The sequence below is a fragment of the Pinus tabuliformis genome, chromosome 5_2 (assembly GCF_031772625.1).
Source record: "Pinus tabuliformis cultivar Carrire ecotype Pingquan chromosome 5_2, CPIR1, whole genome shotgun sequence".
NCBI lineage: Eukaryota > Viridiplantae > Streptophyta > Pinopsida > Pinales > Pinaceae > Pinus > Pinus tabuliformis.
In genome coordinates this window covers 771534125-771606213 of record NC_142306.1, presented here as the reverse complement: position 1 = coordinate 771606213, position 72089 = coordinate 771534125, and the positions used below count along the sequence as shown (strand labels likewise).

General features: G+C 35.6%; 1 pseudogene; it reads left to right on the top strand.

The window, feature by feature from the left end:
* Positions 1-37410: 37410 nt before the first annotated feature.
* Positions 37411-37697, top strand: LOC149161555 (protein NOI4 pseudogene; annotated as a pseudogene).
* Positions 37698-72089: the final 34392 nt, after the last annotated feature.

The following is a 72089-nucleotide window of genomic DNA, read 5'->3' as shown; positions in this document are numbered from 1 at the left end:
AGACATCTCTAAATTCGTGAAAAAGAGCGTTATATATTTCGAGTTCTGAAGGGGAACAACCTTTGCCGACATAAATATTCTCTACAACAGCTGTTCTAGTCGAGATATTTATAGCTATAGTCTCTTCAATATTGGATAGGTTTCACTCAGAATCCACCGTGTTTACAGTATTTGTTAGGAATTCAAATACTGAAGGGTGATAAAGGTCACTTTGAGTATTTCTTCATATTCCGGAAGAAGGGAACGATGGTGGTGATCATTCCATGGTGCCCCCTCAATCATCATTGATTGTAAGATTCCTTCGTCAGTCCCATGTACTTTTGACCAAGGATCTAATGAGGTACCATATTCTCTAGACCTATCTGCCCAAACGCTTGACGAGCGTTGATTTGGGTTCGCCTCCCATGCTTGAAACATTGATTGCTACAATATTTCTAAAGGGCTTGGGGGCAAAACCATTGAATGATCCATGTTGACCTTCTTGGAAGATATCATGTTGCAGGTTGCTACAAATGGTACATTTCCTGTATAAATAGGAGGTGGTAGCACGAAAGTTCCCATCAATGTGGGGTCTTTCAATAATCCTACTCCGATATCTTGAATTGAATGGTTGCTCCCATGGATCATGGGAATGCTTCCTGTAACTTGTGAACCGTTAGGGAGGAAATCCTGTTGGTCGACGATCGTAATCCCTCCTTCAAACGGGAATGCGATCTTCCTAAAATAAGTCGACACGACAGCTACCATGGCATAGATCCATGGTCTACCCAGTAGGATGTTATAGTCAAGATTTCCATCGATGACCTCAACATCAATTTCTACTGTTTTTCCTCCTAGTTCAACTTTCAAGTTATTAAGGATACCGTATGGGGTATAAGTCCTTCCGTCGAAAGCTTTTAATGTCGTCGATGATCGAGACAAGGCTGGAGATCCTAAAGTTTTCCAGCAGCTCATCGACATAATACATGTGGATGCTCCCTCATCAATTATTGTTCTATGAACAGTTTTGTTGAGTGCTTTCACTTGAATAAGGAAAGCTAGCTGAGCTGGTAACTGAGGATCATATCCTTTGTGATCAAAGGATACAAGATTGGAATCCTTGGGATCAACCCCACCAATTGCTGATAACAATGCCTGCCTTTGGGATGTACAATTTTGCAGTACCTCAAGGGTTGACATAGCGGATGGCGATTGTGCCAAATCTTCCACTATGTTATAATGCTACGCCGCTCTGGCGCGAGGATTAAACATCGACTTGTGTACTACACCCTTTGGCGGTTTTATTGTTAATTCAGGGATGGTGGGCGTTACATCTTCTGTCGAAGTTGTTGTTGAACTACTTGGTTGATCTTTACCTTTTTCATTCGACAGCTGAGGATTCCCGTAATCTTTGTTCCTTGTCGAAATCAAAGCATCATTCTGCTGTTTCGAAACCGACAACATAAGTACTTGTGACGGGGAAGCATTTCCACTATCAACCAGATTTTGACCTGGGTTGGGAAATGGATCAGTTAACACGGCTGAGGTCTGGGAACTTTTAAAGAACCTCTTTAACTCAGCTTTGAATGGGCAATTCTTTGTGGTATGATCCTTATCATCACATATTAGACATGGATAATTTGGTTTCCCTTTCCCAGGAGGGTTTGAAGAATTCTTTCCAGGGGATGACTCACCCTGTTTATTCTTCTTCCCTTTGTTTTGTTTCTTCTTGCTTCCTGGTTGATTGGTTTCTTTGCCTTTATCTTCCGATACGGCATTTACTTCCGAAGCAAGAATTTCTTCTTTTGCATTTTGATCCGGATTCTTACGGGCTTTCTTTGAAGAAGCCTTTATTGATTTCGCGTTTGTAGTGCCAATCACACCGTCACCGGCATGAGAGTCACTGTTTGATTTAGGAGGGGGAGGAATTAAAAATTCCGGTCTAGGGGCGTCAGGTATTTTGTCATAGAGTGTGCCGGACTGAGTATAAACTAAGTCCAAATATTGTGCACGAGCAATCACTTGCTCCTCTGTTACGACTCCCCCCTTGGCCACATCTTCCGTAATAGCCGGAAGTAACGACTTTATAAACCATTCAGCTAGTAGCTGATCGGGAACATATGTTTTCACCATCCTACGACGACAACGCCACTCATGTATATGATCAGATATATGGGTAGCAGTTGTCTGTTTGAAGTTGGTTAATATTTCTGTTCCCGTTTCATACCTTATCGGTAATTGAATGTGGGTTAAGAAAGTCGTGGCTATGGAACTAAAATTGTCGAAAGAGGCTCTTGGCAATTCAATATACCATTTAGCCGCTGGACCTGTCAATGTCCTCTGAAAAAGGCGAAGCCTTATCGAATCGTCGTTAAGGGTGTTCGACGAACACCATAGATGAAAAGTCATCACGTGATTCGATGGGTCTTCACCTGGATTTCCATTGAATTTAGGAATGTCAGATGGAAGTTTATGAGGAATCGCTGGCCACCAAGGGGCATAAGCAATTGGATCGTTCGTTAACCGGTGTAGATTGGGTAACTCTAAAGTTGCCACGAATGGTAACTGTTGATTCAGGTTAGGCGAAGCGTAACCAGGGTACGATGGAATCGCTTGAGCAGTGGGTCTTTGCATACCGGCATAATGTAATTGATGTTGGTATGACTGATACGGTTGGTGGACTCGACCACTGTAAAGTCGTTGGTTTTGACCGTTTTGGATATACGGTTGTCCACTGTTCGCAAAGATCTGCTGCTCAGAACCTTGGTACACTTGCTGGAACTGCGGTTGTTGGTATTGCACAAGCCACGACTGTGACGCCATGTTCTGTTGCGCCATGCTAACCATTGGACCAAGGTGTGGGGTAATTGTACCCGTTTGTACTTGTGTCGTCCCACCAGTTGGCGATTGTGGTTGTGACCCATGGTCAAGCGACTGTTGCATTACAACCTGAGAAATCTGAGGTTGACATGTAACAGGTATCGCTTGAACTTGCGACACGGTTACAATAGCCGGTGTCGTTGGGATGTTCGTCACAAGTACACACTGTTGCATAGAATATACAATCCTTGGTTGTTGAGGTAGCATTGGTACCCAACTACTCGATGCAATTCCAGTATAACCTGAATACTGTTGAAAACTGCCATATGGATATCCTCCCGGAGGAGATAATGAAAGGGCATATTGCCCCCCATACGGTAGCAATCCGGAACTCAGAGGGATTGTTAGTCCTTGAGGACTGGATGGCCCAAATTGACTTCCATGAGGATCAATCTGTCGAGTTTCAACATAAGAATTACCGGGTATTACTCCGGATGAACAAACTAGAACAGACCATACTGTTGAAATAGTCCCTTGGTGGACTCCTTCTAGCTGTTGAGAGCTAGTTGGGATAGCTGGTATGCCGACAAACATTGTCGGAGTGACGGCAGGGGCTTCCACTGTCGCTGTGTCATTCGACGCAGTCCTAGATGATGACGGTTGTTCAGACATCTTAAGTCTATCCAATAGATTGCCTAGCGATTCTACAGGGACTTCCACTTGTGGTGGATTAACTTTTGATGAAGGAAACAGAGTGATCCCGACTCCAAAATGAGTTGGAGTACTTGCTTGCGGATCCTCTGCAATTTCCTCTATCGCAATCAAACCCGGTGGAAGAGGAAGACCGTCAGGTCCGTAAAATATTTCTGGTGCCGAAGAAGTGGTTGCTTCGACAGCGACAGTTGTTTGAGGGACAAAAATCTCTGGACCGGTTACAGATGGAACTGGTTCAGTTATGCAAGTATTTGCCCCCAGAATAGGATCAGTATTACTGTCCTTCTTTGGCTGTTGAACTTCTTCTATAGAGGCAGGGTTTCCAGAAATGTTTGGAGTAACCGGAACCTCAGATGTAGTTGGAACACTTGTTCTAACTTTTAAAGGAGATTTTGAACCGGTTAAATGAGTTCGCTTTGCCCGTACTGTTTTCGATTCCGGAGACAAAGACGGTTGACTCGTAAGCCTCCGTGAATGACGGGGTTTCAATTGACTTTCTTCCACGATTGCGGATTACTCGATCAACCAAAATATTAAAAGGGGAAATTTGTGTTTCCGAACTGAATGAATTTTATTAGACGCTTTTAGACACAACTTGCTTTTTCACTTTTTAAGAGTCGAGAAAAAGCTAAAGATGACTCTAGTCTCCTTCGATGTATTAACGAGCCCGAAGTGACAAATGCTCGGTTGGACTTTTTCAATTATAGAGTTTGAAAAAGGCCAAAAGAAACTGCTCTGGAGATCTAGGCAGAGGGTGTGCCAAACCTTTCGCAAAACCACAGAATACGTTTTACGGTACGGGTGGTCAATCTTCGTGAATGCTGTGTTCACTGCATTGTGATCAGTAGGGCGGACGACACAGCTTCCTAAGGATAAAAGATATATGCCTATAGGGGTCTCCCAATATATACGCGACGGTACGTGGGAGCACAAGTCCGTATTAGTGCCGCCGACTCTCGGGAGGAATCACCCACCTTCGTCGAGATCGACAGTCACTACGTTTAACGACGCCGGAACATGTCTCTAGCTTAGACCTCTATGTGTTTGCGTTATGTTTCAAAGCATTGTTAGTTTCATTCAGTATATTTTAAGTTGATCTTTTTAAAGTTTGCCTTTCAAGGTTCACCACGAGATGTTTGATACAAATTCCTAAATGCAGTCTAAGATGAGAAGCAAGCTTTTTCAATCTTTTCGACTTATGAAAATCTTAACTACTGAGGGAAAAGAGAGATAAAATATTTTCACACAGATCAAAGAGCACTCTCTAATGCACTTTTTCCCTAAATCAACATACAAACTTATATGCAAAATGCAAAATGCAAGTATTTCTTTTCTCTTTCTTAATGTTTGTGCGACACAAAAAGAAAGCTGTTGTATAATTTTGAATTCAATTTCAAGTGAAAGCAAACAAGCTTGTCCAAAATCAAAAGACACCTTAAGATTTACTTGTTTCGACACTAGAAATATATAAATTCAAACCATATGACGAAAGCAAAAGCTCAATCAGCTATGAACAACAAACAAACTAACTCTTAAGATCAATACGACACTTTATCACAGGTCTAGATCTAAGAGGCCACAGCAAGACTAGTTCACTTTCGTTATGGGAAACTGTAAATGATACAAGAAATACACAAAGAACAAACACAATTTCTTTATACAACCGAGGTGGAATAGTGGTAAGGAAAGTTGGTTTCAGATAGGTACATTGACTGGTAACAGGCAGCAAAAACAAGAGTGAAAACAGGGCAAGAAACAGCAGGAAACCCCAGTAGCACAAGGCAAGACTGGTTCAGCGCAGGTGGTACACAGGCAGTTTGACCTTCAGCGCAGGTAGCCCCTTCAGGAACTGCGCTGAAATGCAGACAGCCTTCACACAACCTACACTGAAGAACGAAACTTTCGTTTCTCTTGGTTTCCGGGTCACAGATTGCTCAAAAATTCACAATTTTTGGCCAAATCAGAAGCTACCAATCAAGTACACACTAAGGGATGACAAGGATGATGAAAAGCTATCACTAAGATCTTATTAGAGTCCTTGTGGATCAGCTCTTCAAATCATAAACATGCCCAGAAACTGAGCTAGAGTGGCTGCCCTCTACTTTGCATTTGAAAGATTCAAATGCAGTTCGATTCGGTACTCCCTGTGTTTATAAAATGAATAGCAAAAACACAAACAACCAACAAGATACGATCCCCAGCGGAGTCGCCAATTTGTTGTTGGGAAAAGTATCCAATACGGAATGACCCTATCCCACTCTAAGGGTGATAGTACCTCAGCAACAACCGAATGCAAAGCTATTCAAGATTACTTCTTTATGAGATGTAAGAGAGAGGAGAAAGAGATCCACTAACCGTTATCTTCCGCTAATGGTTGATCCAATCTTCCCTCTTTGCTGCTTGCTCCCAGCTCCTTGCTCTTTCACTGGCCCAGCTACACAGAGATCCTGCAAAAGCACAAGAAAGGGAAACTACAAGAAGCATACATCCATAACTGATTCAAGGATTAGAATAAATCAAACATACAAGTATCAATACGCCACAAAGACACATGCATATAGAAGAACCTCAAATGCTTTATTAATGGAAGAAGTAAAGTTCTGAGAGTGTTACAACCATAAGAGGCCCAATCCAGCAACACCTCCCAGCAGAAAGAAATATCCTCTTCACCTCCTTCAAAGCAATCACCCAATAGTTCTATGCACAAACCAACAACACTTCCTTACATTCACAAGATTCCAACCTCCTTAGACCTCATGAGAGAGCTCTATATATAGGAGTTTTGGAGAAAGGATGAGTCAGCTTGAGGTTGGCATGAAGCTGACTAGTGTCCTCTCCCACTTCAGTTATTCTTCAGTTCTTGAGTCCACTTGGAGTTTCTTGCTTCCACTTGGAGATCTAGATCCTCTTACTCATCACAAGGCGAATTCCCTGATCCAAGTGTCATTTTGGAAGCTTCCTGGGCATTTGACACCTTGCAGAATGACTGTGCCACTTGGCCAATCTCACCCAGCGCAGGTAGCCTTCATTAGAGTTGACATTCAGCGCAGGTACAGAGTGGAGCAGTTGACATTCAGCGCAGATGCTCAGTGGAGCAGTCGACATGATCCAGAATTAGCTTGTTTTTTAGTGTTTTCAGGTGGAGAACTGACATTTAGTGATGTGGTTTGCTGACCTTGTTCCTCTAGGGGTAGGAACAACATGTTTTAGGGACTTTGGATCCCTTAGATTATTAACATTTCATGCTTCATGCTGTAAGGCACAAAAATGTCTATAACAAGAGTATCGACATGAATGCCTTTTTTTGAAACAACAAATCCTAGAAGTTTATCATATTGTACACAAAAAATGCATTTGTGTGGATTCAAATGAATATTGTGGTGCCTACATATAATGAAAATTTCTTTCAAATGTGATGGATGATCATGTTGTCTCCGCGAGTGATTTGGTATGTCATCTAGGTAGGTTTAGACAATATCTTTGATATTGTGAAACGCGTAAGACATCGCTCTTTGAAAATTTGTGCCGATATTCTTCAAACAAAATGGGATTTTATGATATGCAAAAGCATCCCATGGGAAGATGAATGCAATCTTATGCTGATCGGCAGGGAGTATGTTTGTTTGATTGTAACCGGAAAATCCATACAAAAAAGAGAAAATCTCGTTTCTGACACAATCGTCAACGATTTAGTCAATCTATGGGGTTTGGTAATTTTCTTTTTAACAAGCCTTGTTAATGTACCTATAATCAATGCATACTTGCCTAGTTCCTTTTTCTTATTAGCTGGTACAAGATTCGATACCCAATGAGTCAAAGGAATGGGGTAAATAAATCCTGCTTTTAATGGCTTTTCAACTTCAACTTTTCTAGCAGTAGCTTTTTGTGGATGAATTACACACAATATGTCTGATAGTTTTGGCGTTTGGATAAGTCTTAATTGAATGCACTACAATACTAGGATCAATTCCTAGAATTGCTTCGTAGGACTAGGCAAAATATCATGAAATCCCTCAAATAGGGATTTATATGTTTGAATTTCCTAAAAAGAACAAGAAGATCTTATATGAATATTTTCAGTAATTCTTGGTTTTTAATGAGATGTTTATTGATGTGGTTGCTGATATGTTTTCTAAATTCTTTTTATATTTGGAAGGAACAATAGACATTAGGAATTCAGGATTATTCAGAAACCTAGGTGAAAACTACACGAAAAATTATTCTCAAGTTTTTCAAGGCAGGGTAAGAAATATGAGCGATGATGGTAATCATCCTAATGCATTGCATCTAAAGTCATTACCTCCACAATGCCTTCATTAGTATTATACTATTTATCAAAAGGATTAGGTATCGATAATGGTTGTAAAGGTGACGAATGAGAATAATCGTCAATGATTATATTCACTCGATCATTTTCTGATGGTCATCGGTTGGAAATTGATTGAAGTGCCTCATAATCCAATTCAAAATGACTCAGAGGCATGTCATTGTTATATAAGGTTAATTCTGATCTAATGTCACTTTCCAAGGATCAAAAGACTTGAAAGTTCTTGATGTAATCATATTGACCTAGGAAACATTATGAGGAAAAGTTGGTGGAGGGAACGCAAAATTCCCCATAATATATGAGTGTTTAAGAAGACCAACACCAATGTCTTCATACAGAGTAGTCGATTTTCTAGCAAGAGGAACGTTGCTAATAAAATTAGGGTCTGAAGTGTAATAAGACCGCTGGTCTACTTTCATAATATTTCCTTTATGAGGAAACATGATCATTTGAAAAAACAAAGAGACCACTATAGACATGGCATAAGTCCAACTTCAGCCAAGTAAAGTGTTATAATCAAGTTGACCATCGACGACCTAAACTTCAATCGTAACTATTTTACTCTCTAATTCTACAGGTAGATCGTTCAAAATTACATAAGGTTGAAAACCTCTTCCATCAAAGGCCTTCAATGTTGTGGGAGACTAATTGATCATTGGAGAACCTAACACTTTCCAACAAGAAATGGAAATAATGTATGTAGGCTCTCCTTCATCAATTATTGTTCGGAAAACTCATCTAGATTTGATGAAAACTGGTAATTGGATTTCCTGTTGATTTGCGAGTCATGGTACATGATTTTCGAGATAAAAAAATGATTATATTAGAGTCCTGGGGATCTACCACTTCTATAACTGATGACAATAATTTCCTTTATGTTGGAAAAGTATGAAGCACTTCGAGATCCGACATTGCTAAAGGTAACATAACCAAATCTTTAACAATGTTGTAATTCTAAGTCGTTCTAGCATGAGGATTAAAAACTGACTTTCGAAGAACACCTTTAGGAGGCGGTCGAATTACCATATCAGGATTGGGTTTTTCTACGTGTAAAGGTTCAGAAATAGCAGGGGAAGATGTAGAAGCTTGACCAGCTAAATTGGGATCATCTCCATCCAAACTAGGACTTTTTGATCCATAGTGTTTAGATCTCATAGCTACCATAATTGGTGAAGACATCAACATGAAGACCGCCAATGCAAAAGAGGAAGATGGGTTATGGGAAACCATCTTACCGTCCTAAGAAGGAAATGGATCCTTCAAAATTATTGGAGTAGGTGGACCCTTGAAAATTTTAGAAACTTTAGCATGATGAGGGCACTCCTTGGTGTAATGATATTCATCACAGATTAAACAAGGATAATGAGGGTTTTTCTTTTTGTCAGATGGTTCTTTCTTATTTGATTTCTCCTTAGCGGAAGTGTTTTCTTTCGTTTTTCCTTTTCGTTTCTTTTTAGTTTTGGAATTTTTAAATTTTTTTTTCTTCAGTAGATGAATCTATGACATTTATTTTAGAAGTAATTTGAGAAATATCTTCTTTGGGTGACTCTGGTAAAGCCAAAATCTAAGTCTTCTTATTAATTTTTTTTTAGGCATAGATTGTTGGATCATATAACCAATCACACCATCCACGGCATGTGATACTATAATGACTGGGTTGTTTTGACCTGGATGAGGAAGATGTAGATTTTTTTCATACAAAGTGCGAGATTGAGTATAAACAAGATCTAAATATTGGGCACGAGTGATGACTTTCTCTTCAATTCCAATATTAGCTTTGGAAACATCTTCAGTAATTACCAGAAAAAGTGATTTTATAAACCATTCGGTCAAAATATGATCTAGGATATAAAATTTAACTAATCGACGTGTTGTTCTCCATTCATGAATATGATCTAAAATACAAGTGGATGTTGAATGTTTCAGAGAAGTTTAAATTTCAGTACCATCATTGTACCAAATGGGTAGTTGAAAATGCATCAAGAAAGAAATGGCTATGGCATTTAAAGTAATAAAAGAATCTCATGGTAATTCAACATACCACTTGGTTTCTGAACCAGTTAAGGTTCGTTGGAAAAGTCGTAATCTAGTGGAATCATCGACTAATGAGTTCAAGCCGCAACATATATTATAATTAATGACATGATTAGATGGATCCTCTTTTCTTTTTCCTTGTAATTTCAGAATGTCACTGGGAAACCTAGTAGGGATGGCTGACCAAAATGGTAGATAGAGAATGGGGTCATTTATTAATTGAGATAGACCTAGTAAATCCGAAGTTGCAATAATGGTAACTGACGATTAGGGTCGTGCTGCGAGTATTGATAAACTTGAGGGATGAGTCCTGTTCTTGGAGGCGGATATCCTGGAATGGCCTGAGAAGATGGAATTTTCATTCCTCTCGATATCCAGGATGAGCCATACCAAAATGCGGTTGAATGGGCACTTGAATAGTAATATCAGGGTATAGTTGATTCTTGAAAGGAGGACCATGACCCATTTGAACCTGGATAGACCATCCCTGAATTGTAAAGGTTGGCCTTGAAAAAATTAGCTCTGCAGTTGACCTTGAAAAGCATGTCGTTGGAATGATGTTTCACATATGGTATACTAGGCTGTACCACAAGTATTTGGGGTATAGATTGAACTGTAGGAATAGTTTTATAAACAAATACCTAAGGAATAATCTAAGTAGTTTTATGCACTATTACTTGATAATTAACTGGAAAAATTACATGTGATACACACGTGATGGGATTTGATGGTGAACTTGAAACTAGATTTTGAATAGGTGCTGACACTACATAGTGAATTGGAATTTATGGAGTACTCAGGACATGTGGCTGAATAGGTGTTGATGGATTACCATGGATAAGTTTTTGGATTTTAATGGGAATACCTTGAACAGGTTTTCCAAAAGGTTGAATAAGTTAATAAATCAACACTTGAGGAGAAAGTGGTGTAGGATGTTGATTATATGAAGGATTCCTTATTATTCTCATCCTGAAAAATGAAGTATAAACAATGGGTTGAGATACAATAGGTTGAACCAAACCAAATTGGGTTATATGACAATAACCTTGATAATTTCCAGGAGGAGGTTTCCCTCCAACTGTATGGTAAGACCCAATTAAAGGTTTTCCACCAAGTGGAGGATATGATGGTTTCCTGCCGAGTGGGTAATAACCATCGGTTGGGTTAACTTAATGAATACCTACATTTCCAGAAATAATATTTATATATTTATCAGGTGTCAAGCCTTGGACAATAGAATCAGTTAAAACGATTCGCATAACAGAAGGAATATTTAAAGGAGAGGCTCCTAAATAATTTGATGTAAGAGAGTGATATCCTTGAGGGATAGATGGACCACCATAAAACAATGATTCTGCATAAGTAAAAAACATGGAAATATCTGATGACATTTCTCCAGAAGTGATTCCAGACATATGAAAGCCTAGTACAATTAGACTAAGGAGTAGTGTATCATGGAAGGCCTTGATCTAAAATGTTTAACAGTGTAAAATAATAAGGGTTGGGTCGAAAAGGAGAAAAAGGAAATCCTGGAGTATTTGCTTCATCACTGGTAGAAACTGGTGTATGTAGTGACCATTCCTAGTCACTAGAGTTAAGTTCTTCGATACTAATAATACCACGAGGTAGATTATCATCAGTAATAAGTTTTACTCGTGGTGAACGTGGAGGAATAGGGGCTAAAGAAACTGAAGATGAATCAAGTTAAGAAACATTAGACTAAGGTTCTTCGATATCTATTTCGGTTAACTGTGAATCTGAACTCCCTCCAATATGTGATTTTGTTGAAATAAGTTCAATAATTTATGGATCGGTTACTTCTCAATGTAATTCTATTGTTTGAGGTTGATCAAATTCAGGTTTTGTTAATTCAAGCTTTAGAATAGTCGATGTTTCTAGTTGATTTAATTCAATTCTTGTTACATCAAAAGTTTCAGGTTCATCTGCAGTCCCAAATCCTTTTGAATTTGACTTTTCAATTTTATTTTTTTCTAGTTGACTTGTATTATATTCAGGGGGCTGGCCTGGAATTCTATGTGATTCTCTCATTAATTGAGCAACGATGAAATATTTTTCTTTTCCAAAATTAATTATTCACACAATATCCAAAATTAAACCTAAAGCCTCTAAAAAGTAAAAATAAACAAACAAGGTAACAAACTTTAATAAATCTAGGAATCCAAACCATACAAATTGACTTCTCACATAGATCAATATTTACTAGTTGGTGATGAATTCCTACCTCACAGAGATCGATATTTACTAGTTGGTGATGAAATCCAACCTCACAGAGATCAAGGTGAGATTTTTTATATATATGAGCATTTGGAACTAGTTAAATTGACAACCATCTTAATGAAATAGTTTGGGGCAAGTAACTTTTCTTATGCCATCTTGAGAAAAGATTACCATCCAAAAAGTCCAAGTGATAGTCAATGTCTATTCCAAGTATAGGGGGACCTTCCCTATGTCATCACCTTAGGTAGAGCCCTAGGATTATGTCACTAAGTTTACCAACTACAACATTTTTACCTTGGGGGATAGCCATTAATCGGATGTACACTCAAGGTAGAGCAACAAAGTTGAATCCCCTTGAAAGCTCCTCAACATGGTTAGTTGGAGGTCTACTTTCAAGTGACCCCAAGTACATTTAGATACCATTTTAATATGTGCAAATTTCTCTATCATAGCCAATGAAGTGGGTATGATCACTTCACCAGATCAGACATGATCTTGTGCTTAACTCATGTATAAAAAGATCTTCCCAGAGAAAAACGGAAATAATTATATTTCTCTCCCTAACTCAAGATTCTATTGTTCGTCTATAGCTTTGGAAATTTTACTTCCTTCCCTATTCCAAGTGCCTACACTTAAGATACTGTAGGTGGTAAGAGCCCTAAAAGTATAACATTCTAATCGATTTTAATTAATGTTGTGTTATTACGTTGTTATTTACTCAATAGGTAACGAGAGTGAAACTTTTGATATTATGACTGGAATTGAAATTCTAATGCAATTGAACATGCAATTTCTAATATATTGTTCAATGAAATCATAATTAAGGGAAAGTAAGAGTTTCTTTGATTTCCTTTAAACAAAATGCAAAACTCACAATTTCTCAAAAATTATTTTCATAAGATAACCAAGTTCACTTTGATGCAATCTAGATGCAGAAATAAATTAAGATTTCGAATTTCCATAAAAGACCAAAAAACCCAAAACGTCTTTTATCATTCATCGCTCAGTATTTGAAAAACATAGAAATCAAGCAAGAGTTTGAAAAAAATGAAATTTCCTTAATGAATGCTTAAACTTAATGATGTTAGAATGTATTTATGACATATTTCAAACTAAAAGGAAATGATTTCCTTTTATCATGTAATAATGAAAGCAATTTTCAAAAAACATAACAATTTTTAAGAAATCTCAGTTTGTGATTTAAACAAACATTTTGACCACAAATAAGAAAGAGTGATAATGGATCTGGTATATTTGATAGAAAATGACACGAATACAGTGAACTTGAAGAATACCTAGATCTCTTTTGATTAGTCAGCAAATCAGCCCTACAAAACCCTAATCAACTTTGTGAAAGGGATCAATTCTAAAAAGGACCTCACAAAACATTCAAACAAGTTAAAAAAATGTATTGGAAAACTGAAACAAATATGATGGCACCTTTGGAAACAAAAATTAATATTTTGGGAAAGAGAAAACCTGTTTTTTAAAAACTTCCTAGGGATTGCATAGGTGAGGAGTATAAACCAGTGCGTATGTGAAAGTTTCTTAATTCAAAACTTGCACAAATTTGCGTTATGTATATGAAAATAAATCATGCATGTCTAAGTAGTCCAAGAAAAAAATAAAAAATAAAGAAATTAAACCAAAGGATCTGAGAGATCATAAATGTTCTAACACTCATTCCAACTAGACAAAGAAGATCAGAAAGTGAAACCAAGAGAAGAGAAGAGAATAGTAATGTTCCCCAGTGGAGTCACCAATTTATTAGGCAGATAAATCACTCTTTCTGGAAAGAGAGTTCTCACTAGATCCTAAAGGAAACTAGAAACAAACAGACAATTGAATGAATCTTTCCGTAAGCTAATTTTGTTTGAATTGTAAATACAACAGTAAGAGAATAAGCCTCTTACCTATTTCCGAAATGGTTGATAAATATTCTTGCTCTTTCTTTATGAAGTTTCGAAATTCTCAAAAAGGCCTACAATCGTAGATATAAAATACATGAAAGGCATCTGAAATTGTAACAATTCACACATGCTTAATCCAATGACCACAGAGATTAGAAATTGAGATTATCTTACTGAACGAAAAAGTAATCATAAACCATTCATTATTTCAATAAGAAAATACAATGGGAAAAAGGAATCATTTGTATTAATTCAAGGATAAAGAAGAGCCTTAAAAGCTTTGCCTTGATTTCATGAGGTTCCTCCCAAATTCCTCTAAAACCTCTCCTTAGATGATAAGCCTTTCAATCTAAATCCAACAACATAAGTGTATTTTTTATGAACCTCCTAATCTCTCTATCCCCTGGTCAATTTATAGACCATGAGGAAGAAGTTTTAGATCCAAAAGAGAAGGATAAGATCCTGTAATTGGGGCATTAGGTTCCTTGAGGAAAGGGAATTAGCTCCATGATCTGACTGGTATGGATCAAATAGATATGACCTTGAAGCTTTCAGTTGAGAAATATTTTGAGCAAAAATGTTTATAGAATTCTGTTTTTATTTTTACTTTTCTTTGATTTACCTACGCGGGCTATATTGAAAGACAAAGTGCAGTCCTCCATAGTTATCAGGGAAAGAAACTGCAAAGGCATGGAAACTTACTAGAAAAAGCACATAGGTCACACTTAACAAGTCATAAATCCATTTTATGCGAAATTCACATGTTCTTAAAGGTTTTTTTATTGTTTGATTTCTAAGGGAGTGTAATGGAGCATGTATATAGATGGCGAGAGATCCATTTTAGTGTTCAAGTTTCATGGTGAAAAAATGATGTATAACACCTACATTGTGCTATGATCTTGTGCAGAGAGAGAGATATTAATCAAGGCCTTAGTTTATCACAATGTTCGTTGGTATGATGCGAAGATATAAGATAAACTAGCAGCTTATGAGATGGCTTACCAATCATGATATTCTTATGAGATCCCTTTCATTTGAGAATTTCCATGTATCATTATGAATACCCCCTAGGTTTGATCTTCATAAATACGAAATGTATTTTTGATTCTTCTGTATTGTAAAATGAAAGAAGAAAATATTATTTTCATTATTTTATAACATGGGTTTCATGATCAAGGTTCTTTTCTTTAGAGGTCAAGAACCCATTGAGTGCTTCTAGGGTTTTCCCTAGGGTCAAGAAGTCAAAAGGGTCATTTCGATATGACGAAGACCTCAACGGGCACATTGTAACTTGTAAAAGGAATTATTTTTTTATTTAAAAGTATCAAAATACCCTCCAATGTCAAGTCGTCCTTGCAGCTAACACGAGTACAAAATGGCTCATTAGTTAGTAAAAAAACAAGTAAAATTTTCATATAAATGATCATTTTTTAGTTGGTGACCAATAGCAGCTAATTTACAATATCTTCTAACACCACCAAATTTTAGTCATTTTTAGCTTAGTCATTAACTGGTTTCCTCAGTTTTACGATCTACTAGTACATTTAGTCATAAATTTGGTCATTAATTGTCACAATTAATGACCAAATATACAACAAAATATATTACGATATGAATCCTCGAGAAAACCAATTAATGACCTAAGAAATATGACCAAAATGGTGGTTGTGTTATAAGATATTGTAAATTAGCTACTAATAGTCATATATATGCAAAATTTAGTCATCATTTTAATAAAAAAATTACCATTTGCAGTATTCATTTATCGTTTTTTGATATTTTAATATTCATTATATAAACTATTGATTTAGTAGATTCTATAAATTTCATTTAATTTCATTCATAATCATTATAAAAGACTAATTTAGTCATATATTCATTTTATTTGTATTCATCATTAATTAATATAAACTACTAATTTAGTAGTTTTAAATTGATTTTATGTGTTCATTATTAATCAACATAAATTAATTAGTATTATTTTGCGACTAAATTTAAAAAAAATGTCATACAATGTAAATGTTTATCTAATATGATAACAAAAAGTTACATATGCTAATTACAAGACTAAATACTATCAAGTGCAAATAAAAATAATTTGAACCATATAAATTTTATAATATAAAATATCAAGTATTACAATATGAGTTTCCAACTTAATATTTGTTGGACTACAATTTACATATGAAATATTGTTTCATCATTTCAAAACATTATCACTTTGTTGCCAAAGCATTGCAAGTGAATTCACCAACTTTGAAAGCTTGAACATTAGTGTCTATGAGTGTTACTTATGAAAGATATTGGCTCTAAGGATATTACTAGACAAATTCTCTTCTCTCTCTCATTTTTCATTTGTTGCTCTAGTGTTATTGTTCTCCTCTGTCTTCAATTTTTGCTTCTTACCATAAATATCGAGTTACTCTCCTGAAAATGAAAGAAGATACAATGCAGAGTATAAGACATGAAAGACGATGAATACTTGAACATAAAATAAAGTAGAATATAAAAAAATTATACGACATATACCTCAACATTTGCTAGTGGCTACTATGCAGCTAGATGACATGTATAAACAAAGCAAATAAAATGTCACCATAGAAACTAACACCTCAAGAACTTAGTATTCAACCTGAAGCAAAACCTTAGGCACAATCATACCAACTAATTTACATGTTTAAAATACCAGGCAATAGATAACTTGTGAAAACAAATGGAAAAGAAAAATCAGTGTAAAAAATATCCTTATTGCTTGTTATAAAAGAGTCATGTTCCTTAAATTTGGATATTCTTTTGCCCATATTAAAATCTCCTCGCTATTATGACCTATCTTCTTAGTATCATGAGATTGATCCAACATCATATTAGATTGTGGAGACAAAATGATTCATCTTTCCAAGATGAGTACATCACTTGGTTAAATGAAGGTGCTAGCTGTGAGCAGTGTCAAAACCTTATGGAAGCATATCACCACTTTTACACTGAAAGAAAAAATTCCAATCCCACAACGGCCTCTGGGAGTACATTTTGTTTGATGGATATCACACTCTAAGAGATGATTGTCTAATACAATGAGAAGTGTGCATATATTGTCACAATGCTCCTCATAGTCACACCCTATAGTTGTTTCCTATAATATTAATCATATTATACTATTTAAATATAAATTATGCCTATCAAATAATTATTAGTTTGAATAATTAGTTTGAAATTGCATTTTTACTATTTGCGTATACATGAAAATATTCAGGGAAAAAAAGGTACTTTTTTGTGACTAGTTAATTTCAGGTAAATCTAAATACATAAGAAATTATGGTGCCTTGGTGTTTCTCTAACGATTATCTACTCATTGTACCAATTTCTCCCATGTCCTCTACTTCTTTTGTTAAATTACTCTTTGATGATGTCCAATGCCAATGCAATGGACATTTATCCTTGATGTTTTTCTGAGCCAAAGGGAAGCTCTACAAGTAACAACAAAAAATTAGCCTCAAATATATTATTGGGGGCGAAAATTAAGTAATTATATGACAATAAAAGAAGCAATACATAGGTTAATCATCTTACCTTTAATATTGATTAATAATTTCTTTGCATTACCATGTAATACTAAAGTTTCAAGTAGGAACATTTAAAGTTAGTCGCCCATCAATATCACCTTTGAGAGTGCTTAGTAGTTAATACTTCCTATTACACACGAAGTAGATCATGAACTTCAAGGATAGCAATATAAACACAACAAAAATGAAATTAAAAGAAATGCTAGGAAGTCATATGCAACTAATCTTCAGTCAAGAAAATACCAAGCCCTTCACATTAGCAAGGCACTCTTAGGCACTAAAACATAAAATCCTTCCATTGCATCATTTTCACCTTTTATTTAATTTATATAATTGAGAACATAACTTAGAACATAAAAATAAAGTAAAAATAAAAATCATTGAAAAGGGTCTCAAAATCCTAACAAATGTTTGAGTGATTTTCATATCAATTAAACAGAAAGGCAATCGTTCAATATGTTTTTAACTTGCGGAATATAAAGGATATGAATCTTTCTCATCCCATGCTCCTAATCAAATTGTAATCCGTGGGTTCCAAACAAGTAATAAATTTCCCTCAAAGATAATTAAGGGATCACTTTGGAGAAGGACTTCTAGAAGAAATGGGATAGTAGAAATGGAATTAACTAGTCAGGAAATGAAGCACTTTAGTGGGTGCTCCAAAATATTTGAACACAACTGAAAATGATTTTATACTCCCTCCACACATTTTAAAACAGAAACCATTCGACTACATCTCATTTATTTTCCACCTTTCTGTAATATGTAATTCTTTGAGCAATAATAGAGAATTCATTAATATTGTCATGAAAGAGGACTCTTCATAATCCTAATAAGCTGGGATCTAATAAATAAACTATTTCATGTAGTGAATAAATCTTACATGGTATATTTTAGTGATTAAAATGACAACTTTATTCTTAATCTCATTACAACAAAAATAAATTCAACCCTAACTAGTTGGGATCTAACAATTCAAGAATTTCATATAGTAAAGTAAACTTACATGGTAGATCCCATTTATTTGAAATGAAAACTTTATTCTTGAAATTTTTACAACATAGATAAATTCAAGATTACATACATACTTCCTTATCTGGGACAAACTTTGAACACATTCTTAGATTTTATAGAAATATAATGATACGATTTACGTGTAGGACATGAGAAAGCTATCTACATCTAGCACCTTTCACTAGACAATAGTGTTATTAACACACCATCTCATGGAATTAGAATCATGTAAATAGATAATGTTATAGGGATCGCTTACCACACCTATTCAACAGTACCTTCAAGCTTCAAATTCATCAATTGATTTACTTTAGTAGCAAATTATAGTGGGATTTCATTAAATACAACCTGACAAAAGCCATTTATGATAGCGGTCATTTCCTTCTTTGGATCTATCCCCCTCTGGAAATAGAATAATTGATATTCCCCAATTCTTGATGTACTTGCTACATGACCAACATGGGCTATTTGGTTCTTCACCTGAAAAAGGTTGCAAATATTAGATGTATAATGGAAGTATGCAATTCAAGGTTACTCCTAAAGTCTATTGGGTGAATTATAAAACACCATTTACTTAAAACATGATATATGGTAATAACAAAAACCTACCCAAGATGTCACTTAAGAATTCAAAATTTTTCAAATAGGAGATGTCTCAAAAAATATCAACTATTTATTTGCATAATCACACTAAAATAGACAAATCTTTAGAATGTTGAAAAGTGTGAAAGAATTGGAGTTGGAATATTATAGTTATTTCAGGGTAGATATAGCTATGTAAAATGCAAATTTTATCTAAAACACGTAAATGTAATTTCTATAGGTACATGAAATGTAACATCTATATAAAAAAATGAGTTTCTAATATTATAGTTACGTGAGTGTAGATATAGCGATGTGAAATGTAACTTCTATATAACATACTAAATATCCCTTTTCAGTGATTTAAGAGACTAAACTTTTTTTATATTCGGTTAATAACTTAATGCTCCACCAAAAATAGCATTGAATTGGTTCTTGAGTAACCAAGGGGAAATCTTAAACCAGTGTGACAATGGTTACTCATTCCCATGCCATAAATTCTTACTCATTCCCCTACCATATTTTTGATATTTTATTTGTGTGCAGATTTAAGCTAGTGTCATGTAACTTGTACATATTTGACAATTTAAATGTAAAAAATTACCTAGATTGAAGTTATGCAATTAACATATGCACAATAAGATAAAATATGTTGAGTTATAAGTAATATGACATTTACATGTTATATGAAGACAAAAAATTTCTCATATCATTAACTCTTATCTTATAGTTGGTGATGGATATAACCTTTAAAATTATGAGCCATACTTGTCATATCTTATATTTAATGATGGATATAGCTTTTAAAAGCATCAACCCTGTTTATTTTTTTTCCCTTGGAAAAAATTGTAATTTTATTTATAATGGTAAAATTACATTTTGTAGATGCTAAGAGGCATATGCATATGGTCTGTACCTATTTTCACAGCATGCAAGATAGGCTAAAAGTAAAAAAATAAAAATAAAAAATTGACTATTATTCTTTTCTCCCTTTCTTTTTTTCCACTTTACGCTAACCTCCAGTGTTTGGAGTGGCTGTTACAATGGAAAGCTGATTTTCAGTGCGATTGTCTTTGTCAGAATCAGATCCCTCTAATCCATGAGTTCGGTTGATGTCCATTATTTCCATCGTTGTTAGTTGAGTTGTTTTGTGCTGTGTTCGGTTGTTGGGATCTTCCTCCTCCTTTAGTTTGCTTTTCTAATATTTTTGATCCTCTATTTTTGCTTTGTATGTTGTTTTTTCTTCTTTTTCTACTTCTTCCTCCAAGGGGGTTGTACATTGTCATCCTTTTGGCTATTTCTGCTGCTTCTTGTTCCATTTGGGAGTTTGTTTTTCTTTAGGACAGGCACTGTGGAGGGGTCCTGTTTGTAGACATCCACAACATCGGAAATTTGTGTTTTCATAATCTAGTGGTTGTGTCCACTGTGTATTACTGAAATTCAAGTTTATGCTTTCTAGTAGTCCCTCACTGAGGTCTACCTCAACACATATGCTGGAAAATGTGAGTATCCCCCTTGAGATTTTGTCCTCATCAGTCTTTAGGAATTTTCCCAATACATTCCCTATGGTGATTAATACATTGTGATGCCAAAAATGTAACAAGAGGTTATGCAACCTGACCCACACTGGCATCTTTGATACCACCATTGTGTTGGCATCGAATTCCAGGAACCAAGGGGTCATAAATAGTCTTACATTGCCCCATAACCATGACCCCTTGTTGAGGATATATTCTCTTTCTTGTTATGTTCTAAATCTGAATATAAAAAACCTTTGGGGAATAAGTATATCTCACAGTCTAGAGACGAGGCCTCAGAAAACCATTGGTACAAAACATCAAATTTTGGTCAAAACCCATAGAATATGCATATAACTAATTTGGAATAGAGATCTATGTACATATATTTTACCTCAGACATAACACGGTGAGTATAGGATTCTCATATTTTTGTTCTATAATGTAGGGTCCTGGAAGCTCAACTGATGTTCCAATTTTGCCTTGCACTTTGACCTTGCCTTTGACTACTTCCTTGAAGGATCCTGTTCTTTTTTAGTTGGTTCCGACACTTCCACCCCTTAGACGCAATTTAATTATTGTACTTGAGTCTGTGATGATGCCATAATCATGGGGTGTATGATTTTCTTGTAAATTATGGCCTCAGTAGACCATATTTTGCTGGTATGCTACTATACCTAATCTGTTCTGGATTTTTTTTTAGCTCCTGTATCTTCTTCCCTTCCCAGATCCTCTAGAAAAAGGTATTGTCTTCCAGTGCTTTAATGAAAATATGTATCAGATCCTCCTCATCTAGGTCTGTGTCGGCCTACCATGTTTCTGAATATGTTACCCATGTGCTTGGATTTGTCAGATCTAAGTTTCCCGTTGCTTCCGTGCAGAGATTCATCTTGATCTAACGTGCAAGATCAGCACTGATCTGCTTGCCTAACATGCCTTTTTGGTGTATGAGTTTCATTTTTATTAGTTCCACGGAATATTCTAGTATTTTTCTGTTGATATGTTGATCCAACTCCATAGGTTCCAGTAAAACCTGTGGCCAGGTTATTTGTATTTCATCTGGTAGGGTCGGAAAATGTCTTAGGAATTTTCAGGCTCCTGTCAGCAATGCCCATGTATTACCCTTCTCTACTATTTGGGACTGTGATCCGGAGTAGAACGATGTGGCATGTACCGACCTCCAGATCTGGTCGTGGTGTGGGCTGCTCGGTCTTCTGTATACCTTATCTGTTAGATCTATGATGAATCTAAAGCTAATACTACATTCCATAGAGGGAAGGACCAACCGAAATCCAAACAATGACCATGCAGGTGCAACATTGTCGTACTCTGGTTCATGGATAAAAGCGTGTAAGGAAATTTGTCTGGGACCTCATAGAAAATGGCATGTAGGTAAACGGATCCAGCGTTGTGATCATCAATGATTCCTTGGTCACGGGACCTGATGATCACATAATAGGTACCTACAAAAACCCTCTCTGGCACCATCGTATTCGCTCCTTCTCTAGTTTCCACAAACCCATTTCTGAAGCAAACGGTAGAAATCTCAGGTATTTTTTTCCGATTTCAGCAATCAACCTCTCGAAAGGGAGGATGTACGGCTTAGGAATCAACCCTATTTGATATTTTATTTAAGTTCAATTTAAATGGAACTGCTCATAATTTTATTCAATATTATCTTGTAGAACTGGAAATAAAATGATGTGGGGGTGATTTTTCTAGTGATTTTCAAACTTTTTTTAATTACCTAAATTTAGACTATTTAAAGTAAATAGTTTCACTGATCATCTTATCTTCAAGTCAGTAACTTTGCTTGAGGGAATATTCATGACATCCATAATCTCTGAAAATTATGAAATATTAGTAGTATCTTGCACTAAATAGACAATGTTGGCATAGAATCTTTTATTTTGTTTTTTACTCCTTGTCACAAATTTATTGATATTTTACGATTCTTGATTTAAATTTCCATGCTAAGACTATATTCATCATGCCTTCTAGGATTTTTAGTTGTGCACACATCATATTTCTCACTTATAACTGTATCAAAAATAGAGAGTATGTGCAATGACATGTAGTGAAATCTGGGTGTATATTTTACTCAATGATATGATTGATTTTTTAACCCATTCCAATCCTACCACATTGAAATTAAGAGAGAAAAGGACACAAGAAGGAATATCAATAAATGAAATTAGATACTTTAGAATGCAACTCAAATTGTACCTGAATGTAATGATAAGTATTTGCAGCTTCCTAGTCACCAATGGGCATCAAACCACTCTGTGCAAATTCCATGCATTATGAGAATTTGGGTGCACCTGCACTAATCCTCTGTTTTAGTTCGTTGACTTGCCTATAGATATAATTTTAGAAACATTCCTACTCCTGAAATTCTTCCCTGTATGGATAATGTTTGTCCCCCCTATTGATAGTTATTTTTCAAGGCAACGTTATAGAACTCTCCAACTTCATCATCGCCTTTGAAAAAAATGATTGAGTATTTCCAGGTGATTGTCCAACCAATCTCTATTGAGGTCCACAAAATCCTTGATTTGTCTCCATCGCACAAACTTCTTTTCTTCCTCGTCCCTTGCATACCAGTTACTTATAGTGGAATAATTTATCGTTTCTCCATCGATGCAATGGAGATAAACTACTCTGGCATGGAGATGATTTGTGTCATATAATGGTTCAGTGCATCCTTATATGTCATAGAACTCCTCTCACTTCACAAAACTCCTCTCATCTACAACAATAAGAGTCCTCTCAAACTGCCTGGTCTCCATCTCATTCATCCTGAAATATGTGGATATTTCCATGGGTGACAAAGTGTGCTTCGGGACTTAATAGAAAGAGTTATCACTAAAAAAAAATATACAATGCAACATAACTGTTATCAACACTAGGAACAACCCTTCCAAGCTACTTCCTGACTAGATCAAGATACTCCCGAATTACCTCTTATAACGAACAAAAGATAACCTCATCTACCTATAGACTCTACCTATGCATGGTAGCAATGAAAACACTGTCAAAAACAACATCTACAACAACATTGGCCAATCTCTTCTAGGGAAAATTTTAAGAACCCCCCTAAATTTACATGTATAATAAATGGGCGAATCTACATGGTCTATATGAAAAATGGAAGGCGATTTTATCAATAATATGATATGTATATATCATTTTTTAGCGAATCTCTCACCAGGCATGGCAAATATTTTACTCAATTATAAATTCTTGTGTTTATTGAATACACAAATGAAATCATTGCTTTTCTTTAAAATATCTTTTGAAATCAAAATTACCGAAATTACATATCAATAACCTAGTTGGTGTAGGATAAATTTCACCCGTGCCATTCACAGAAAGCATGAGAAAAAACCTAATACTATATATAAAACCAAGAAAAATTCAAATTCATCACTTCTAGGGACCTCGTAACCACCCTGCCAATACACAAGTATGTTCCTATTTGCAAGTAGAAAAATTACCCAAACTACAATTTGTTTACTCCAGCATATGTTGGAAAGTTATAGAAGGATGACTACTGCAATAAATCAATTCCTTTTAGCCCTGAATTTCTTTTAGTTTAAAGCAGAAGTATACAAATATACTTTTCCAATGTCTATGCTTTAACCATTCACCTTAAGATGTCTTTACAATCTAATTTCCTAAGTCTATTAAATATCTTCATTATCATAAAAACAAACCTATATCCGTCTTAACTCCACATCTACCACTCTTAGGGGGATGAAATCTATTTATCCATCTGAGCACATGGTAGACCCAGAATTAAGATGGATCTAAAATGATAGAATTTACCCTTTAAATAGTCTATGCTCACATGAATACCATGGTATTACCATGGGTCAATACCATGGGTTATCATAAACCTAGAGCTTACAAATTACTAGTAGTAATTTATAAAAATTAATAAAATTAATAGTTGATTTTTATTTTAACCAAGCTAAAATGTTTAACATACATTAAATTACAACATCCATTTTTACTCTTGATCAGATCAAATATTTTTTCACTCTATGCTATTTTGCATATCACGATATTTGATACCTATCGGGGGTGAGTAGATTCATAGTAAATATGGATCTATGCTGGTTTAATTCCCCCATTTAAATAGGCTACATTCTAGGTGAATACCATGGGTTAATACCATGTGCCATTTTGGTGAATACCATGGGTCATACCATGTGCCATTTTTATTTTTATTAATACTAATAGTAGGGTTAATAATGTTTTTTTGCATGGTATTAATAACAATATAGTCCCATAGTATTTTGCCGAGAGGTTTCACCTAAATATAACGCATTTTTTGAGTGTTCGTAAATATAAGGTGACTTATGGAGTAAATGTAAAAAAATGTTTTATTTGTTTACCATACCTCTCGTTTATTTATATTTTTATTAATTTACCATACCTCTTTTACAAATATGGTATTTGGCCCATAGGATTCACTTAAATAAAACCTCTTTCTTGAGCCTTCATAAATAGATCGAGGGTTATGGACTAAATATAAAAAGAGGTTTTATTTTCTTGAGCCTTCATAAATAGATCGAGGGTTATGGACTAAATATAAAAAGAGGTTTTATTTGTTTACGATGTGTGTAGTTTATTTATATTTTTATTTATTTACCATACCTTTTGAGTAAGTGTAAAATGACATTTTATTTATTTACCATACCTCCACTTTACTTATATTTTTATTTGTTTACACCCTTGCGTGTATATAAGGTGACTTATGGAGTAAATATAAGAAATGTTTTATTTATTTACCATACCTCTCATTTATTTATATTTTTATTAATTTACCATACCTCTTTTATAAATATGGTATTTGGGCCTTTGGCCCATAGGATTCACTTAAATAAAACCTATTCTTGAAAATGGGTGAATGGAAGGTTGTAACTTCTAATTTCAAGGATTAAATTTACCTTTTTTAACCTCTCCCTTAAAATAAGGTGGGTTTTTGAGGTGATTGTAAAAATGTACTATGATACAAAATATTGGCCCACTAAAAATTTAAAACCCCTTAATTTCGCCAAAGGGCGAACATTCGCCCCTAAAATTTTCTATGATCTCGTCTTCTAGTCAAGGGCATGCCCAACTTTTGAAAAGTATCAAGCAGGTCAAGGTCCACCTCATCCAAGCTCCTCTTCTTCTTATATGCTCTAGGTTTAGAATAATAACAGAAGTCTTGGAAACTGATGGGTGGGTAAAATTTAGTAGACCATTTGGGTTCTCCATTTTCAATCATTATCTGTAATCATTCAGTCTGAATTGTGAAAGCCATTTAGGTTCCTTCTTTTTAGCTAAAATTAACCTAAAATTTGGAGAGTTGTCAGTTTTAATGGATCTAAGTATATTCTACTTAAAATATAGTAACATGGTCTAAAAGTGTAGGCATTGAGATCGAAATCGAAGGATGAAACAGAAAATATTTTATGTTCACTATTACATGAAATTTTAATTTCATGTAACAAAGTTTGAGGAAGGTCTAGTATTTGAGTCCTACCAGATAATTTTCTTGCATCACTCAAGCCCTTTGAATTTGGTCATGGTAGAGTCCACTACACAAACAATCAACCACTAAAAAATGGTGAAAAAGAAAAAATAAAATTTCATGCATTCTGACCCTAGAAAAGTTAGGGAGAAGCGAACTGATTTGTATAATAAGGACATGCAAAATGCTTACTTGCCCATATCATAATCATTAAATCCTCAACTCTAGATGAAATTTATGCTTTTATCATATAAACCCTCTAAATTGTTTACCCATAAGAACAAAAACCACCTTTAGTAAAAAAGACAAACTCTCCAGAGTCCAAATTCACACCCATGTACAAATGGCCAAAATATCCACATCCAATGACCTTGCCCTTCTTCCATCTAATCGTTGATGTTCTCCTAATGGGTTTCCCATGCAAAGTCCTCCTGGGGTTCGAATCCCATTAAATCCATAGATCATGTTGATGATCTTCCTTCTTCTGGCATTTCCACGCAAATATCAACAAGACAGAGAAAAATGTAGTGCTACAATGTGATGTTGTAATCTATGAATATTTTATTTGAACCCAATGCTAAATTGGAAATGAAAAAGAAAATAAATATTTAAAGTGGAAAAAATAAAATAAATATTTATAATATAAAATAAAATATATAAATAGCAATTGGGTTAAATGATTTATTTTTACTAAGAATTTGTTATTTTGGCATAAGATGTAAATTTAAGAGAAGAAGAATAAGTTAAAAATGATATTGGGATGAGTGTAAACATTTAAATATGGCCTAAATTAATAATAAAAATAATATAATTCAATTTGTTATATTTTGATTTTGTTACTAAGTTTGTGAATAGGCTTTGTTACAATACCATGGGCCAATACCATGGTTTATCAATACTACAAGTCCAAAAACCATAACTTATTTCACAACCAAAATATTTCATAACAATATGACAAGTTTCTTAACCGTGGATATTCACCCCCACATTACGTTAGATATTATTAACTTGTAAAAAATAGTCTTTCTTACAATACCATGGGTCAATACCATGGATTATCAATACCACATGCCCAAAACACATAAATTATTTCACAATCAAAATATTTTATAACAATATGATGAGAATTTTAACCATGGATGTCCACCTTCACTTTACCATGGATATTAACTTGTAAATCATATTTGTTACAATACCATGGGCCAATACCATGGCTTATCAATACCACATGAAAAAACCACAACTTATTTCATACTAAAAATATTTTATTTTAATTTAAGTTTACAATTTTTTTTTAAATCAATCTAAAGGGGAAAACATTACAATCCTCTATCCTCTAGACTACTAAAAATATTCCCATGGAAATTAAATTAAGGTTGTAATAAAATTAAGCTAAGATGGTATATATAGAACAAACATAGATCCATCTTAGCTTAATTTTATTAAAACCTTAATTTAATTTCCATGGGAATATTTTTAGTAGTCATGAGGATAGAGGGTTTTGAGATATCTCGAATTGTAACATTTTCCCCTTTAGATTCATTTATAAAAATGTTGTGAACTTAAATTAAAATAAAATATTTTTAGTATGAAATAAGTTATGGCTTTTTGGCATGTGGTATTGATAAGCCACGGTATTGGCCCATGGTATTGTAATAAGTCTGACTTGCAAGTTAATATCCATGGTAAAGTGAGGGTGAATATTTATGGTTAAAATTCTTGTCATATTGCTATAAAATATTTTGATTGTGAAATAATTTATGTGTTTTGGGCATGTTGTATTGATAATCCATGGTATTGACCCATGGCATTTTAACAAAGGCTATTTTTTACAAGTTAATAATATCTAATGGGGGTGAATATCCACAGTTAAGAAACTTGTCATATTGTTATACAATATTTTTGTTGTGAAATACGTTAAACTTGTCATATTGATATAAAATATTTTGGTTGTGAAATAAGTTATGGTTTTTAGACTTGTAGTATTGATAAACCATGGTATTGGCCCATGGTATTGTAACAAATCCTATTCACAAGTTACTAGCAAAATCATAATATAACAAATTGAATTATATTATTTTTATTAATTTAACTTTTTATTATTAATTGAGGCCATATTTAAATGTTTACACTCATCCCAATATAATTTTTACCTTATTTTTCTTCTTTTTAATTTACAGTCTTACGCCAAAATAACAAATTCTTATTAAACATAAATAATTTAAGACAATTGCAATTTATATATTTTCTTTAATATTATAAATATTTATTTTATTTTTTCCATTATAAGTATTTCTTTTCTTTTTTCATTTCCAATTTAGCGCTGGGTTCAAATAAAATATTCATAGATTACAACATCACATTATACCATTGCATTTTTCTATGTCTTGTTGATATCTACGAGGAAATGCTATCAGAAGGAAGATCATCAACATGATCTATGGATTTCATGGGATTCAAACCCCAGGTGGAATTTTCATGGGAATCACCTTAGGAGAGCATCAACGATTAGATGGAGGAAGGGCAAGGTCATTGGATGTGGATATATTTTCCATTTGTACATAGGTGTGAATTTGGACTCTGGAGAGTTATTCCTTTTTACTAAAGATGATTTTTGTTGTTATGGGTAAACAATTTCAAGGGTTTATATGATCAAAGCATATATTTCATCTAGAGTTGATGGTTTAATGATTATGATAATCAAGATCTTTATTGCGGCCAACAATTCATCAAATGATAGCATGTCCTAATTGTACAAAGGGTTTAATGATTATGATAATGCATATATTGATTGAAATGGAGAGGCAGTGAGGAGAGAGATGGAGATAGAGTGAGGGAGAGAGGATAGTGGGGAAGAGAAAGAAGAGGAGAGGATAGAGATAGGGAGAGAAGGGGAAGGGAGAGAGATGGAGACACAGAGATGGATAAGGACAGGGAAGGGGGGGAGATAGTGATAGAGTTGGATGGAAGAGAGAGAGAGAGAGGCAGAGTGATTTGGGGGGAGATATATAGGGAGGTTGGAGATAAGGGATAGAGAGGAAGGAAGATAGAGATGAGGAGAGAGAAGTTCAATTGAAGGGGGCAGGAGAGGGAGGCAACAATAAAAAAATAGAGGGAGAAAGGTGGAGAGAGAGGGGGTGACAAGGGAGTCATGGAGAGAGAGTGAGGGAGAGAGGATAGTAGGAGGGAATAGAGAGAATGATATAGATAGAGAGGGAGAGAAGAGGAAGAGAGAGATAGACAGAGAAGGAGAAGATATGGAGAGAGAGTGTGTGTATGTTTGGGGGGTGGGATAGAGAGAGGGAATAAAAAAGAGACAAAAATGCAAATATAGATTTTATATAGCATTATATAACCAACCTAGATCGATACTAACCCTATAACTATCAAGTTCCAAGAGGGATCCAATATCTCGAGGTGGAAACATTTCCTCAAGTTTTTCACTAGAAAAAAAGAATTTTCACCTCAAGATATTGGATCCCTCTCGACATTTGATATATCTAGGGTTAAGATGGATCTAGGTTAGTTAATATGAAATTAAAGTAGCTTTTATTTGATATTATAGTCTTAAAATTTTAGTTTGTTCTTCAAATTGGAAGTAGATCCAATTAGATTCAATGAATAGATTTTTAAAAAATAAATAAAATAATTTTTTTTATTAAGAATAAATACAAATTATTACAGATAAATAATGAAAAGTTGGCTCACCTATACACCATGTGAGGATGAAGAAGTCTTTAAGGAAGGATAACCTTTCAACCAATCTTTAACAACCTTTCAATCCCCTATCACTTGTTAGTTTAGATTGCTTGACACAATTAAGATTACTAACATAAAAAATTGAGTCATATTATTGTAGTACTTGGTAGGTAGTTGTATTTTTGTTCTTAGACTAAATTAGTCATTCATGTTAGTCATTTTAGTTGTAATACATATTAGCTAGTCACATATTTTAACCCGCGACTACATTAGTGATTTATGTTAGTCGTTTTTAGTTCGGTCACATAAGATTTCTCATTTTTGGTAGTATTTCACTTGGAAAAGTTGTGGTGACCTACTTGTGTAGTCACCTAGTCACCAATTTCTCATTTTCTACTAGTGTAAGAAGTTGGCCTCAATAAGGGTATGTAGTCCTCCTTGGAAGCCTATATAGGAGGGAAATTGACCTCCTATGAACACTCACTCGTCTTCTCATCATTCAATCTAGGGAAGAGCAAAAGAAGGCTAGTGAAGATGGATGAAGGATGAAGGATGGGTGTTTGTGTTATTTGCTTCTCTCCCTCTCTCTCACATGCAAAAGAAGAAGGCTAGGGTTTTTCTACTGCAAGATCAGCTTTGAATAAATTGTAGAAGGAAGGTCCAAGAAAGCTCTATTAGTTCATCCTCAAGCCCTAGAATTAGTAGAAACTCAATCGAAGGTCAAAGGAAGCCTTGGAAGCACTATATTTTCTCACACATGTAGAGGCCGTAGCTGTTACAGGGGCAAAAATTTTTAGTCTTGCAATAGAGGACGGAATTATGTATTTGAGGGTCGAAGTTGTGTCGCTGGAAGAGATTTGACTAGGTTTGACTTGGACAAAATAATCACATCATCAACAAAGTATGACTTGTTCTTGGAAGGGTATTGGTATTGGTCTAGAGGTCTCATGATTTTTTATTTGAGGAATTTTTAAGAAGAGAAGATATTTGTGGTTTTTCCTCTCAAGTGGAGAGGTTTTTGCCTTACCTTGTATCCTATATCCTATATTCTTGTGTATTATTGATCTTATTGTCTTGGTAGTTGTTTGATGATAAGAATAAAATAATATTAAGAGAAGAATCTAATAATAAATAAAAGGTAGAAATACATTACAAACAATTATCAATTGAAGAGGGTTGAGAAATGGCAACAAGAAATTCTAGTTTAATCTGTCCTTAAATGAAACTGAGAATTAAAATCGAATTCTATTCTCATAGAAACTTGTAAATAGTTAATTATGTTTAATTGAATTAATTAGCTTAGTATTTTCAAGTTGGAAGTCTCTCTGTAGTCATGTATATGTTCTCCCTAAATTTTAGGGGTCCTATATGACTTTAAATTGAGTTGGAAATTAGATCACAATTTACTCAGTTAAGTTTAGTTAAATTAGTTCTGAACTATTTTAGGAACTAATAGAGAGTTAACAGTCAGTTGGTGAACTAGTGCATCCACCAGTGTCACTCTAGTAAACTAAAGATTCCCTCATTAAAAAATCTTTCATGTCAGTTCAGAGAAAGGCCGAGTTGAGACTAGAGTGTAGGGACAATGTACTATCAGTTGTATGATTTACTGGACTGTAAATATCATGCACGCATCAGATATTGATCCTATGTTTGGATTTCGTAGTTTTGGAAGATGAATTACCTTTAAATACATGTTATTCATCCTAGGAATTACACAAAGAGGTTAGGGGCTTAGAGAGATACTGAATATGCTAAGGATTTGTCTTGAGCTAGCTTTTGAGCTAAGAGAGTTGAGCATACTTGTGTGGAATTGTTCTAGTGAGACCAAGATTTTTATCATCACTCATATTTCTGATATATGCAATACAGATAGCGGGGCTTTGAGAAATGTATTTCCCCAGATACATCTTGTGTTATCTACCATTGATTAATCTTCTTCTTGTTCTTATAGTTTTCATCAATCTATTGGCTTCCACTAGTTGAAAGTAGAAGTGAATTTTTTTCATGTGCTTTAGCACATTGCATGAGCTTGTGAATCTATAGGATTTTCTACATGGTATCAGATCTAAGAACAATATAGTAGAGGAGATTTCAAAGTTTTGAGTTACAGGTTATAGGTGAAATTCAAATTTGGGATACATACTTCAGGATCGATAGAAGGCATTCTATGGTTTGTGGGTCGAGTATGCCTTGGAATGCAGCTCAAATTTTATATCCTAGAGGGATGGAATGGAGGCTATGCTAGAGGATAATGGCTTTAAGGAATTCATTGATCAATAAATTCCTAAGCCAGCAACATTGGATGCACATAATTTTGCCAAATAGAAGAAATGCGTGGAAAAGGTGAGGTGAATAGTCCTTGAGGGATTTAGAGACCACATTTTCTCGAATCTGAATGGAAAGGAAACTTTGTATGCTATGTGGAAAGAATTGATGGACTTGTATCAGAACAACAGTGACCAACAGAAATTGGCACTAAAGGAAAAACTTCAAAAAATCAAAATGGAGAAAGGTGAAACTATTCGAAAATACTTGACCATGTTAACTCAATGTTGTAACGAACTTGGAAGTGTTGGAATCCCAGTTTCCAAAGATGATATGGTGAGCCTTTCTCTTCTAGGACTCCCGAAGAGTTGGCATAGTTATCAAGGCTCTGTCAAAGGTCAGGAGAAGTTTCCGGATTGTGAATGATTTTAGTCGAATTTGGTGTTGGAGAAGATCAGGAGGAACACCACAGATGATTGTTCATCAAAGACTGATGATTAAGATAACTATTCCTTAGTGATTAAGGAGAAGAAAGGGAAAGGCAAAGCTTCCCATTCCAAAATAGATTCTTATCATGGAGGTAAGAAGGAAGACATGATGTAACTTAAGTCCTTTCATTGTCATGATCTAGGCCATTTTGCTACAAATTGTCCACTCAAGAAGTCCAAGAAGAAGTCCTTAAGAGGGGTGGTGGGTGAGACTTTGGCCTCTCAATTCAAATTTGAAATTTTCGTAGTTGCATGCATGGTGTCATCAATGATGGGAAGTGTATGGTAATTAGACAGTGGAACTTCATTCTACATGCATGGCGACAACGGGTTATTCAGTGACCTGGAGGAGAAAGATCTCCAAATGCATATCGAGATTGGTGACGACGAGAAGTATAGTGTTACTAGATTGGGCATGATTACTTTTCAGAGGGAGCATGGTTCTCCCCTCACCTTGAATAATTTTATGTATGTGATCGCACTGAAGAAGAACTTAGTATCCATTGCCATGCTTTAGGATAGATGCTATGATGTGTTATTATCAAAAGGAAATGTGTTGCTACAACACATAGCCATGGGTAAAGTAAATAAGACAGAGATTTGGTGAAGAATCTCTCTATATGATGGAGGTAGATGAGTGTGCTTCTTTGAGCACAAAAGAAGAATAGGTGCAGATTTGATATGTTGGTGAGTTGTGGCATACACGATTGGTCCACTTGCATCATGGGTCTCTGAGGATATTGAAACATATCTCTACTAGTCTTCCCAAAGGTACGCTTGAGCAAGTTGATATATGCAAGGGGTGTACTTTGGGAAAATACACGAGGTCTTCCTTTCACAACAAAGAAATTCCTGCAGAGGTTATTCTGGAGTGAGTCTATTCATATGTGTGTGCACCATTCTCGAGAGCATCCATGGCCAAACACGTATTATTTTATATCTATTGATGGCATTTCTCGGAAATGTTGGATATTGTTCATGTACAAAAATGATCAAACCTTCAAAAAAAATTCTGAGTTTAAAGCATTGGTGGAGAAAGCGTCGAACAAGAAGGTTAAATATATATAGCGTGATAATGGTGGTGAATATGTCTCAAATGAGAATAGGAACTTCTATGCAGTGGAAGGGATTAAACAGGAGTTGATGGCACCCCACAACCGTCAACAAAATGGGGTTGCTGAGAGGAAGAACGAAAGCATAGTAGGGTTAGCGAGGCCAATGTAGCTTGATCAAGTCCTACCACTACACTTGTGGGCTGAGGCATGCAGAACAATAGTTTATGTTCAAAATTGTAGCCCACATCGGATACTTAATATGAAGAGACTAGAGGAAGTTTATTCCAGTAAGAGGACAGATGTTGGTCACTTCAGGATTTTTGGGTCTTCGGTACATTTACACATGACCAAAGATGTATAGAAGAATCTTGAGCTGATAATAGAGTTGGGGATATTTGTGGGGTACAGTGATACACCTCAAAATTATTGGCTATACTTGTCAACTAGCCAGATGGCAGTGGTTTGCAGGGATTTCAGTTTGGATGAGGAGAATGCCACGAAAGTTTCCCTTCAGAGGGAGCTTGAGATACATGCAGATGAGGAGATTTTATCTCCTAAGCTTGTCGAAACCTGAAATTGATGTGGAGCAGAAAGATGCAGAGGATTCGGGAGTGGAGACATCGACTCAGGTAGAGTCTTCTAGAGAGGGAAGAAAGTGCACCAAAGGGGCTGAGCGATTATTGTGTGATGCATAGGAGAATGTGGGAGCACCCACTTCTTAGTACAGGCACAAGAGGCTACCTAAGAGGTATATTGGATACATGGATCTTATGGGCGAATGTGTTTTTACAAAGCTATCTTACTTTAAGGAAGCAGTGTAGTAGCTGGTTTTAGTTGATGCCAAGGTGGAGGAGTATGAATCCATAGCTCGTAACAGTGTTTTGGATGTGGTCCCAAGACTAGAGGACAAGTCAATGGTGAGCTCTTGTTGGCTTTTCAAGCTAAATAAAGCTACATATGGTAGTGTGGAGAAGCATAAGGCTAGATTTGTAGCCCGTGGCTTTTCATGGGTAGAGGGGATTGACTATGATGAGGCCTTTTCTCCTGTTGAAAAGTACTCATCAATCAGATCCATATTGGAACTATCATCACAAATGGGTTGGAAGATACATTAGATGTATGTAAAGACAACCTTCTTTAATTACATGATTGAGGAGGAGGTGTACATGGAGAAGCGTTAAGGTTTTGAAACCTTTAACCATGAGTTGCATGTGTGTCAACTGAAGAATGCATTGTATGGGGTGAAGCAAGAACCCATTTCTTGGTACACCATGATAGATAGATATTTGATTAGGTTGGGCTTCATGAAGAGTGAAGTGGATGCGAACCAGTACCACATAATGGTGGAAGGTAAGCTTTTGATCATTGTACTTTATGTTGATGATCTTATACTAATAGGTGATGATTAGTTGATCAAGTCTTGCAAGGAGGACCTTGAAAAAGAGTTTGATATGAAGGACTTGGGGCTCATGCATTAATTTATTGGCATGGAGGTATGGTAGGGGGGTGGGGATTTTTTTTTGTCTTAGGCCAAGTATACCAATGAGACACACAGGAGATCAACATGGAGAGCAGCAAACCCATTGAGACTCCTCTAGCAGGTAACTGGAGGAAGGACAACATTACTTCAGGGGAAGTAGTCGAAGCTACTATTTATAGGTAGCTTATGGGTCCACTCATGTATTTGGTGAACACACAATTGGATATATGCTATCTAGTAAACCAGCCTATTCAATCGATGGTTAAGCCTACCGAGCCATATTGGAAGGTAGCAAAGCACGTGTTGAGATACCTCAAGGGAACTTCTTAGTATGGATTATGGTATAGACATAAAAAGGGAGTGAAGTTTCAAGGCTTCACCGATGCATATTGGGTAGGGAATCCATTAGACCAGAAGAGAACATCAGGAGGGATCTTCACTATTGGGTGAGTGGCAATTCATTGGTACAGCAAGAAACAAATATCAGTTGCACTTAGTTTGGCATAGGAAGAGTACATGGATGTGAGTCAAGAAACATGTGAGCCCATTTGGATGAGGAAGTGCTAGGATAGGGTCCCCTGGGTCAATTTTGTTAAAATATTGTAAGTCTCCGCATTTCGAGGAGTGGAGCACGAGTAGCACATGTAAAATAGGAGTCAGGGCATTTTAGGAAGTTCAAAACCCCTTATATTTTGATATTGTTTTGAGATCTTCCCATGGTTTTGATAAAAGAGTGTCTTAACGAGTCTAAGGGAATCGATTGGAGAAGGACTTGATGGATGAAATAATTGTGAGCCTGTAATTGTAGATATTTCTATGTTTTGGGAAAACAGTAAGGCTCCTACAGCTAAGTGCGCATAGACCTTGGTAAGTCCGTTGCTCAGTGCAAAGGCCCCTGCAACTATGCGCATAGGGTCTGGAAAGTTGTATAAGGAAGATCTGAACTAATAAAAGATATTTGAAGCAATTTTGTGTCTGTTTTTATGCACTTATGTATTTTTTGTACTTACACACAACTGAATGATATTTATATATATTTTATCATAATTACTCCACAAAGATCCGGATCAACTATTAGATGATATTCATGCATGATTAGATGGTTACACAAATCTTATAACTCTCTTTATCTAAAAATCACTTGTGTTTCATGAGTAAGGGTTCGCGAAGGCCAAATCAGAACTAAAACTATAGGAAACACCTTAAAACATGTGACATAGCCTTATGGATACAGAAGTTTAGTTCTAGCATCCCCCAATACAACCTCGGGTGAGGCTATAGCTTACGCTACGCAGGTTGTTGTCAGAAGGGACGGTAGTGTAGGATTTTTTTGGTTAGTGCAACAAACTCTGAACATGGGTCCAAGCCCCCTCATGCCAATAGGAAGATCCAGGTTTGCTTGTTTGGTGAGCAGATGGATCTGACTGTGATTTACTCGGATAATTAGAGTTGTACCAAACTCTGTGAAAATCTAGCTTTTCATGATTAGTCCAAGCATATTGATATCTGATATCATCATCTCAGAGATTGTGTATTGAGGTGGATTATATTGTTAGAGTACATTCCCACGAACGAGAAAGATACTGACATGTTGACAAAGGCATTCTGAGTTGGAAATAATTAATTCCTACTTGTCTATGGTTGTAATTTTCTATTCTTTGTTCCTACATAATAGGAATATAGTTTCTCCTAGTTTAGTGTGTGGTTGAGAGAATCTCTCAACCACACTACTGTACGTCTAAGATAGAATTCCTATCTTAAGACTATTGATTGTATAAATATGTGTGTAATTTCCTCATTCAACAATTAATAGAATATATTATTGAGTGTCTGCAATTTTATCTTGGTATCAGAGCCCATGAGGGCCTCGCCCCTCCTAGGCTTGGACCTTCCTTGGCTGAGGGAAATAATTGATAAGTATTTGTTTTTAGTTTGTCCATCATCGATTATACAGCGTGGAGGTTGCATTGGTAACCAGTTCCCTGGAAAGCACAATGGCGGTGCGGTGTGGTGAATCTGTTTGCTTCATCGATCGCGCTGCATTCATCCTCATTGAATTATTAAACTGCAGCATTTGTTTCCTTCCTATCGGTTGCAGCTTGAGCAGAAGTCATTAGAGGAGGCAAAGACGCAAAATTGCAGCAAATCGCAGGTGACTTGTTCGAATTTGATTTGGCTAGGCGATCAGGGAGGCGTTATAGATGTCGGGCCGATCACTACCCAAGTTTGGTGACTGGGATGTCAACGACCCAGTGACCGGAGAAGGGTTCACCGTAATATTTAACAAAGCAAAAGACGAAAAGAAGACCGGTGCAGAATCAGGCGCTAACCCCGAAATTCAGGCAGCGAAAGAGGAGCATGGAAAAGGGGAATTTCAACATAAGCAGAGAAAATGGCTATGTTGTCTGAGTCCTAGTGCTGTGGGATAGTAACAACAGATATATATTCTTTAAAGTTTTATTCCTCTAGTCTATATTCTGTTGCATATCATCATCATCAGAAGGGGGTTGTCTAGTAATTTTTCAGAAGATGCAGGAGATTATCAAATGGAGATGGTGATGGATATGGGTTTATGGAGGACATGATTGTTTGAATTACGGTTGCTCGTAGCTTCTCAACCGCTTGACGGAGTATATATATTGATTTTTTAGAAGGGCTCGTTTGTCGAAGCTCTCAGAGGCATCTAGTTTCTTGTTTTGTGCTTTCTTTATCATCTTGGCCTCTGAATCTACCGAGGAGCTCAAAGGTGGGTGATCTTTAGTCAGCGCTGGCACGGGAATCGAAACTGGAGAAGCGGATTCGGGATTGTTGTTAGGCGGACCGGCAGGCAACAAATGTTACCTCACCACAGCAGCCATGTAAATACATTTCGTCGAGAGCGTTAAACAATACAGTACCGTATATGAATGTATATATCACATGTGTTGTTAGTGAATATATTGTCCCATTTAGTAGAATGCCCAGGCAAATAGAATATGCAGAGTTCCTGACCTTGGAATTTTCTGCCCCTTCCAGATTTCTCGAGATTTTGGTTTCGATTCTGGTTTTGGGCAGGTGAGTTGTCTCAAATTGTCTTTTGTATAGTTAGTGCATGATTTCCAGCCAGGAAAATGAAAGGCGAAGGGGAAATTCAGATGAGGATTCTAGGAAGGAGGTGGCTGGCGGCGGTGGCATTACGATCGAAGAGTTGCAGAGGAAAATGGCGGAGTTCGCCAGGGAGAGAAATTGGGATCAGTTCCACAGTCCCTGCAATCCTCTCTTGGCTCTTGTGGGAGAAGTGGGTGAACTGTCTGAAATATTTCAATGGAAGGGCGAGGTTCGAAAAGGTCTTCCAGGCTGGAGTTCTGCAGAGAAAGAACATCTTGGTGAAGAGCTATCAGATGTTCTGCTATATTTGGTGAGACTTGCAGACATCTGGGGGTGAACAGATCCATATTCGACACAATGCGTTCCTCTACGAGAAAATGTGATTTCTTGGTGCTCTGTTATTTGATGCTGATCTGTCTCACGTTCCTTTCACCTCCAGCTTCAGCTGAACTCCTCTCACCAATCTGTGTGTGGTACCATGCGTTTTATGCAGGCATAGCTTCGGGCGTGATAAGGAATCAGTCGAGGAGCTGTGCAGTTCGAGCTCGTATGGGGCTACTGTGCGCGAAGACAGAAGCCTAGTTTTAAAGCGGGCAGACTTATGTAGGACAATTGAGAGTCACAGATCGATTCAGGCTCATTTGCTGCTGTTAGAGTGAAGTTTGATCCGAAGTTTTTTTCGGATATGTGCTTGCAAGGAAAGCGGATCTGGAGTCGTCTTCGGGTGGTGTTCAGGTTTCCAGTGAAGAACTCCACGGAAGAAAATGAATCCCTAAAGTCCACACTGAAGTCTCTCGAGGTTAGAATTCAGTTTCTAACAATGTGGGATTCGGTTCCTGGGTATGACTCCTCTGCGGACGTCGTTCTACGTACACCAGATGGTGGGCGATTCATTGCCCACAGTTCAATTCTGTCAGGTCGATCTATTGTTTTCAAGGCGATGTTAAATTCAGGCATGCAAGAGTCAAGGAGCATGGTAATAAGGCTGGAGGACGTGAACAAAGAAGCAGTGGGCATATTCTTAAAATTCCTTTATAAGGCCCAGAAAGATGCAAAGGATTTCCAAGAAAATGGTGAGGTAAAAGCCGAGATGATTATTCGGCTGTGCCAGCAATACTAGATCGATTTCCTACTCTCTACATTTCAAAATCTGTATGTTGGAAGGCCGTGAGCGGCCATGTTCGAGCTACTCGATATATAGAGAAATTTATGCTATTGTCGAAATGTATTTTTTAATTCTCTGATGATGTTGCAATATATTGATTAACTGTCATGCCAATGAAACTAGTTGTAATTTAAGTGACATTAGTAAGACGAACTATTGTCACAATGCTTAGTGTGTTGGAACTGGTCATTCCAACACTAAGCATATTTGTAGGGAATGGTGAACACATGACAGTGAAAATGACATCAATTGGAGCTACATCAGAAATTGGAGGATGATTGAGATCATGCTGCAGATTGTTAGCGAGCATGAGGTAGTATGCTTAAAAACAGTGACTAGCCTTGATACTGTGAGTAGGGGAAGTGGCATTATGTTGTGATGCCAGGAGAATCTGATACTGAAATCCGATGGAGGATTGGACTGTGGAGTCCTGGAATACTGTTCTTGAAGGGAAAATTGTGTTCTCTTCGTGTGGCTGTGAGTGCCTATGTTCCGGTTTCTTTATCAGTGGACCCCTCACAGATGAGATAAAGGAGGAGCAACAACGTTTATGGTGGACAACAAAGTAGATTTTTGTTTGAGTTAGTGTGGCTTGTGGAGTAGACTCCCTAGCATGTTATTGTAATAGTCATTGTATGTACCGAGAAACTCCAAAATGTGGAATCAGATGTAAGATTTTTTAAAGGCATCTGAAAGTTCGTGGTGATCTTAAAACCACTTTGTAATGGTTTATGGTCAGCTTGAAACCATCTTTTGTCACTGAATGTGAGGGTTGGTGGTGAGCCAGAAACCATCTATATAGTCTTTGTGACTGAAGTGCCTTTGTGGCCAGATTGCCTTTGTGGCTGAATCGCCTATGTGGCTTGAGGTGCCTTTGTGGCTGGAATCGTGGATGTCAATGTGTTGTTTGACAAGCTTGCCTTTGTGGCTGTGTGTACACGAGAGCTTTGTGCTCAATTGAGCAGGTGGACTGCAGAACACCTGGCTCGGACTCAGATTATTTTTTCTGAGTAGAAGGGGATTGGCGTGCTTTTCGTGCTGACAGCAGCACCAGGAAGGCCAACTGGCGCGTTAGTTAGGCCATTAATCGCGCCAATGGGCACGGGTTTTTCGTTCAGGATCACGCCAATTCACCTTCAAGGGGATCCGCGGGATCAGAGAAGTTGTGGATCTGTCCGAGGGCGGCAGATTGTGTTTTTGGAGGTTTTGTACATGCAATTCGCCTGATGGTGGTGGATTTGACTATCATTACAAGTAGTCATTAAGGGGGGGAGTTGTAAATAATTAATTCCTACTTGTCTATGGTTGTAATTTTCTATTTGAGGAGTTTGTTCCTACATAATAGGAATATAGTTTCTCCTAGTTTAGTGTGTGATTGAGAGAATCTCTCAACCACACTACTGTACGTCTAAGATAACATTCCTATATTAAGACTATTGATTGTATAAATATGTGTGTAATTTCCTCATTCAACAATTAATAGAATATATTATTGAGTGTCTGCAATTTTATCTTTCTGAAGATGTGAATTCTAGTTTCACAAAGACAAGATTGAGGTAGCTAGTAATCCATTTCTTCTTGAGAGTGAGTGTTGATAAATGGCAACAAGAAATTCCAGTTTAATTTGTCATCGAATTAAACTTAGAATTAAAATCGAATTCTATTCTCATAGAAACTTGTAAATAGCTAATTAAGTTTAATTACCTTAATTATCTTAGGAATTTCAATTTGGAAGTCATTCTGTAGTCACATATATGTTCTCCCTAAATTTTAGGGGTCCAGTATGAGTTCAAATTGAGTTGGAGAATAGATCACTCAATTTACTGAGTTAAGTTAGGTTAAATTAGCTCAAATTGTTTGAGGAACTAATAGAGAGTTAATGATCATTTGGTGCATTAGTGGATCCACTAGTGTCACTCTCATTAACAAAGTATTCCCTCATGAGAAACTCATGCATGTCAGTTTAGAGAAATACCCAGTTGAGACTAGAGTGGAGGAACAATCTACTATCATTTGTATGATTTACTAGAGTGTAAATATCATGCATACATCAAAGATTGATCCTATGTTTGGATTACATGGTTTTTGAATTAGTAATTCCATTTAAATATAGGCTATTCATCCCAGGAATTACGCAAACAGATTAGGGGCTTGAAGAGATGTCGAATAAGCTAAGGATTTGGCTTGAGCTAGCTTGTAAGCTAAGAGAGTTGAGCATACTTGTGTGGAATTGTGCTAGTGAGAAAAAGCTTTGTATCTTCACTCATATTTATGATCTATGAAATATAGATAGCATGGTTTTAAGTAGTCTTTTTCCCCATATACATCTTGTGTTATGTGCCTTTGATTTATCTTTTTCTTGTTCTTATTTTTTTCATCTATCTATTGACTTCCACTGGTTGAAAGTAGAAGTATATTCTTTTCATGTGCTTTAGTAAATTGCATGAGCTTTTGAGTCTATAAGCTTTTCTACAAAGATAAACCATCTTAATTGAATCCCTATAGATTTTTCAATATACGTATGGATTGGGTGCTTTTGCGACCCAACAAAAAGAAGAAAAACAAGAAAACAAAATGGAAGATTGGAAATTGATTTGAATAAAATTGCAAATGAATATGAATCATTTGAGTTTGAAAAACTCAACAAATGAGGTTTCCTTTGCTCCAAGAATGCATGATTTGCTAGGTTTGTTGTGATATATTTGTTTTCAATTTGATTTTAATATTTATTAGTGTATTACATGTATTTAATGTATTATTATTGTGTTGAATATGTTCATGTATGTTTGGTAGGTGGTGACGGTATGTTTTCTGATTTGGAAAATTTGTTCTAATTGTCAATTAAGGTCATGTTGATGGAAAAAATGACATCATCAACATTTGGGATACCACCTGGTCAGAGTCCCAAATTAGAAATTTTTACATTGGAAATGGTGGTTATGTCTGGTTTGAATGGGTCAAGTTACCCAAGAGATAGGTTTATCTGAGAATGGTGGAGAAATGGATGAAAATGGATTAATTACTATAATAGAAATATAACTAATGAAAATAATACATTTTCTAACTTGTAATCTATTTAACCTACGTATTACAAATACACATGTGATACGAAGATAACGCTAGCAAAATGAAAATAAATATTTCCAAGATATAACATTTATAATCACAATTCAAATATCTTAATTTCATTAAATATTTAATCAAGTTAACATTTAACATAGCCCCATATGAAATAGTGCTAAATTGTTTAATGTACTGAAAATAATAAATCTACACACATGAATAGTGATTATGTTTCAATCATCGAAGAACATAGTAGAAGGAATAATGCTTATATATATATATATATATATATATATATATATATATATATATATATATATATATATATATATATATATATATATATATATATATATATATATATATATATATATATACTGGAATCAAAGTGATTCAGATATACTTTAGTACAATAGTGCAACTAAATCTCTCTTTGCAAAAATTCAGAACCCTTTGCATCAACTCGAGGGTTGTATTTATAAAGTTTTTATAAATGAAAGGGGAGAACCAAGCCTCCAATATCTTCTCAACTAAACTAAAACAAACTATGTATAAAATAGTAAAATAATTACATTTTAAAAATAAAAATCCAATGAGAAAACTTTATATTGAATTTGAGTCAGTAGCTTGCTTCCATTGTTGGTAGATTTCTAGAAGGGGTGCCAACTTTTGAGGAGAACGAGGCCTCATATTTCACTATCAATTAGAAACAAAAGTTTGAGGAAGTAACAACATTTGAGTTGTCAAAACTATAAGAGTCTTGAGGACTCACCAATGACCATGAGGCTTAACTAGCAGCTGCCAATTAAATTCAAAATTGACATATGATAGTTGTTCGATCCTTTTACCAAACCCTTTATTGTCATTATCCCAAATGTTTTGCAGTAATTTGACATGTGATAATAAATCTTCTTTATAATTGAAATAAAATTTTCCTACAAAAGAGGATGAGTGCTAGACTGAGTAATTGAGCAAGAAATCTCCCTCGTATCATTAACCAACTTCCTGACTAAATGAACTTTTTCTTTATAATTCCCTAGAGCCATAGATTTGTGGATTTCATCAATTTTGAGTAGGTTATACTATACTCTCTTTTTCTATGCATCTGCCACCCAAAGACATCATTCCAGATTCATTTAGCCTCATCATATTAATTCTGCATGTCAAATATTTCATCCACTAATGAAGAACTCAGCTTGCACTCCACCTGCATCAAGCTTAATTTGTCACAAAGATCTTATTTTTGCTCACTAATGGTCTTTGAGTAGCTCCCGTCCCTGTCGATATGGATTAAGGTATCAAGGGCTGGACAAGTAGGAAATAGATAGAGGTCAGGGATTATGTACTTATTTACAGAGGGATGACTCTGGTTGCTACCTTCCTCGGTTGACTACCCGCTTCTGGTTGTGTCCAGCTGGTTAGGTAAGAGTTGAACATTGAGTTCAAGTGCTTCATGTTTCAACTCATTGAGGTCAAATATTTGAGATTTTTCTCATTGTAAACTGATTTTGAATTCCTTTAGTTAAACATTGCAATGCTTGATTTCTTCAAAGTGTTTATTCCTGACAAGCTCGACTTGCCTTTGTAACTTTGTTTATGATTGGGTCACCTACTGTTCGAGATACTATAACCTATGATTCTTCTCATGTACAAATTGTTTAACAAAGGCAACTTTATGAATAGTAGTTTATTCATATTCCCTAGCATATTGAGCCAATTCCTGGAATTCTTCACGTGGAGCTATGGAGGTGCTTTTACAAACAAACTTTAGGGAAGTGGTGACACGAGGAAATTCCTCCCTTTCTTACTTCTTTTTATTCCTTATTTTATTTATGACTTCTTTACGTTAAGGATGGTAAAAGTTTTCAGCAAGAGGGATTTCCTCAACATTTTTTTGAATTTAAACAGTAGGGTGAGTAGGAATAATTTCAACATTGACCTGAGTAGTTGTTTGAAGAGGAAAAAATTGTAACAACCCTAGCTAAAAATCCATGTAAGATATATAAGATCATGGTCATGGGACACATATTCCAAGCTAAATATTGGGAAAAACATCCTAGTGTGGGTGTTCATTTCAGTTATTATGGCTAAGGAAATTGGAAAAGGAAATGGAAAAGGGTTTGGAAAGACATGAGGCATTAATTGGAATTTTACTTATGAAAATAATAGAAATTAGGATGAAAGGAACGTGAAGGGTCACAAGTTGCATCTGATGAGGAAATTGAAGGAAAATAATGGAAAATGAAGAAAACAGAGGCCTCATTGATAAAAATCCTTCTAAGGATTAGCTCATAGACTTTTGTCAAATCAATTTTGGAGCTCTCTCTTTATTCTCTCTCTCTCACACTCTTGGACACTTAGGTTTTTGGATCACTTTGGAATTGCATCAAGAAAAGAAAATAAGGAAAAGTAAAGGAAGGATCAGGAAAGAAAGAGCAATATCTAGCAACTACAATGGGATTATTTGTAGGTACCCATTTGCATGTGTGATTTCTTTCCTATTTTTCCATGCATGGTTATGCATGTGTGTTCTTAGTTCTCTTGTTGTCATTGGCATGGGTTTTTCTAGGTTTCAGAGTGTTTTTTAGCCTAGCCTTGCCATTTTTGGATAACCTTGAGGTGATGGGCTCTCATGTTTGGTTGGAGTTCGATTTTCAGATGGATTCAAAGATAAGTGAGCTGGATTTATGAAAGGAAGAACACGTGGACTAGTGATCCCTGAACCAAACTGTGGATTGCAATAAAGCCATAACCTAGTAACTCGTGAACTAGACTCTGGGTTGTGGAAAAGATTGTTTTTGTGTTGCCCTGGTGGCCTTAGGAATCCTTGACTCGTGAATGGTGGGATATTCTTGGACATTTTATAAACCAACTCTCCTCGTGTGTTTCACAATATGTGATTAAATACCTCTCATGGATCTATTAACTCTAGTGATGTGTTCACTTACTAACACTTGTGGATTTTGGTCTATTGACAATTCTAATTCCCAACAAGTGGTATCAGCGCCAGTGCCTTCAATCACAACCTACCAACTTGAAGGTAGATCCTTATAACACAAATGGTGAAGCCAAGGAAGAAGGCTTACAAACCCTTAGAAGGTGTCACTTCCTCAGTGGATAATCAAATTGGGAAAGCTCCACTGTTCAATGTAAGCTTTGAAATATGGAAGGAAAGAATGAAGTATTTCTTAATGGCTCAAGGCTTTTAATTTTTGGAATCAGAGGTTTGTAGAAGTAAAATAGAAGATGAAGAATCCAAGAAACATAGTACAATAGAAATAAAGGAAATCTTGAGTGGGCTGCTAGATCCTACAAAGGTCAAAGTGAAAAAATGCTTATCAACAAAAGGTACGTCAGAAAAACTTCAAGATATTCACTCAAAAAGTGAATTGACCATGACCTCTAATCAAGAAGATGATCAAAAGAAGGATAGAAATTTAGAAGTCATAAAGGAAGATGAAAACAAGAGTGAAGTTATCAAGACCAAGGAAGACCTAAAAGATGAAGAAAATGAAGACTTCAAATAAGATCTCAAGGAAAAACTTAAAGTTGCGCTAGAAGAAATAAGAAAAATAAATAAGGAAAATGAGGAGCTCATGAAGAAAGAACAAGATGGTGACTATGAATTTGATAATACAACGAAGGAAGTTGATATGTTGAAAGAAAGAGATAAGGATGTCACCAAGCTTAAGGATGAATTTCATGAAAACAAGAAAAGGCATCGTGAAGAAGTCATATCCATGACAAACAAATTGGATAAAGAAAATAAAAGGGAAGACATCTTTTCAAGTCATCTTAAACAAAGGCACGAGGACTAGAAAAACTTGAAGCAAAAATTGGTCAATACAAGGATGAAATATCCTCCCATCAAGCTCAACTAGAAGAAGCAAAGAAACAAGTAGAAGGATCTGAAAAGGGAATGGAAGTATTGGTCCTCCTGGAAGAACAAGTAGATGAAGAAAAAAGGGATAGAAATGTAATAACATGCCAACTAGAAGAAATATATGAATAAATATTAAGATTAAAATTATATGTCTCCTCCCTCAAGGTTGAAACATGTGAAGCAACAAGGATGAAGGAAGAGATGGAGAACCATCTAGAAAATAAGGATGAATAATACAAGATGATGAAACAAGAAATTGATTTTTTAGGGAAAGACGTTGATCATTTGAAGAAGAATTTAAAGAGCTCGCAAACCCTAGATGACATCCTAAGTCATAAAATATCTCCCCTTCATAAATCAGGGCTTGGTTATGTAGGTGAACCCCCAAGAAAAAATGATGCAAACTCTAATGCATCAAGAAAAAAATATGTGAAGAAGCTTGAAATAGATGTTGATGCCCCTAGTTCCAGAAAAAGCAAGAAGATTAAATAAGACAACCTTAAAGGAAACAATACTCCAAGAAGATATGCAAAAGGTCTCAAGGATGCAAGAGGTAAAGGATACTATCAAAGGATCTCAAGCCAGAAAGACTTTAGAAATTCATCAAGATAATCTCCATCTTCTAGGTACAAAAGTATATTTTCTGGTTATTGCTATTCCTTTACAAATTTTGTGCATATGGAAAAATATTGCAGGGCATACCACAAGAAAAAATATAATGGTCCCCATTAGTCTCATAAAAGCAACTTTGGAACAATAATTCATGCTTTCTCATTGATGAACAATATGGAATGCTTTAAATGTCATAACATTGGTGTTATAGACATTTTTGGGCACTAAAACCCCAAGCATGAAATGTCCATAAAACAAGGGCTCCTAAGTCCCTAAAAGTGTTGTTCTAGCCCCTAAAGGAACAAGGTAAATAGATTACAGCTTCTCCCAGAAGTTCTCCATGAAAAACTGCTCAGAATTGGTCAAAACAGGATCATTTCAGCTGCTCCACTGGCCAAGTGCGTTGCATCTCACCTAAATACAATGTGTGGGTGCGTTTCATTTCAAAAATCCCTTCTATGGGGTGCGATGGGTGAGAAATGGCAAATGGCAGTGTCATTCCGCAAGGTGGAGAGGCAATGGAAGCTTCAAGAATCTTCTCCTGTGACACTTGCCTCTCTGAATTCGACCAAGGATGAGTAAGAGATCATCAATCTCCAAGTGGAAGAAAGAACTATCAGAGGGAAGACACTAATCAAATCATAAGCTGACTCATCTCCATTACAGATATCTATATATGGATCGCTCACCCCAGAGATCCAGAGGCTGGAATTTTTCATATTGTAAAGAATTGTTGTTGGTTTATTGAGACAAACATCAGATTGTTGGGTGATCTAAGCTTTGTATGAGGTGAAGAGGGGCTTCTTTTCTGAGAGGTCGATGTTGCTTCAGAACAACTGGTTGTAACTCTTCTTGGCTCTTTCTTGTTTATCAATAAAAGCTATTCAAGTTTTCCTCCATGCTCTTGTGTCATTGATGTTTGCTACATTTGTATGGTCAATTTACATATGATCCTAGATTGTTTATGATTATAGATCCATGTATTTGTATAGTGCTATGCTACTTTGATATTACAGGTCCATTGTGAAGCTGGGCGTGCAAGAGAGCAGGTAGCTAAAGACTATCAAAGAAGAGAGGAATCAAATCAGGAGATTAGCGCAAGACAAAGGTTGGTCTTCTTATTCCTCTCTATCTATAATTCATAAAGGAAAAACGAAAGTAGCTTTTCTCTGTTTGTTTCTAAGGCAGCTGTCACAACTTAGTGGGATAGAGCAATTCTATATAGACACTTTTCCTTGTAAGAAAATGGCGACTCCGTTGGGGAGGAAGTAGTTTGTTTGTTTATCATTCTTTGTTGTCTGTTTCATAAACTTACAAGTAGCATTCGAACTGCATTTGCCATAACAAATGAAAAGTAGATAATTGCTACTTCAATCCATCTACTAGATCAGTTTATGATTTAAACAACTGATTCACAAACTATCTGATTGCCCTTGTGATAGCTCTTAGATCCTCCTTAGATCTACACCTGATTGTTGCATTACTGATTTCTTTTTACTCGGCCAAATCCCAAGAACTGAAGTGCAAACTATGATGCGGAACCCAAACAGAGTCTCGTTTCTGGCCCAACGCAGGTACTGTTCAGAGAATCTGAACTTCAGCGCACTTCCCGAGTGGACAAGGTGCGCTGAATCTCAAATTCTCTGTGTTACAGGTGCAGTGATCAAACTAGGCTCTGTGCAGTTTTGGTTTCTGTGATTCATTCTTTCTAGTTCTATTCTTGAATTTTGTTGCCTGTGATCAGTATATGTCTGTTTGAAACCCCTTTTCCTTGTTGTTATTCCGCCTCCTTTGTACAAAAGAACTGTAGATGTTTTTGTGTGTTTGTTGAGTCATTTTCAGTTTTCCTTTACAAAAGTAGCATAATCGTATTGTCGTCCTTTGATTTCAAACTGTCGCAAGTGTCGATTTCAATCGTAGGAAAGAGTTTGATTGCTGTTGATGGTCGATCATCCTGTTACTATTGTTTTTGGTCTGAATTTGTAATTTTCTAGTGTCAAGAACAAGTATTCATTTCAAAATCGTAAGGTGTTGTGATCGTCTCCATTTTTGATTTCAAAAAGAAACTTGTTGATATTTGTCACTTGAAAAGAAATTCAGATTTGTGCATCAACTTTCTTTTTAGCATTCATATACTAAGAAAGTCGAAAACAAATACATGCATGTGCATTTGCATATAGACAGTCTGATTAGCTTGATTTAGGGAAGTGCATTTAGAGTGTGCTCTTTGCTCTTTGTGAAAGGATTCTGTCTTTCTTTTCCTTAGTAGCTAGGATTTTCATTGCACAAAGAGGATAAAAGTTTGTTTATCATCTTAGATTGCATTTTAGGAATTACATCTACATCTCGCGGTGAACCTGAAAGCCAAACTTCATAAACAAGATCAACTTAAAATAAGTTCAATGAATCTAACAATGCTTTGGAACTTAACGCACAACATTTAGAAGTCTAGGCTAGAGACGTATTCCGGCGTCGTAAAGCCTGGTAAATGTTGTTCTCACTGATGGTTGGGTGATTCCTCCACTTTGAGACGATAAGTGCCAGTACGGACTTGTGCTCCCACATACCATCGAGTATATTGTGGGAGCCCCCAATAGGCTTAATCCTTTATCCAAAGGAAGCTGTGTCTCCCGCCCTATCGATCGCAATGCACTGAACACAGCATTCGGGAAGATTGACTGCCGTACCGTAAAAAGTATTCTGCAGTTTTACGATTGGTTTGGTAATCCCTCTACCTAGATTTCCAAAGCAGTCCCTTTCGTTCCTTTTCAGACTCCTAAACGGAAAAGGTCCATCTGAGCACTTGTCACTTCAGGCTCATTAAAAATCGAAGGAGACTAGAGTCATCTTTTGTTTTTTCTTGACTCTTAAAAATTGAAAAAACAAGTTGTGTCAAAGCGTCTAAAATTTATTTTAAACGAAATATCCATTACCCCTTTCCTACGTTGATCTTGGGTTGAGAAAATGGAATCCACCAACTAAGGAATCCCCCTTGGAGGAAATCCTAGTCCTTTCTCCTCTTGGGGAGATGTTGGTGCACCCCATATGGCCACATTGTCGCTTCCAGGACTGACAATCGGCTTGCTTGTATGGCTCTTCTCAACCTCTGTCGTTCAGAACACCACAATTCCTGAACAATCGAATCAGCAACTAGATGAGTCCAGAGTTACCCACCAACCTTCTACTTCCTCTAATTCTTCCTCTCCTCCTTCCTCTTTGCTTGATGGGGCTGGTAAAGCCAAAAGTCATGTACCTAAGGAGAAGAAGGAAAAGAAGAAGAAAGAGAAGAAAAAGAAGGATCCAAAAGCGAATGGGGGCAAACGAGTGTCGTCTAGCGAAAATCCACACACTGCACCGACCAGGCCTAAATCACCATGTGTCATTTGCAAAGGAGACCACTATCATAGAGATTGTCCTTGTATCCCTCAGATCTTATGGGATTGGTCTCCTCGTTTGCACAACCCGATATCGTCAACCTCTGATGATCATGTTTAAAACACACCGTCAACTAGTGAAAGTGAAGCCCCAGGACAAAAAGGGAAATATAGATTTCCTTGTAAACTATGCGAAGGCGATCATGCCGTCCACCATTGTCCCTTCTTAGACGAGGCTAAAAGAGTTTTGGATGATTGTCCAGTTTCACCGTTACGACTTCCTCCTGGATATAAAAAACTCTTGCCGAGTCCGTCACTAGTTGGAAATCCAGCTGGCCCGCTCAAGTGGTCGGCTGAAGCATCTATCATTGAAGACAAACCATCTGAACCCATACCAGATGAAAGTCAAAAGGTCTAGGCGGCAGTTGACCCAGTCTTGCCTTCAGAGGTTCCATCTTCAGATGATATGGTCACTGAAAATAACAAGGATGACACCGTCCAAATTCTTTTCATAAGCACAGACTCCAATGAACATGGGGGCAATTTACCCGTTCCTTTACCACAGGAAGGAAGTTCGTCAGAGTCGTACCCGGCCTTCTATTCGATCCCACCTCCAAGCAACCTAGTTGTCTCCTTCGACTGGAATCAACTAGGCAGACCCCGTTTACCAGCTAGTATATCATTCCAAATCATTGTTCAAATATATAGAATGGTTATGGCCGGTACCATCATAGATGAAGGGGCTTCTGTGAGTATCCTTTCCTCAACTACATGGAAAGCGCTTGGTTCGCCATTGCTTTTGCCTGAGATGATAAATATAATAGGATTTGATAAAGGAACCAGTCGACCGTTAGGGATCCTTCCCAATGTACCCATAACATTGAGAGGGAAAACTGTTCACATCGACGTGATGGTAGTTCAAGGACCCCTGGATTACAATCTACTCCTTGGACGAGACTATATTTATTGCATGGGAGCAATTGTCTCCTCACTCTTTAGAGTAATGTGTTTTCCGCATGAAGGAAGAGTGGTCAAGCTCGTAGACCAGCTTTCATTCCCCGGTTCACGCATAGCAAATAGTCATATACCATCCCTAAATGGTCTTTTCATGCAAGAAATGTCTCAATCCCCAGTCCGCCCACCCGATGAGCGCGAGTGATTCGGGGGACATGACTGAAACCCAGGGGGCATGCACCCTCGTCTTCTTCGGCAGGAAAACTTCGGGTATAGGGTAGGTTTCCGCGAGAGTATATGACCTCCGTATTCCCGTCCGTGATTAGAAAAGGGAGTTGGACTGGAATAATATCCTCTTGTCAAAGTTATGTGAGTTGGCGGGCATCGCCGCTCACCTTTGTTTATCTCGGTAGACATCGCCGAAGAGGTGTTTTGTTTACGCTGTAAATAGAACAATCTTTGGTAATGTGTAAGAGGTAGGCCTCTCTCGGTAAAACAAATGTTTTAATGGAAGAAAGAAGGGGTAACCTTGAAACTCTGTTTTATACCTGGGGGCATGCAAACCTTTTGGAGTGTAAGCAAAGAGTGATCATTTATCTGTTTTTTGGATTGGTCGTTCCCTAACTTGCATAAAGAAAGGATGTGGGGCAAAAATCTAAAAGTTTCCGTTTTTATATGAGACCTTCTTATCACACGACTTGATTAATCGAGCAGTTTTAGCACATAGTTCAAGCTCGTTAAAAAATAAACATAAGACATGAGCAAATGTTTCCCGCCACATTTAAGCTCATTAAAAAATGAACTATTCACTGGTAAATAACCATTGTGAATGTAGTACTTCAACCATTAAAGCCTTGGTCGTGTTTGCACCATCACCTCCACTTTTGCATTGGCCGATCATTCACCTCCATTTGATTGTTTACCCATTTTGAGGAACAGCTGCGAAGAGTGATCTCACTAGCCATCCTTGTAACACTGCTGTGATTGGAAAATTCCAAACCTTACCTGGAATCAGTTGCTACCCATTTTATCATTTGTTCCTCAAAAGACGAGTCTCCTTTAAGCTCTTTTCAACTGACTCGTAAAATATGAAAATATTGCCGAGCCATTGGCCTCTCCAGCTCGTTAAAGGGACAGGAAGTGCTATCCCTCCTCTAAATTTTAATCTTTTTGGACCTGAGGGATTATTACACAAAAATATTGAGCGCTTGTTTTGTTCGGCTCGTTAAAAGTATCGAAAATTCATCCCTTCTGTATTGTTTTATACTTTTTCGGACTTAAGGGATTAGATGACGAAAAAGGAATTTTGGAGTTACCTTTACGTTCCTTTTCAGACTCTCTAAAATTGAAAAGGACCGAGTTATCTTTGTCGTTAAACTCGTTAAAAGTGTAATAGCGACAAACTTGTCTATAGATGAGAATGAGTTTCACTATCGCTAGGCTCGTTAAAACATAGCGACGGGTTTGCCCGAAGGGAAAATTATAGAACAAACATATGTTATCCTCCTCAAGCTTGACAAAAATAAAGAGGTACTGGTTAGCAATGATTGGGGAAAATTGAAAAGAAAACTTGAAGAAACTTTGTTGGTAGCAAGTCGCTCTTGAACATGACACTTCCACTCCGCGTCCGAGTCGGGTTGGGTTGTTTCATTCACCGGTCACATCACCATGGTCCCACCATACCATCCACATTTGGGTTTAATGCTACCAATCCATCACATCAGTGTTGCCGATATGTTCAAGAGAATTCATTCAGAGAATTCACCTGTGTCTCACCCACTACCATACATTTATACTCCATTCTTTCATGACCGCCACCCTGAACCTTATATCACCAGATTGTTTTCACCTCCACTAAAATCGTTTCCTTCGTTCCGTGTCATTGATGTGGGGTTCATTAAGGGCCTCCTGTGACGGATCGCTTCTTGTCGACATCAGCTCATTATCCAAGAAGTTGATCTAGGAACACCCCATTCAGTACTTTGAAGCTTGCATGCCCCAATGGCAAGTTTCTCACTTTTGGCGACAGGTTCACATCAATGGCCTTCGACCGAAAGATTTTGCGTGGTCTTCGATGCCAAGTCCTTTATTCACACCACGTGAATTGTACTGCAGTACCTTGAGGGTCATTATCATTATCGATGATTCGTCTCGCGCCTGTTAACAGCTTACATCATTGGCTGGTAATCAGGCGATGTCTTTCCATGTTCGACTCCAGAACATCTTTCACATGGATCGACTTGTACTTCGAGTGAAGATCGAACGAGATTGAAGACCCCGGATCTAGTTTCATCCATCCGGGCTGCGATATATATTCAGGAAAATGAAGACATCAAATGTACATCAGTGCTACACAGATAATCATCCAATCAAAAGGATGATGGCTCTATCAAAATCATCAGCCTACACTCAGACTATTGTCTGTCCTATGTACATGAAAATGAATTTATAGAGCTGAGCATGGGAATGCCCGCCTCAGCTAGATCATGAAAATATTATGAAGATAATGTATTGTATTGTATCTTATTACAGGTCTCCTCCAAGCTTGAAAGAACTTCGGATCCTCATAATAAAGCATTTCACCTGACATCAAAAGATTAATGACCTCATGCTTTAGGGGGCAACTCTTATAGACATTTTTGGGCACTACAACCCCAACCATGAAATTTCCATAAACCAAGGGCTCCTAAGTCCCTAAAAGTGTTGTTCTAACCCCTAAAGGAACAAGGTCAACAGATTACAGCTTCTCCCAGAAGTTCTCCATGAAAAACTGCTCAGAATTGGTCAAAATAGGATCATTTCAGCTATTCCACTGGCCAAGTGTGTTGCATCTCACCTAAATACACTGTGTGGGTGTGTTGCATTTCAAAAAGCCCTTCTATGGGGTGCGATGGGCGAGAAATGAAAAATGGGAGTGTCATTCCGCGAGGTGGAGAGGCAATGGAAGCTTCCATAATCTTCTCCTGTGACACTTGCCTCTCTGAATTCGACCAAGGATGAGTAAGAGATCATCAATCTCCAAGTGGAAGCAAGAACTATCAGAGGGAAGACACTAATCAAATCATAAGCTGACTCATCTCCATTACAGATATCTATATATCGATCCCTCACCCCAGAGATCCAGAGGCTGGAATTTTGCATATTGTAAGGAATTGTTGTTGGTTTCTTGAGACAAACATCAGATTGTTGGGTGATCTAAGCTTTGCATGAGGTGAAGAGGGGCTTCTTTGCTGAGAGGTTGATGCTAGGTCAGAACAACTGGTTGTAACTCTTCTTGGCTCTTTCTTGTTTATCAATAAAAGCTATTCAAGTTTTCCTCCATGCTCTTGTGTCATTGATGTTTGCTACATTTGTATGGTCAATTTACATCTGATCCTAGATTGTTTATGATTATAGATCCATGTCTTTGTATAGTGCTATGCTACTGTGATCATACAGGTACTTTGTGAAGCTGGGCGTGCAAGGGAGCAGGTAGCTAAAGACTATCAAAGAAGAGAGGAATCAAATCAGGAGATTAGCGCAAGACAGAGGTTGGTCTTCCTATTCCTCTCTATCTATAATTCATAAAGGAAAAACGAAAGTATCTTTTCTTTTCTTGTTTCTAAGGCAACTTTCACACCTTAGTGGGATAGAGAAGTTCTATATAGACACTTTTCCCTGTAACAATTGGACATGTGTCTCATGATTGTAACTTGACTTGTCTTCCTAAAAGAGATAAAACCATGACTACCAAGCAAGAAAAGAAAGTTACACAAGTTTGGAGAAGCAAGCAAACTTAAGTATAAAGAGTTTTAAATATTCAAGGCATAAATTCAAGTTGTTGATTTGGCAAATATTTAAATTTCAATTTTGATGATGAGATTCTGCCAAGCCCATGCATATTTTTAGGGGGATCTTTTGACAATATGACTATTCTTACAAGATGCTTCCTTGATAAACCTTGGGAAACCCTTATGGATAATCATGCTATGAGGCACATAGATATATCTCTTGAGGATCATCTCTCAATTTTTTTTTTTGATTGAATTTTTCTCTCTTGCATAAAGAGATCATGTACTTCATTCCTTTCTATGCATGCAAAGTTTAGGGGTATAAATTCCATTGAAGAAACTTTATGACATGAAGACCGACATATTGTTAGGAGAAGTTATCATTAAGGAATATAAGGGGAGAAACATGATGAAAATGAGTGGTACATTGAAAAGCGGAGTGTCATATGAAGGGCTTTCAATTGATGTCAAAGGGGAAGAGAATGGTGAAAGAAGGAGAGTATTTCCATCAACGAAAAAGGGGGAGATTGGTGGATAAGGTTGTCATTGGTGTCAATATGATTTCATGTCTTGCATTGTTTAAGCTAGCCCTATGTTCCATTCATGATGACAAGCTCTAGAAGTTGGCAAGATTTTGATAATCGATAGCTACATGTTTCCCTAACCCTAGTGATACATGAAATATCCTTATATGAATTTATGTAACCCTTGCATAAGCCCTAGGTGCCCTAGCCTTGTTGAAGAAGCTCATGATGCCCTTATTTAATGAAGAATCCCTTACCTCAACTATCAATGACTCCTTAATCCTAAGATGTTCACAATAATAATGACCCTAGCATTTTTGTAGACGATGGAAACTTTTAGGGACTAATATTCGCAGGTGGGCTAATTTTTTATGCTTTTTCCAAAAAACGTATTCGCCAATTTCCAATTTTTCTAAAAATTGTTCGCCCATGTTTTATAGTATGAATTTACTTTACCTTAAAGATTTCAAGGATATTATATACAATAATATATTATAATCAAAATTTTAGATATTTTTACAAAAATATCATCAAACATTTTACAGTTTTTTCCGTTATAAATTACCAAGATTCGACAAGGTTTCTAAAATTTTAAATACGTATCCATCCTTAAAATTTTCCCTGTTATAGACCTAACCTTGCTTCCCTAAACGTATGATCATAAATAAAACCCTAAGCCCCAAATGAATATTCCGTAAGCATATGAAGCCCTACCAAGGCTCTAAGGAACCCTTGATGTAGTCTTTGAAGAAGCCCTACACCAAAACTACCATAAATCCATAAACCTATGACGGTTTAATATGTCAAACCTTAAAGTTTGAAAAGTAAAAAATTATTTTTGACATTAGCACAATATCTCATAATTGTTGTTTACACTAGCTTGTAGATAATGTAAAGAGTTTTGTAATGAGAAGTCATATGCCCTATAATTCTATATCATTGAAGAGAAATTGATTTTTAAAATTAAAATATGTTAAAAATTGACAATCCGGGAAGCCAACTTGTGTAGGCTTGACATGCCTCTTCAAATGACGTGTCTCTTAAATTGGAAAATCAATATAAATATAAGGTCTAGTTTCCATTTCCAAGAAAATATTTTTGGTTAAGAAAATCTTATTTCTGCAAAGCAGAGACAAAGATTTGGTGAATATATTAGGAGACAAAAATGCAACGATTAAAGATAAGAATACCTAATGAAGGATGAATACCTATCTTTTGAGCATTATTTTTTGGAATTCAAACTTGTTTGGAACGTCAAAATAATATCAGACTTGGTATAATTTCATAATTCTTTTTGGAGATAATTTCAAAGTTGTGAAGGCACCATGAAGCATTTATTGGTATTCTTGGAGTATTGTTTTGACCATCATTGAAGATATTTGTGGCAGCATTGAAGAGGTCATGAAGACTTCATAAGAAACATTGAATATACCTTGAAGACATCTAAATAATTTGCATGATTGAAGTCCTCATGGAGTAGTCTTGTGGAAGAAGTTTTTGTGTAACATGAAGAATAGTGGAGACACCCTTTTTTTTTCAATTCATAAAGTTGTCATTGATGAGCTAGAGTAATTTGAAGGCATTCTTGAAAAAGACATTGTCAGGGCTTGTTGTAGACAACATAGGAATCCTTGGAGAACCATTGAACTTATCTTGAATAATTGAAGCATAGGGTTGGAACCCTAGAGGATAGGATTCCTCAAGAAGATCAGGTTGGAACCTGTTCCAGTGCAGAGGGTTGGAGTCTTATCAAGACAAGGTTGGGTCCTTATGGAAGATAGGCTTGGATCCCTAAGAGGTTGGAGCCCTATGGAAGATAGGCTTGGATCCCTAAGACGTTGGAGCCTCATAAAGACAAAGTCTGAGCTTAGCATCATACTAGTTGATCGAAGATTGGTGTCTTCATGTAGGGCAAGAGCCCTAAATATTATTGCACTCGATTTATTATCAGAAGAGGATTGGAGTCCTTGATATTTCTGATTAATAAAATTATTATTATATCATTTTCCATTTTGTGTTCTAATTATAAGTGATTTTAACTGGTAAAAAATAAAAATCGTAAAGAAATATTGATTTACCGCCCCCTCTTAGTATTTCCAACATTACCATCCCATTACAAAGAAAGGATTGAGTTCGACAACCGTATGTCAATAGATGAGGAGGTAAGGAAAGCTAGATTATGCTATCAAAAGTTCAAAAATAGAAGTGAATGCTTAAAACCATGGTAAAGTAATGACAAAAGAAGATTGTAACAAGAACAAAAATACAAAAACCTCCTTATACTAAGAATTTTGGAAAGGATCATCAGAGGAGGAATTTCAGCAAGGGAAATGTAAATCAACCTGCAAAGTCTCACACTAGGTCAAAACCCCTCAAACTGAATAGAAAAAGAGTAGTGGGGTTAAGGAAAGAGAATTGTTTAAGTGTTAGGGTTGTGGTGAATTACACTTACTAAGGGATTGTCTGCATAATCTGCGATCTATTCAAAATATTCATGTAGTCCATGAAGCAACAATAATGAATGAAGTTTCCAGAAATATTCCTAGGAACAGTGCGACATTGTAGGATAAACAAGTTAAGAATCAATGTACCATGTTAAGATTGAAGGTATTATTTTAAACCAATCCGTGTCTATTTTTAAGGGGATAGTTTAAGTTACATTAGTCCCCAAATTATGGAAAATTGTAAATTAAAATATGAAAAATTCAAAAATTCATGGTTGCTACAGTTAACAACTTGTACCAAAAGAAAGGTAACCATTCAATAGGAGAGTGTCTCATTGACTTAAATGGTTATTCTATAGAACTAGATTTAAAATTCCTTCCTTTAGGATAATATAACATATGAATAAGAATGAACTGGTTGGAGAAATAGGGAGTTATTATAGCTGTTTGGTGAAAACAATGAGTTGTATGATTCAAGATGGACAAACCCAGTTAAATAGAGGTAAACCAGAACCAATATCATTCTGAAAAATTTCAATTTTACAGTTGAAATGTAGTGCAAGAAAAGGATGCAAGATATACATGGTGCAGTTGGAAACAAATAAATAGTAAACAGAAAAAGGAAAATTTAGAGACTCTGCGAGTCATCGGTGAATTCCAAGATGTTTTTCTAGAGGAAATCCCTAATTTAGCTCATCATAGAGACATAAATTTCTCCATCGATTTAGTACCAGGTGTCACCTCGGTGTCTAGAGCCCCTTACTGAACAACTACACAAGAGTTACTAGAACTACAAATGCAATTATAGGAATTGTTAGACAAAGGCTACATCAGACCTAGTGTCTCACCATGGGGGGCCCAGATACTATTTTTTAAGAAAGAGATGGAATATTTAGAATGTGCATCCAACTAGAAAAGTTAATCGCTAAAAATAAATACTTGTTTCCCTGAATTGATGATGTGTTCAACCAAGTAAGGGGAGCAACTGTATTTTCAAAGATTGATTTAAGGAACAACTATCACCAACTGCAAATAAAAGATGGATATATTCGTCAGACAACTTTCACAACTAGATATAGTCACTTTGAGTTGTTAGTGTTACTCTTTGGTATCACTAATGCACCAACAACCTTTATGTGTTTAATGGATAATGTACTCCACAAATACCTTGATATGTTTGTGCTGGTATTCATAGATGAAATTTAGTGTATTCCAGAAATGAAGAACAACACAAAGAGCATTTGAAATTGGTATTATAAACTTTAAGAGAACATTAGTTATAGGCTAAATTCAACAAATGTGAGTTTTACAAAGATAAAATACAATGTTTGGGTCACGTCGTTTCCAAGAAAGGACTGCCTGTTGATCCTAAAAAGCTTAGGTATATTATGAATTGGCCCATACCTAAGGATGTGTCAGTAGTTCACTCATTTATGGGAATCACATGATATTATCGAAGATTTATAGAGGGATTCTCAAAATTGGCTTATCCCATTACTTCCTTATAGAAGAAAGGAACAAAATTTGAATGGAAAACCAACTTCCAAGTACTTTTTGACAAGTTAAAACAACTTCTTACAATAGCTCCGATAATAAAAATTGTAGACCCAAATAAGGATTTTACTGTTTGTATTGATGCCTGTTTGGAAGGCCTTGGGGGAAGGTTGATGTAGTAAAATGTTGTAGTAGCCTATGAATCTAGGAAACTAAAAGCGCATGACAAGAATTGTATTGTAAATGATATGGAATTTGTTACAGTGAAACAAGCTCTAAAAATGTGGAGATAGTATTTGTTAGGAAAAAAAATTACTTTTGTGACAAATCACGTAAACCTGAAATATTTTTTCACCCAACCTGATCTAGATGCTAGACAAGCAAGGTGAATAGCTTTCCTCAGTGAGTTTGAATTTGATATTAAACACATAAAAGGTAACGAAAATAAAGTAGCAAAGGCCTTAAGAAGACATGCACATGTGCTATTGGGAGTATCTACGAGTAGTATTAGTACATATTTGACAGAGAAGATTAAAAATTCAATACAACAAGATCATAAGTGTCTAGAAATTCAATAGAAATTAAAGCAAATGGAAGTCCTAGGATATGTTAAAAAATTTTAAAAATTTGCTAACCTATAGAAATAGACTATATATGAGTGTTTCAAAACAAATTATATTGGATGAATATAAGAAGTAACCATATGCAGGTCATTTGGGATACCAAAAGATGATAACAACATTAAGAAAATAATTTTTTTGGCCAGGAATGAAGAAAGAGGTGGTAGAATACTTAGAAAAATGTCTATAATGTCAACAAATAAAGGTGGAACATCAACACCGTACCAAACTACTGCACCCATTGCCCATTCTTGAATGGAAATGGGATGTAATTTAAATAGATTTTACTACAGGAATAACAAGGACAAAATGACATCATGAATCCATCATGGTGGTGGTGGACACTTTAAGTAAAGTAGCACATTTTTCACCAAGGCAGTCCATGTATGGAATAACACAGACTACCAATATCTTCATGAAGGAATTGTTTTGAATTCATGGAGTACCGAAGATGGTAGTATCAGACAAAGATTCTAAATTTACCGCCAAGTTTAGGAAATACCTGTTTGGAGGCATGCGAGCCGAATTAAATTTCAACACTCATATCATCCTCAAACATATGGATATATAGAAAGAACTAATCATATATTGGAGGATATGTTGTGAATGTACATCATGGATAGGCCTTCTAAATGGGAGGATTCTGCATTTATCATAATTTTATTTTAACAATAGCTAAAAAGTCAATAAAAATGAGTCATTTTGAAGGTTTATATGGTAGAAAATGTCATACACCACTCAGATGGAGTCAACTAGAAGATAGATTGATATTAGGACCAGATGCTTTGCATGAAATGGAATAGGTGGTATAGAAGATTCGGGAGAACATCAAAATTGCACAAGATGAAGAAAAATGTTATGTGTATAAGAAAAGAAGCCATAAAGAAATTAATATTGGAGACCATGTTTACTTAAGATTAAAAATGAGGAAAAGTGCATTAAGAACTGGGACCTATGCAAAATTGGTACCACGATTATGTGGGCCTTTTGAAACCTTGGACAGAGTTGGTCTAGTAGCATATCAATTTCCTTTCCCTAGCCATATTAAAGTTCACAATGTCTTTCATTTGTCTTTATTAAAGAAATATGTTCATGATAATTCTCACGTGATTGATTAGAATTTGATACAAGTTGAACCATAAGGAGATTTCCTACGAGACCCACCTTGCAACCTTGATAAGAAAGAGATCTTGCTCTAAAATCGAGTTGTCGCTCAGGTTAAAGTGTAGTGGAGGCACCTTACATCTGAGAAGTGTACTTTGGAGTGGGAGGATACAATGAAAGAAACTTACCCAACATTGTTCAAGAAGGAAGAAAAGGAACAATAAACATCGAGGTCGGTGTTAAGTTAAAAGGAGGGGGAAGATGTAATAACCCTCTATTTCTATGTGAATATCTTATTTTTTAGATTGATCTAGTTTTAGTTGTGATGGCTAGAAAGCCATGGTGGAATTGAATTAAAATGAAAAATAAAGTATGATGATGTAATAAATTAATTTTATTAATGAAAAAAGGAAAACTAGAAATTACTTGGGAAAGAAACACTTGACTAAGAGATTCTTGCCAAGATATGGAAACTAATGTTGGTGGATAAATTCAAGACCATTTTTCCTTAAATAACTCATAAAAATCCCTAGGGGATGATTAATAACATTTAATATGATGGGAGAGAAAATCTATTAAATCACTCAGTTGTAGAAAAAAAATGAGTAAGGGTGAATATAACATTGTGGGAGAGAAAAGAAGGATTTCAAGAACAAAGGAAAATATACATTTTTCGAAAAAAGAACGAAATCCTAGACCAATGGGTTGGCAGACCCATGAAAGGTGGGACACGACTAAGGAAAAACATGTTAGGGAAATAATGTATAAAATACGTTACGTGGAATCATGATAGGTTGTTTATTCTTTGGAAATCACATCTCAACTCAGGGGGAGCTAGAGGATTTAGTTGAAGTTTGGGAGGAAAGTGATTCACCTAATTGTAGTTCTAGTTATATATGGTTAGAATTTTCTGGATAATTATTAACTGTGGTTTATGAAGAATTATGAGCATTTTGTTTTAATTTCTAAGTGTTTAGTAGGATGTATAGTAATCTTATATGCTCTGGTAAATTATTTTTTAATAGTATTGGTTTGGACATTATGGTATATGAAAACATGGGAGTGGTGGTATAATTTCATGGAATAGTATGTAGATAGAAATAAAGGATTTTTGTATAAATTTATCAATATTTAAGTGGTTGTGAATGCATAAATAAGATTGTTTTTAATTTAAAGTCATTTCCAGAAGATAAAATAGTGCAATTGGAAAAAAAAAAATCAATGTCACAGTAACGTGCCTTGAATGATTATTTTGATGAACTATCTTTAAATTCTAGAGAATTTTGGATGTCTTCGCAAGCCAAGCTACTTGGGGTATAACCCAAATTTTATAATTTTCTCCGTGGGAAAAGTGGGTTTTGCTAAAAAAATGAAGTAATCAATTTGTTAAAAACTATCAATAAGGTAGAGATTGGTTAGTTACAAGTAACAATATTAAATTAAAAAAATGACACATAGAATATTGTCATGTGTATGATTTCATTTACACTGATACAGTTGAATTATGAACACTAAAAATTCACCAGAGGTGAAACAAAACTCCTCAAAGAGGAATATGGGGACAAACCCAATTCTTGATTTGAGCTATAGTGTGATTTCAAGCTCTCCTAAATTTTGGGGAAATCCTTGATTTTGATATCATTCCATAGGTTTCCATTAGAAACTAGTAGTGGTATACTCCAATTGAAGTTAACAAATAATATAAAGGAAAAAAGATAACAAAATATCACTTAACATATAAAACATTAAACTTGTTAATATGAATTGGATGGGAAGGCATATATACATATATGTTGTTGGGGAAAATTATTTGCTTAAAAAAAACAACTAATCACTTGAACATTAATTATCAACCCGAGGAGCATCTTTTTATTTCACAGAAATCAGAAAAATATATCCATAACAGATCCCAACAGCTAACATTGGTTCTATATGATTGTGTTCTATACTATCAAGCTCATTCAACAAGAAATAAAATGTAAGACTTGAATAATAAAAGTAAAATTTAAAAAGAAGAAAGTAAATGACAGGAAAAACAATTATGCTAATCTCACAACTTGAATCATTGCTAAATTAAACCACAAAATGCTAAATTAGAAATTTAATCTATTGCAACCAACATAATCTAAATGCTAATCTAGAGCAGTAAATTAAATGGAATCTAGAAATTGGATGAAATAACAAATCTGGAAAATGCAGCAAACAACAAATTAGTTGAAAGAAAGGAAATATACTTTAAGGATTGACAATTGAAATTCAAATAAACAAAAATTTAAGTAAAGTAATTTAGATGCTCAAGAACACCTCGTCCAAGGTAGTGGACCCAAACACAAGATCCAGTTTTTCCTTGAGAAAAAATTCAGATCAGATTAGAGATAATAGATGTAGAACTCAATGGATAACTTCTTTCATTAAAATATCTCTGAGAGATAATTACAACAGAATGAAGTTCTTAGCTTTGCCTCAAATTCCACAATTTTTCATCTCCCATCTCTCATATCTTATCTCTTATCTCTTCTCCTACATCCCATCTAATAATTGTCCATCTCCTATCTCCTAAATATCTCCCCATTATCCACCTCTCTTGGATCTCTGTTTTCATTTAAATACATAGAGAGAAAAGGGGAGCTACAACAAAGTTGATTACAAAATTATTTTCACTACAAATTTGGATTAATTACATAATCTCAGTAAACAAGATAAGATGTGAAAGATCTTCGCACCATCATTCAGTAGGAACAAGTTGAATCTCGTATTGCAATTGGAAGAATTTGGAAAAACGGTTGTAACAACAAATCATATAAAATCACCTTCATAGAACCTTGCATTTCTCTCTATCCAAAACGAATTTGGGAAAACTTCTTACAAAAAGTCTAATTTGCACTATTTTGCACAAACCCCATGTCTCAAATTTTCAAGATTCTCGTTCATTTGCCCATAAAATGTCCAATTAAAAACTGCCACTTCTTATTCCAATGAATTTCTGAGTTGGAATATTTTATTATGAGCAGGAAATCATATTTGCAATCTAGAAATGATCCTGGAGACCAAAATGGTGAGTGATGTTATAAAAAACTCATTAACAAACCATCATTGGAAAAATCAGACATAATAAACTTCAATATATTTAAAATAATGGAGAAAAAATAGTATTTATCCATAAGAGCATAAATAATTATAAAATGGATTTATATGATAAATTATGATAAATGACGTGATAAAGAATGGTGGAAATAGATGACATAGACGTTAAAAAGTGATAATAATAATGACAAATTAGTGGTGCAACATACCCCAAATTGAATATGTTGTATGTCCCATGCAACCCAAAACCTCTGTATTAACCAAGCTATAATACAAAAATGTTCCTCCCAACTAATGAACTTCATAGAACAAATGACTTCTTCTGCAAATAATGAATATTCAATTTTAGCAATGTTGATAAAGGTGTAAAAATTTTCACATTGAATTTCAACTATATGTATATGAAGTTGCAGCAAAATATCATATAAGTAACAACAAACTTCATTAACCACTTTCTCAAAACCTACAAACCAGATTTTGCTGAAATTTTGCAAGAAGATTTCTACTATATTAATGCTTCTCTAATCTTAGATTTAGGTCATGTTGATGCACGAATCATGAGATATAAGCAAAATGGATGTAGGTGATAGTGAATGATTTCTAAAATTTTACAAACTAATTTAACTTGAAATTTTCTGAGTTTGTGTATTTTAATGATACCTCTTTGCTATCCAAAAATCACAATAATTCAGTTCATAGTTTTAAATAATACGAAAATCAGTTTCTGCACTGTATAAAAATGAAATTGTATGTCTTAAATTAGAAAGAAAGTAGAAAACATAAGGAGAGGTTTTGAGAATGAATAAGGAGATCTATGGATGATGGCATGGTCATAATAAATAAATGAATGAAGGTAACACTCCTCCGAACTGAAAGATTCTATGTCTCTGAAAAATGGGAAGTGGTAAAGATGTGGAATGAATGATGATAAATAATGTTAAATGGATTTTTATGAAATTCTCCTAAATTTTTAATAAATAAAAAACTTATGCTATTTTACCTCAAGTTTTACCTCCGAAAAATGTGGAATGACATGTATGGATTGACATTTGTTCAAGCTGATGTAGGCTGAGTTGATGCTGAAAGTGATGCAAAAGGTAGAAGCCATGCAAGCACATCATGTTTGAACAATTGTTCACGTTTGTGGGTTTCTCGAGCCTCTTATGTTAGTTGAAATAGTGTGGGCCTGCTGTGAATAGAGTTTTCCCCCATACTTGTTGTTCTACTTTAAACAATTCACTACCCTACATGCAATTTTCTTAAATCCACAATTTTAGTTTTCAACAACAATAGATAAGCAACATGCAACAATTTCAATTAGATTTTTTTTTTCTATGAATGAAATAATAATATTTTGTCAAATTAGCAAGTTATGGCAGCATTCGGTAATTATATCTTGTCATATCATAATAGTGCATGACAATCCCCCTCCAACATGAAAAGGGCATCCACAACCATAAAGGATAGGAAGAAGGGAAAGGATGTCGGGGATTCATTAATGCGGCAGGACAATAATAAGAGTAGCGTAAATACGACAAAAAAAATGGTTAGAGTAGTAAAAATCGTGAAGATGGTAAATGAATGAAAAAGCAGTAAAACAAAGAATTGATCATTATGAGAAGATATGTTTCCTTAGGTGGAAAAATATGATGAAAACATGATAGGCGATAGATGATAATGACTGCTCGTATCGATTGATCAGACAGTATTGATACAATTCATATAAAAGTATAGTTTACCATGCATATGGGTTAATATAGTTATAAACATTGTTCAAATGGTAAATTCACCTTTAGAAGTGAATCAATAGGAAATAATGGGATAAAGAATAATTGGCAATGTAACATATAACTTCAATACCATAATCAAAGCCACTGCTGCTGGCAAGCATTCATAGCCTCAACAGGGTTGATTTTTAACCCAAAAATGAGCTAGAATCCTCTATTTCGTATTTAAATGGTTGTTTATTACTATAAAGAGATCACTATGCTGGCATGGTAACCAGATAATCATAGTGCCATTCACCAGAATATAACAAATTGATCTGGCTGGCTCGTGATCAGACCCCCTATCCTTCTGACAGTTTTGATTATCTAGAAGGCTATTACCCTTGTGTGGTGGCCATAATGGAATGTCAGTTTTTACATCCTTATGATCCTTGTAGTTTGGCTCATAATGAGACCCCCTATCATCTTTAAGAGGATTTGTATTGTATTTCCATATTTTTATTGTAAAGGGAGGGAGGCTCATTTACTCCTTAAGAGTTAGGGATGGTGTGAGAAGTAAAAAATCCCAATGAAAGTTATGTTTTTATCCCTATATCACCATACGAAAGGGAGTTATCAATTGAGAGTGTGGAAGATAAACAACATGGTATTAAGATAGTGAATCATTTTATGATAGGTCCAAAGAGAAGATATTCAACCAATCATTATATAGATAAACCAGGGAAATTCCAGAATAAAGATAACCATCAAAGGTTTTACAAGTAATAATGGTATTAATATTACCTTTTTCCCTTTATCTTGGATAAAAATTTTCAATCCAAAAAGATGTTTTTGATAGGAAAGAATGGGAGAGAAAAATGACTGCTTGATTAAAATTGAACGACAATTGTGCGGTTATTGGAACAACAATTGTTGATCACAAGAAAAAGAAATCATAGCTATCATTCTACCGAACAACAACTATTCAATGAACAACAGTTGTTACATTGATTGAACAACAACTATAAATAAGGCAAAAACAAATCCGAGCTATTCATTCTACCAAATAGAAGTTGTTCAATTGGCTGAACAAGAGCTGTTCAATTGATTGAACAACAATTATTGACACACCAAAAAGAAATCGGAGTTGTTCATTCTACCGAACAATAACTATTCAATTGACTGAACAACAAGTGTTTAATTGATTGAACAACAATTATAAATACACGAAAAATGAATTAGAGCTGCCTGTTCTATCGAACAACAACTGTTCATTTGACAGAACAACAACTGTGCATTCGCGAATGGAACAACAACTACAACTTTGAAGGAAGCAACACCAAAAACACAAAAACATAAGAAAAATAAGAAAAGAAACAAAACTTTATTTAAAAAAAGTAAATAAATTAATTAATTAAGTTACAACAACTATGATGTTGTTTCCTAAGGGAACATCAATCTGTTTCCAGGAATAATAATCTATCAATGGGAAAAGAAAAAAAAATTTGGAAAAATGATTTTGTAGCCGTGACATGAATCTTCAAATGGAAATAACCTCTCCATTGCTTCTGTTATGAATCCGTTAGTAATGAAAAAGTCTTCATGTTGTTTTGTCCATGTTGGTGAGCAATAGTAGGAAGAATTTTGTAACAAGGTATTATGTTTCATTTTTTTCTAAATTGTGACTCCTAGAAAATATCAAAATCATATGATATTAAATTTCCTAACTGATGTTTGGATCAAATTCCCTTATTTTATTAGCATTGTCTTCAAGAATAACTCGTTCATAAATTGACGTTCTTTATTCTCATAGGACCTGCAAAAAAATGAGCGTATACCTGCAATAAAAAATTAAATCATAGAGAAAGAGAGGTGATCGATCTCGAAAAGTATGAAAAAAATAACAAGTAGTTACTCTGTAAAAAAAATCCACAAAAAAATAACAAAGTAATTTTCAATTATTACCTGCGGGAGAGTCGTGGCCAATCATGCTAACCTACAGTGTCTTAATCAAAATTTGTTTTTCATCTGATTTTAGTGATTCCAAATAGAAATGAACTTGAATTCAAAGGGATATCTACAATAGAAACATGTTTCAAAAATTTCATGAGATGATTTGTCAAATTTACTTAGAACAACCTGCATAACAGAGTCATTTTTGATTCCCAGCTTAGACCAACAGTTGATATTTTAAGGGTACCTTTTTTGTTTGATGATGGATTGAGCTGATTCAAATTTGAAATAAAATTAGATTCATGTATATAACTCTAATAGAAATAAGTTTTGAATAAAATAATAATGGATGGGTCAAATACTCTAATGAAGAACTGGAAAAATAGAGTTTTAAGAGTGTTGATTTATGATAGACAATTAGTATTTGGGTCATAAGTTTCTCATACGATATCAAAATCGAATGATTCAAATTTCCTTGTAAACTATATTCATAGGATAATATACCATAGAAGCGTTTTTTAAAAATATAGTGATTTAGGCTTCCAAAATAGGATGTCCCAACACTTTTCCTGAGCTCCCTACTAGACACCTTGTCAATGTTTTGGTTATAAGTTTTTCGTTTCAAATCCCAATGGAATGTTTAAAATTGGGTTGGAAAGTATACATAAAGGGATAATTAGGATAGAAACAGGCTTTAAAAATATTCCATTTTGGTCCCTCATAAAAATACTGTCCCAACTGTGTTTTCAGAACTTTCATCAAGTCCGCAAACCAAAAAATATTATATTCAAGCAGTTTTTCCAAATTGGTGATAAAAATGAATATGAGTGCTTGTAGAACTGTTAAAAAAGTCATAAACACATCAAAAGTTGAAAAAAATTACAAAAAGTTGAAAAAATGTAAACGAAGTGATGGTTATAGATCAATCGGGTGAAGCCCATATTTAGGTTGCACTGTCAGATCAATATCATACATTTACATATACAAATAAATTAAAACATTTATCATCAATGTTGATTTCCAAAACTTGTTGCAATAATAAAAAAAAAAAAATTTACATATATAAAAATGTATTTATTGATGTCCTTATTTTTTTTTTTTTCTACACTAACCTACTCTCCTTTCAAAAGTGAATATTCTTACATATAAGATTACTTCTAGTGGAATCATTTTTGAAATAAGGCCTCAAGTATGTACATACCCAAACTAGAAAAATGTACATTAATAAATGTTAGGGTAGGGGAAACCAAGTTCCTGTGAAAAGATTGTCTAAAAAATAGTTGAAGTATGAAACAAATGATCGAGTGACGTCAATCTTCAATATATCCTTTAATTTCTTGATTTTCCATAGTCAACATATCCTGAAGTTCTTGAGTTTTTAAAATGGCTTGTTGATGCAGACTAGAAGAAACCTCATTTTCTTCCATAGCTTCTACAATTTTTGGATTTGAAACATTTCCATCTCAATATAAGTTTTATGCAATGGTGCATGTGAGATAGAATGGGTGGGAAGGGTTGGTAAATATTTCGGTTTAACACTGTAAGCATGTTGTACTGGTTTATTATGGTGAGGTTGTGGAATGAGTTGAGAAGGAAATTGTGTAGGCATGAATTATTTTGATGATGCAATTGATTGTGTTTTGTGGATGATTTTGATAGGCAAGCAAGATGTTGTGGAAGATCTGGTGAAGAATATGGATGATGTGTTTGTGCTACAAGAGGAGGGAGAGTAGTCATGTAACCATAACACCATCCATGACAAGCTTATAGACAAGATTGGTTGGTATTATATTGAGATTGACATGGATGAACTAACACATGAGTATTTCATAATGGATTATGCAAGTAAGGAAATGGAGAGGAAGTGTTTTGAAACATAAATGTAGGCCACCATTTCCATGGTTGTGAAATTTTTGCAGCTTCTCTATCTATTTGGTATGATTCTTCCATCCCAGATAAGAAAGAATAATTATCTATGGGATACTCCTTTTGGAAATGAGGGAAAACACTTCTTCAATTTCTTGATTTTTCTAACTTACAAAACATCAAATTGTGAATTTAGAGAGATAATAAAATTAATTTTAATATGTTGAAATAAATCATCAATTTCAACCCCTATATCTTTTGTTGTTGTAGCAGATTTGAAAAAGAAAGAAGAAAGTTCTTTAGAATTCTTATAACCCTGGATATTCCTCTTTAATACCTTATTCATAAATCACAAACATCATCATAGATAACTGGAAAACATCACCTTTTCCCATTAGATTTAGGAGTTCTAAAAATTCATCTTTGATTACTTTAAGAAGGAGTATTTTTAAGATCCCTTTTTTCAAATGATTTTGCTTTGATTTTTGAAAGTTGTATTTAAATCGGTCTACATAGTCCTCCAAGCCTTCATTTTTCCCTTTTATCATACTGGAAATATCTTCACTGAGCTTGAAATATTCTTCGTATTCTCCAAGAATACATTTTTCATGTCCTCCCATGTTTGGATGCAGTTCCCACCAAGGTTCATGAACCATTAGAGAGATTCTCCTTTTAGAGTGAGAGGAAACACTTTCAACCTTTGATCATTAGTACAATAATCATATCCTCTACAAAGTACTTCAAACTCAAATAAGAATGTATCTGGGCCTTCATTTGCCGAACCATAAAAAATTGGTAGAGAAGGGGGGGGGGGGATTATGCGAATTTTTGTCACTCCTCCTAGATCTTTGATAGGGAATTCAAAAGTAGAAACATGAACCATTTCTTATCATAACAGAAGATGTTCTTCATGTGTTGCTTTGAGGGTCCTCCTTCAAATTTTCTTTTCAATTGGTTAGTGGAATGGGTGGTGCTTACATCACCACTTGAGTGGAATCATGAGACTTTTTTTCTTTTCAAAATTCTCCCTCTAAAATTCCAACTTCTATCAGTGCTTGCTATATGACCTACGTCTAACTACTGATGGTACACCCATCACTGGTTCCCCATGATGCACATGTAGGTTCTCACCTTCCATCTTCAATATCCACCTCTCATGAAGTCAGGTATGCATCTAGAACCAAATACTAGTGTGGCAATGAAATTTGACTCTCTCCTCGACAATGACACCAAAATGTTGGGGAAAATTATTTTCTTAATAAAAATAACTAATTATGTGGACATCAATTATTGACCCAAGGAGCGTCCTTTTATTTCAAGGCAATCATAAAAATATATGCATAACAAATACCAACATGTAACACTAGTTCTATATGATTGTGCTCTATACTATCAAGCTCATTCAACAAGAAATCAAATGTAAGACTTGAGTAATAAAACTAAAATTGAAAAGAAGAAAGTAAATGACAGGAAAAAACAATTATGCTAATCACACAAATTGAACTATTGCTAAATTAAACCACACATTGTTGAATTGGAAATTGAATCTATTACACCCAACATAACTCAAATGCTAATCTAGAGCAATAAATTAAATGAAATCATCTAAAGCAGTAAATTAAATGAAATCTAACAGTTTTAAGAATATTGTGTTCAGCTATTTGATATCAATATCAAGACAAAAACCGGAAGAGCGACGCCGAAGATGAACCCTAGCCCTATCCTCTCAGCTGCCACTGTCTCGCCCTCGGGCCTCTGGTTCGCCATGTCGAGGCAGGTGCTGTGTGCTTCAATCCAGGATTACGGGATCACTTCCTTTCTATTTTCCTTTCTGGTTCGCAGGTTTCCCTCTTTCGCGCTGCTCCCAGCACTGCGTCTCCCAGATCTTGGATCTCGGCTGCCGCATTACATTCCATCCACCTCCATCAGAATGCATACGCAGAGGACAAGGACAAGCACGCAGGTTATTCTTTCATCTCACCTCAGGCGGAGGCTCTTGGGAAGAAAGTCTTCACTCTGGAAGGCTGCTCATTCCTTCCGTTGCCCTCTCTGTCCCCCCAAAACAGCGATTTCTCTGTTCTAGATCTTCAGATTATTTTACATGTCCTGGATCTACCTAGACGGATCATCTGCAAGCTCTTCTGGGTGGATTGCATTGACAGATTCAATGGTCTCAG